Source organism: Balaenoptera physalus (assembly GCF_965194825.1).
Source record: "Balaenoptera physalus genome assembly, chromosome: 9".
NCBI lineage: Eukaryota > Metazoa > Chordata > Mammalia > Artiodactyla > Balaenopteridae > Balaenoptera > Balaenoptera physalus.
In genome coordinates this window covers 66,547,450-66,619,538 of record NC_138888.1, presented here as the reverse complement: position 1 = coordinate 66,619,538, position 72,089 = coordinate 66,547,450, and the positions used below count along the sequence as shown (strand labels likewise).

Sequence of the window (72,089 nt, the reverse complement as noted above, 5' to 3'; positions counted from 1 at the left end):
AGGCTGACTGAGACAGATGATAACTAAACTGATATCATGGAAAGTAACATGAAGATCTTACTAACAGGAGTCTTTCATATGCTCAAGAAACTTTAAAAAATATATAGTAGCTTAAAAAGAAGCTCTATGATACAATATGATATAAATAAGTATAATAATATAAATAAGTATATTGCTACTGAGGTGAGGCTCAGAAAGTACTACCTTTCAATCCTTTGAAATAAACAATATGCTTTCCTTTTCTACTTTGAATATATGGTAACTGTTTACAACAATTAATTTTTTTTTTTTTTTTTTTTTTGGTGCCTGTTTGTGAACAAACGAGGTCTCTGAGACCCTAGAGATTCAGGTAGAGGTTTCAGGGAGTTGGGAACCAGCTACAAAAATGATCACATAAATTAACAAAGAAACCAAAAAATTCTTTCCTTTAATCTCTTTGTTGTTATTTTGAAAATTATAAAAAATAATTTTAGCATGAATTTTCTAAATTATGTTATTAGTGTTTTATTTTGTTCAAAGCAAATATTGGGTAACACAGCATGCTGTTATATATACTTAGGAAGCAAACATGGGTGATACATTACTATGTAAACTGCAATGGAAGGGATTTTGGTCTTTTCTGTTCAATGCTTTCTACCCAATTCCCAGAGCAGTGCCTGACTCATAGTAGATGTATCATGATTTTTTAAAAATAAATTAGCTAATCTTTGTATGTTATAATTTTAAAATCCGTCTATTGATATATATTAAAATGTATCCTGCTATTATGATTATGGACATCAGGTTCAGCTCAAGGTAGCAAATATAAATTTTAAAAAATGAAGGCACCAATGTATCCTTTGATCTTACTATCATATCACATTTTTGAAAATCATGGGAGGAAAAAGCCAGTGTTAAATTTAACCAAATGGAAGGAGAATCCTATAACTGGCCATCAAGCAAAGACATCAGGTGATATGAATCCATTCTATAAGAAAAAGCCTTAAGTGTTAGGATTGGATATTTATAAGAACTTAGATTTCCCAACTGAGAATTCATATATTAGAGCATCGCAAGTTTACTTTTCTCTCTCCCAAACAAAATAAGTTGCCGTATTGGAGAGACTTTTGTGGAGTCATGTTCAGCCATCATACATGTTTGATCTCTGAAGGAAAATTATCTTTGTCAACAAATGTTATCCATTCCAGAAATACTGATATGTTTTCCACTATTTTAAAGCAACCCTTAAAGAAATCGGCAGCTGCTTAATTTGCATTCTGCATGCAACTGGACAAAAATATAGGTGTCCCTCAGTGAAGCCAGCTTTCATCTATTGTGTGCGCATTGTTGCCATCAAAGAAAAATTTGCATTTTATAAGCCCATTTTGGAACCTGAAAATAACATCAATGTCTTCAAAATGGTGAAAATCTGCTTTGCCAGGGAAAGCTTCCACTGGAAAACAAATCTTGGTGTTCTCTGCACAGGTGGAACACCTGCAATGCTTGGCAACACATCTGGGTTGGCTGCTTTCTTGAAGAAAGGCACTCCACATGTCATAATGACTCACTGCCTTCTATACCGGCGTGCAATGGCATAAGAGACTCTGCCAGTAATTCTGAAAGAATCTTCGTTCACTGCCATGGAAGGATCAAATTTATCAGAGCCAACGACTTAAATCACTCATTTCGGCATGTTTTGTCAAGGCTTGAAAGAGGAATATTAACTTCTTTACTACATGTTCCAAAAGAAAAACTTTGAGTGCTTGATTGCACTTTGGGAAACTTTTACCTTTTGCTTTTCTCTCCTTTCTCTCTCTCTCTTCTCTTTTTCTTTATTAATTTTTTTGGCGGGGGACAGGTGGAAAACAAAGTGATATAAAGGAAAATTCACTCAGAACTACTGGACAAGGCAGAGTTGATCCATATGTTGACTAAGGGAAGGCTATTTTTGACAATATAAATGAGGTAATTCATTCAAAGCAGAGCCTTGAACTACAGATGCTGCTAAAAACAAAACAGAACAAACACACCACCCCCATCCCTACCTCAAGCCACCGCCACAACAAATGACAAACTATTGTATCCAAGTCACCATTTCTTAACACTAGAATCAGGAAACTATCTCAAAGTTATAAATGCTAGAAAAATCGTGTTTTTAGTCTGCATTGAGGGTAATAGAGACTTGCCAAATTCTCTGTGGGAAGATATCTACAGATCCCTGGAAAAACTAGAATCCTTCCCAAGGTTACTTCTGCCCAAACCACTTAAATATTAAAACCTGGATTTGTGATCCTCTTCTTGCTGACACAGAAAGCATCGCTGTGGCACATTTTGACCCAAATGACTTTGGGACGAAGGGCTTGCCGGGATTTCAAGTCAAGAAATCCCAGACAATTCAGTTATATTTGACAATGTACAGTCACCTGGCAAAGCCTTTTGTGAGAACATTGGTTTCACTCATATGTCTCCATAAATGAGGTTATTAGCATGCAAAGCCACCTAAACACAGTAACCAAAAATATCAAAATTAGATGTCAAAGATAACATGCATACTTTCAATTTAAAAATATGACAGTTCCATGCTTTTAAGCTGAATATCAGATTCTTGCTGACATTTCCTTTGGGGAAAAATGGACTTGTCATATTGTAAAATTTGGATCTTACATTTTGGATGGCTTAAACTTTTCAGTAAGCAGCGTTTAATTATATTTATAAATGCAGGAGAACAATGAAGACATAAATGTTTGTAAAGATTTCTTTCATAATACTTCTCTACCATTTTGTGATTGAATAATTTGATACAATAGTTATAAAGTTATAACTAGGAGCTCCAGAACGACCAGCTATCTGGACCACTCACTTTCTCCAAAAACCTTTGTTTCTAGTTCTCCATGAAGAAAATCTAACTTCTTTACACCTTTGACTTATAACCCTGTCCTGCCCCTTTTGCTCTCAGTAGATAATCTTTATCCTCCTTCACAGAGAAATTTTCTTAACTTCCCTCTTCAAATCTGTAAGCTAACGTGCAGCTGTAGATTGACTCTCTTTTCTCTCATTATTTTTAATACTAAAAGAATAAAGATTTTTTATCAAGCATTGTAAGTTGCATTCAATAGCCTTCAGATACACCACACCACAAACCATCTACAATCAGTCAAACCCAGCAGCAGATCATTCTTGCACAATCCATGAGTTAGGGCAAAACTCCCTGCAACTTACAGTGAGATCCTACTCAGGTCTTGCGGGCAGGGATTGAGGAATTACATCTCATTTCTGATCACTAATGCGTGATGAAGAGCGTCAGAAGAATTCTAAGAAAACGAATAGAAGTGATTGTGATTTCAAAATAAATTATTTGGAGACATTAGCAAAAACATCAGAATGATAAAGTATACTTGCTTCTACTAAATTCTTGATGGAAAAGTTCTCAAGAACAATCAACTTGTTTCCTGCTGCAGAAGGAGGGAGCGTTCTGTTGTTGATATTGTTTTCAAAAGATCAAAGGGGATTTTTTTTTCACAGAATTTCATATTTTGCTAACATGAAGGCATAAAACAGCAACAAAGAAAAACAATGCATACAGCAGTGAATACACCAGAGTAATGTTGATATTTACAACAACTAGATAATTTGGGGGGTTTTAGAATAAATGCAACAGAGGTCAATAATCAAAAGTTTTAAGGTTAGAGCAAGATCAGTCAATGACTAAACAGAGCTAACAGCTCTTATAGGACTATTACTGATTATTAGCTTTTTTGTTTTGCAAGTGGGAACATACTGGTAAGAATGGAAGAAAGGATAATAACATGCATAATATTAACTACACACTGCAAAAATTATGAACCATGCAGAAGTTTACCTCAAGTAGTAGCACTAATGGTCTACTAATGGTTTTTCTCTCCATTTATAGTGAAAATTGGTACAAATAGCTGGAATCCAAAGGGGCCATACTGCTGATGACACCTATGGGATGGCACATCACCTGGAGGGAAGTGTCCCTAAGAACCTGTGTAGAGTTGAGCTTTCCTACCAGCTCGGTTTTTTCACATTGGGACCGTCATTGGAGAGAAAACTATACTTCTTTTTTCTCCAAGCATATTACAGTGTCCTTTTGTTATAGTAATTGAGCTTTTACTCTGATTCACTAAGGTTCTGTCACTCTTTCTATATGATCTCATCAACTGCTGTGGCTTCAGTTATTTTCAAATGCTACTGATTTAAGTATCTCTTTCCCCAGCCCAGAGCTGCATATCTAATGCCCCAGTGGATGCTTGGATAGGCCACAGAAATTGAAATCCAATAATCACAAAACTTAATCTTTTCTTACTCAAACTTTCTTTTTTTCTTTTTTTTTTCTCCTCTGGTGTCTATTGGAATCAGTGGTACCATCAACAACCCAGTGGCTTAAAATAGAAATCTTGGATGAGCTTTTCTCTCTCGTACCTTTCATATCCAAATACATAAAATCTTATCTTTTCTACGTCTTAAAAAACTCTCATAAATCCAACCACTTCTCTTTATGTCCCTTGCCAAGAGTCCAGGACTCTATCATCTATTCCTCATGTTACTGCAAGTGACTTGATACTGCTTTCCCTGACTCTAGTTTTGTCCCTCTCTAGTCCATTCCCCACAGCCCTTAGAGCTCGCTTTCTACAGTGCAAATCTAACTCCAGAAACTTTCGAAGATTTTCCAATGTTCTCCAATAGAGTCAAGATTTCTTAATAGGGCAAACAAGGTCTTGCTCACTTTTCCTATGTTATCCATTGTTCTCACCTCCTTCATATGTCATATTTTAGCTTTTTAAAATTCTGCCACTACTCTGTCTTACAACCACACTTTGCAATAATGTTTCCTGTGCTAAAAACAAACACCTCTGTCATCAACTGGCTAATGCCTACTTCTCCTTCAGGTTTCAACTCAGAGGCCACTTCCCCAAGAAATCTTTTTTGATTTTTTCAAGTCTGGGTTAGATGTTCCTCCTATGTGAAAGAATGCACTGGACTCCCAGTAAATAGAACCAGTTATATTACATGATAATGTTTCTTTACTGTTCCATTTCTCAGTGGGGAGGGACAGGATTTGTCTTATATTTTCATATGCCCCATATTCTGCTACCCCCATGTCTAATACTACTACTAGCGTACAGTAGGAGTTTAAGAATGACATACATCATTTTTTTGCCTCTTGCAATGCAGTACCTCCTAATCCTAGAATCCAGACTCAAGACACTGTATCAGCAGCACATTGATCATTGGTCCCTGATTTTATGGGTCCATTCTAACTCTGATTATTCTGATCTCATAGGTTTTACACATAAAACATAAATATCTTGGAAAGTTCAGCATTATGCATTACCTTGGCAAATTTCTCAAATTCTGTCTGCATTTTTTGCACCTGGTTATTTCACAGCAACTCTGACCCATGTCCTGGTTCACACCCCACACCTCCATGCTTTGTCCCTTCTGCCACATGAGCTCAGGTTGTTTACATTCATTTGATATTTCCTCTAAACACAGAAACAGTTGTAACATTCTTCATCTGTGAAGATGCCTTTTGAAATCCTGACAACTGCTTTCTATACCATTTTGGGATTCGGACAGTTCAGAAGATGGGAATTGCCCGTACGCTCCAGTTTGATTGTCAACATCTTATCCCTTAAACATTTTCTCTACAGAGTAGCTCATGACGCGAAAAAATCCATCCTTTCATTTTTTTTAAACTTGGGGTTTGTTTATTTATTTATTTATTTATTTATTTATTTATGGCTGTGTTGGGTCTTCGTTTCTGTGCGAGGGCTTTCTCTAGTTGTGGCGAGCGGGGGCCACTCTTCATCGCGGTGCGCGGGCCTCTCACTATCGCGGCCTCTCTTGTTGCGGAGCACAGGCTCCAGACACGCAGGCTCAGTAGTTGTGGCTCATGGGCCCAGTTTCTCCGCGACATGTGGGATCCTCCCAGACCAGGGCTCGAACCCGTGTCCCCTGCATTGGCAGGCAGATTCTCAACCACTGCGCCACCAGGGAAGCCCCATCCCTTCATTTTTAGGAGAGTTTGCCTTGTATGTTGTAAGACAACCTCCTCCTTCCTCCTGTTCTTGGCAGATGTCTTAATCTTTCCTTCATATTAATGAAAGCCTCAACTGTAGGACTCACCCAACTCTTTAAAAAAATCTTCACTAAAGTTAATAACCTCAGAGAGTTTGCAAAGCTGGTATGGAATTTACAGAACAAAGCTGTGAAGAGCCACAGGCCTTCTCTAATAAAGATATCGCTTGTTTCTACTGCATAGTTTTGCTTACACAGCTTTATAGACGTTCTCTGTCTTGAGGGTACCAAGCCCATTCAAATGCCCTATTTTTCTTCTAATTGCTTTTCTGCCACTGGCTTGTTAGCAGGTCTCATGTGTTCTCTCTCCCTCTCTCTTTCTTTTACCCGTTTCTCTCTCTCTCTCTCTCTCAATCTCTCCCTTCCCCCACTTCAGTATTTACCTCCATTCCAGCATGTCCCTCTGCCTCAGAATTTAGGAAACCCATTGCTCCCTAAAAGCCAACAGAAATGTGCCTATCTGAACCCTAGTGCAACATTTATAAGCTCTGTCAGTTTCTCCTTCTCCTTTCTTTGTGTTCTGTGATATTCAGCACTTTCCACAAAGAATGTAATAAAAAAAAAAAATAAGAAGATCAAAGAAGGTGCTTATCTCCAGTGACATGTCCAAACAGGCACTCTGGCCCTCTCTAATATGCTCATCTAATTTGCTCCTGAGCCCAGGCCTGGAAGAAAAGCATCTTGAGGAAGATTTCTTCCGTGGACTGAGCCATCTGCTAATGCAGTCCTATGCCAGTAATTTACAAGTAATGGTTTACAGCTGTGAACCTTGGCTTCTGAGCTGTTTTGGTCATTTAGTAATTACAACAGTTTCATTAACATTTAAAGGGAATAGTCTGTTCAATATCAATTAGGGACGATCTGCAACTGTGTAGCTCCATTTTCATATTTGCATTTGACATTTAATATTCTGCACACATAAATTCTTGGGCTTGAAAATGCATTGCCACAGAAGGTCAAAATTAATCCTGAGCCCATTTCTACCTAGCTCTACTAAGCTTTAGGAAATATTTCTGCAGAGAGTGGGAACATAAAGGTTATTTTGGGTGCGGTTTTACACATCTCAACATTTAAGTACTTTTTCCCACCACTAAAGTTAAGGTTACAGAGTTCTCTTCAATTCTTGTTATATCTTCTGTATTCTGAGGACATTTCAAACTTATCTGAGGCAGATTTGCATAGTATTAAGAAAGATGACATCTATTACTTGCAAATCTTATGTAACTGCAGTGATATTTAACTTTAATATTTGAGGGTATGGGGGGGTGTTCTGTGGATTTCAACACTTAATAAATAGAACTAGACTATGACCAAAAAAAAGGCTTCCTAAAATCATTTACATCAGGGAATAGGTCTTAATCTCTAATTAAATTGTTGAGCAAAGGTTGACTTTGCTAGGACTTATCTCAGGAGAAACAAAAGCCCCATGGTAATTTAAATTTCATGTGGCTGAGAATGGCCCAAGGATTTGACCCCTGATGTTAAGTGATTTTGGTGGGGGACACAGTGAGAAAGATAGAGCAAATTTCAAGTGAGCTAAAGGTCTTTAAAGGAGAAAAATCAGGAGCTTCCATCAGGAGAGAGGAGCGGTTTGAGATTATTAGGGACAGATCACAGAGGATGTCCCAAGGATGGTTTGAGTGACAGAGGTTAAAAACAGTTTGAACTGAAGTCTGGGGTTTCTTTTGACTCTTAATTCCCAGACTATGACATGAGATGAATCATTGAGTGTGTACCATTATTCTAAGGGTCAGTGGTAGTGAAGAACCCACTGAATGAAGCGAGGATTATGAAGAGGATGCTGAAAGAGAGTCCAGTGGGCCTATATGTAATTTGATTCCATGCAGGTATGTGCAGATACGAAATTGTGATTTACCTGATATGGCAGAGTCTGCACCTTGAGATGTGGTGATGAGCTTTCATTTGTTTCAATTTTAAAGTGGTTTACAATCTTATGCTGCTCAAGCAGATAGAGTGACACTGGGAACACAGATAAAGTGAAAACTGAGTGTGTAAATATGTATGTCCTAGGGCCTTGAGGCCTGTAAGGAAGTCCCACTTCCCACCTCCCAGAATCTCAGTCTCAAGTAGGCACCTACAAGAAGTGGAAAGGAGCAGTGCCAGTCAGTAGGGAAATATCCGGATCAGATCATTTAGGTCGTCTTCAATATTTATATTATATAATGCATGTAATCTACTAAAAATAAGGTGTATTTTATAAAGCAAATCATCCAAGGTCAGTCTCATTCAACATACATAAATGAGGTTGTCTCACATATTCCTTGGCTCCTCAAGAAATTATTTGCAATGACTACGTGTTGCTTATTAGACCAATCCAAATGGTTTGTTCTATCTTGGCAAACACTTTACTATTACCTTCCTGTCACTCTGCATTTCTGGTTGGTTTGTGCATTTGTAACTTTTTCCCCAACTAGAGTATGGGCTTCAGGAGGACAGAGTCAGAATCTTCTACTTTTCTATTCTCATATTTTCCAGCTGGGCCTACGACGTTATTTCCAGCTCTCAAAGTGTAATCAGGCAGGCAAGAGGGAAGACTCCACTTGTGATCAGGGAAATCAAAAATCAATCAATCAATCAATCTAGCCTCTAAGACTGAAGGTCAGGTATGACTTTAGTTCCTGAAAAATCTGGAGCATAGAGTGATACAGAGTCCCAGACATGGCAACTGGGGACCCTAGGTGACTAGGTGAACATGGAGCTCGGGACCAGAAAGCAGGTTCCTCTGCTTGGCAGGTCATCAAATAAGCAAGTTACTCTATTGGCTCACTAAGTACAGGGTTACTTAGTGTGTCTTTGGGGATGTCAGGCATTTGAGTGCTCAGCAGGTGGATAGAACCAAAGCCCTGGAGAAAGGAATATTTCCAAAAAAATAAGAAATAAGAGGATTCTGGAATATGCGGACAATCAACATCATATTAGAAGGCTCTATCTGGATCCCACAGACCTTGGTGACCAGTAGGCTATCTCCAGATCTTCAGCAAATCCAGCCACAGGTCTGAGGTCTTGGAAAAGTTCGTGATGAAGAGACCTTACAGTAGCTAGTAAGGATCAATTCAGAGGTTTGTGTCATGAAGAACAAATATTTTACCTCTAGAAGAAGCTGAGAGAAAGTAGTAAAGGACTCAGTAGTGATGAGGGAAGGAGAAGAGAGGATCCAAGATTCAGGGAGTGGATATTAAGTCTGATTCTGAGTCCATGAGGACTGATCCATAGCTGCTCAAGTTTCCTATGGCTCAGGTGGGGGGTGTGCCCACATCTTGGGTGGAGATGAACCTACAGGATAATGGCTTTGGCCATGTTGGAGAGAGAACCACTTCTCATCAAACTGCAATATTAACCACAATTAACAAAACAAAATTTTTAAAAAGTTACAAAACTTCTGTGTACTTGTCTTTTTCTCTCTGTATTAATCAGATGACTAGCTGCTGGGTCTTATAAATGCATGAATCTCAATAGTTCAGCAAAATAGTGGCTTATGTCTTATTCATGTACAGTCCATCCATGACTCCACACAGTCACATCCAGGGAGCAGGCTCTTTCCAGCTTTGGCTTCACTTTCTTCTGCAGTCAAGCAGCACTTGGTGGGGAGTGAGAAGGGAGAATCAGTACCCTTGGGCCAGGGTGGAAATCAATCAGAACTTAGCAAGTGGTTGGAACCAGAGCCCAAATACAATACTGGGTAAAGTGTTATTTCCTTATTTCTGTCCATAGTAGATAGAAGCTGAGAAATGTAGTCTGTGTAGAGAAGAAAGAGGGAGATTGGTTTAGTAAATGACTAACACCTAAATTAGAACTTAATGGCTGTTGGGGAAGGTGAAGAATCATATCTCCAGAGTTACCACATTACTAGATTCAAATGTCCAGTTTTCATTTAAAAAACCGCAAGGCATACAAAGACACAAGAAAGTATGGACCTTTTGAAGGGAAAAAGATAAAGCAAAAAACTATCCCTGAAAAACTGTCCTGGTGGTGGATCTACTAGACAAAGACATTAAAACAACTGTCTTGAAGATGCTCAAAGAATTAAAAGAAGACATTAAAAAGACAAGAAAATAATGTATGGACAAAATGGAAATGTCAAGAAATAGAAAATGTAAAAAGAAACCAAAAGAACTTCTGTAGCTGAAAAGTGCAATAAGTAAAATAAAAAATTTGTTAGAGGAATTCAAAGGCAGATTTGAGTAAGCAGGTGAAAGAATCAATGAATTGGGATATGACCTATTCTATAGAAATAAAATTATTAAAAGAGAGTACTGCAAACAATCGTACACCAACAAATTGGAGAAACTAGATAGAATGGAAAAATTTCTGGAAATATAACACCTCTCAGACTGAACCATGTAAAAATAGAAAATCTGACTATACCTATAAGAGTAAGGAAACAGAATCAGTAATCAAAAATCTCACAAGAAAGAAAAGCCATGGACCTGATGGATTTATTGGTGAATTCTACCAAACTTCAAAAAAAGAACTAACATTAATTCTTCTCAAACTTTTCCAAAAAAATGAAGAGGAGGGAAGAGTCTTTAATTCATTCTATGAGGCTAACATTATCTTGACACCAAAGCCAGTTAAAGGCACTACAAGAAAACTACAGACTAATATTTCTTATAAACACGAATGCAAAAATCCTCAACAAAATAGTAGAAAAATGAATTCAGCAGTGTATTAAAGAGATTATATACATGACAAAATGGGATTTATTCCTGGAATAAAAGGATCATTCCATATACAAAAATCACTCAGTGTAATATACTACATTACCAGATGTAGGAAAAAAAGAATCCATGTGATTATCTCAATTGATATGGAAAAAGAATCTGACATATTCCGACATCCTTTCAGGACAAAAATGCTCACAAAACTAGGAATAAGAGGGAAGTACCTCAACATAAAAACCAGATAGGATAAAACCCTCAAGGAAAGTCAAACTCAATGGTGAAAGACTGAAATATTTTCCTCTAAGATCAGGAACAAGAAAAGGATGCCTGCTTTCATTGTTTCTATTCAACATAGTACTGGAAGATTTAGCCAGAGCAAATTAGGCAAGGAAAATAAGTCAAAGGCATCCAAATGGGAAAGGTAGAAGTAAAATGATTTCTGCTTATAGATGATATGATTTTATGAATGAAGTAATAAATGAATTCAGTATAGTAGCAGGATACAAAGTCAACACATGAAACTCAGTTGTGTTTCCATTTACTTACAATGAACAATCCAAAAAGGAAATTACGAAAATAATTTCATTTACAACTGCATCAAAAAGAATAAATTAGGAATTAACTTATCCAAGAAGGTGAAAGACTTGTACAATAAAAAAATTCAAAACATTTCTGAAAGAAATTAAAGAAGACAAATAAATGGAAAGACATTCTATGTTCAAGGATTATTAAGACCTCAATACTACCCAAAGTGATCTACATACAGATTTAATGTGATCCCTATCAAAATCCCAATAACGTTTTTTGCTGAAATAGAAAACTCCATCCTCAAATTTTATGAATTCTCAAGGGACCCTGGAATACCCAAAAAAACCCTGAAAAAAAAAAAAAGGAATGAAGTGTGAGGATTAACACTTTCTATTTCAATTCCTTTTATAAAGCTACAGCAATCAAGAGTGTGGTACTAGGATAAAGATAGACATATAAATTAATGGAATAGAATAGAGAATCCATAAATAAACACCTTCATATATGGCCAAATTATTTTTGACAAGTGTGTCAAGATCATTCAACCTGGAGAAGACAGTCTTTTCAACAAATGGTGTTAGTAAAATTGGACATTCATATGCAAAAGAATGAAGATAGATTCTAACCTAACACTGTATACAAATATTAACTCAAAATTGATCCATGACCTAAATGTAAAACCTAAAGCTATAAAAACTAGAAGAAAATATGGGGCAAAATCTTTACAACGTTGGCTTTGGCAATGATTTCTTAGATACGACATCAAATGCGCAGGCATCAAAAAAAAAAAAAATTGTAGGCAAATTGGATTTCATGAAAATTAAAACTTTTGTTTATCAAAAGACACTATCAACAAAACAAAACGGCAACCCACAGAATGGGAGAAAATGTTTGCAAATTATATATCTGATAAGGAATTAATATCCAGAATATAGAGAGAACTCCTAAAACGAAACAACAAAGAAACAACCCAATTCAAAAATGAACAAAGGACTTAAATAGATGTTTTTCCAAATAAGATACACAAATGGCTAATAAGTACATGAAAAGACACACATCACTAATCTTTAGGGAAATTCAAAGAATAAATACAATGAACTACCATTTCATACCTGTTGGGATGGCTACTATCAAAAAAAATCTCTAAAACCCAGAAAGCAACAAGTGCTGGTGAGGATGTGGAAAACTGGAATCTTATGCACTATTGATGGAGATGTAAAATGATATATCTGCTCGGGAAAACAGTATGGTAGTACCTCAAAAAATTAAAAATAGAGGTAACATATAATCCAGCAATTCCATTTCTGGGTATGTATTCAAAAGAATTGAAAGCAGTGTCTTAAAGAGATATCTGTACATCCATGTTCATAGTAGCACTATTCACAAAAACTAAAATGTGGAAGCAACCCAAGTTGTCTATGAATGGACAAATGGATAAGCAAAATGTGATATATGTATACAATAGAATATTATTCAGCCTTGAAAAGGCGGGACATATGGTATAATATGCATGGAGCTTGAGAACATTATGCTAAGTGAAATAAGCAAAAAGAGAAAAACTGGATGATTCTACTTATACGAGACATTTAGAGCAGTTGAAATCATAGGGACCAAAAATAGCATGGTGGTTGCCAGGGACCGGGGGTTAAGGAGGAAAGAGGAGTTACAGTTTAATGGTCCAATTTCAGTTTTGCAAGATGAAAAGAATTCCAGATATGATGGTTCACAACAATATGAATGTAGTTAATGCCACTGAACCGTATAGTTTAAAATGATTAAGATAATAAATTTTATGTTATATAAAAACCTGGGGTAAAATAATTGGCAGAGAGAAGAAAGTGATTGTTGCTACTGAGTTGTCATTTAAAATTAGGCTATTTTTCACAAAGTAGGTTGTATCAGCGTCCTGGACAAACACGTGCACAGTCAAATGAGGTAAATAGGGAGAGTATAAATAAGGAAATATCTTCAAAGATATGAGCAAATTAAGGGAAACCGACAGGGATGGTAAAGCCTCCCAGGACCAACAAACTGGGGAAGCCATCACTACTCTTTATCTAAGTGGCAAGGGGAGGAATTAGTTACCAGGATCCAGAGACAACAGTTAGACCTGAAGGCCCCTGATTAAAAATGTTTTGAATTTTGTTTAGAAAAAAATAGCCAACTCAATGCCTGGCATGGAGGGAACCAGGGAAATAGAAACACAAACTCAGTCTCCTCCGTCTCTACATTTTCTGCTGGTGCCTGTCATTAGTCAAGCACAACCAGAAGTTGGAAGGCAGAGGAGCTCAGCTGATGCACTCCAGAGAAGTCAGCCTCCTGGTGTGCAGAGCAGGTGGAAGTTGGATCTCTTGGGACTAATGAGACAAATCCTGGGAAGGACTGAAGGAGCTCTTAGGAACTGAGGGTGACTTTTGACAAACAGCCAAGAAGCTGAGGCCCTCAGTCCAAGAGTCCACAAGAAATTAAATACTGCCAACAAACACACGAGCAGACCCTTGCCCAGTCAAGTGTCAGATGGAAACGTATTCCTGGATAACATTGTGATTAAACTTTTGTGAGACCCTGAAGCAGAGAATCTAGCTAAGTTGGGCTCAGACTCCTGACCCACAGAAACTATGAGCCAAAAAATGTGTTGTTTTAAGCCAAGAAAAAGAAAACCAAAAGAAAAAATGCAATGTGACCAAATTATAAAAACATACTTTACCTGGAATATGACAAAAATAATTTAGAATTTTTCCACTCTAATAGAACTTCTTTTTGACATATGTATATTTCCTTTCAATCCTCTTTTTCCTATATATCCTTTAAAATAATTTAAGGATTTAACAATTTAATTTTATTAAAAATAATATTGAATAACTATATCATTGAGTTTCTTTCCAGCCATTTTCTTTTGTTTACTAGAAATTATTAGAGATTATAGGCTGAGAAGGCTTAACAGTAATTGTCCATTTCACTGGCCCTTTATCTTTAAAAAATGGATAATTTAGAGAGGAGGTAAAATTATTGGCTAAATTTTACGTCATTAATTCTTGTTATCTCTCACTTATAATCACATGTATGGACAAAAGTCGGCCACATGTTGATACTGAAGTCTTTGAGTATTTTTTTTTAAATCTTTGCTTTTAATAAAAGAGAAAATTGACATGAATACTTTATAGCTAGGCCAATAAATTAGGATGGGTTTGGTTAAACAACTCCCCAGATCTCAGTAGCTTAACAAAATAAAGTGTAGCTTCCAATCACTCAAAGCCATCTGTGAATACACGGCAGCTCCCTCAATAGATGATTTGAGCTCTTTCAACATCTTGATATTGATACAAGAATTCTTCCACAACCAACCTCAAAGGGCAAGAAAGAATTAGAGATTCAACATTGGTAATTAACTATTTCAGACTGAAATATTTTACTTTTGCTAACATTCAAGTAACCAAAGAAAGTCCTATGACCACACCTTATTATGAAGGGTCCTGTAGGTCAATCCCACTGTATGCCCAGAAGGAAAGGAGTCCTGGGGAATATTGGCAAGCAGCTGTGACGTTGGCCACACTTTCTTTCAGAAGTTTTTGGATGTCTACTGTTAGCAATGATCAAAATAATACCTTAAGACAAAGGACAAAGATTTATTTTTAGATTCTTATGCCCTATTCTTTTATTGATATCTGAGAAGTCTCATAGATATCCAGGGTTTTGTTTTACTTTGTTTTTGCTGTTGTTTTGGTTTTTGTGTTTTTAAACCACGAGGACACAGATTTCTTCCATTTACAGAGTCAAGTGCTATTATTGCAGGAAAGAAAAAGAGCACTTGATCTATTTCTCATAGTATCAATGGGAATGACTAAATATTTACAGATGATTTTGAGAGTTAACAGTCACTTTCACCCTCATCAATATCAACACTAATGACACTGGGAAACCAGTTTTTCATTAAGTAAGGTCAATAAGGATGATACAGATCTGTATAAAATGGGAAAACAAGAGCCACTGCACAGTTTATTGAAACTTAGAATATGTATAAACAAGATTTATGTGAAAATGGCTAATCAAAAAAACTAGATATAAATAGAATTTTTTAAAACTCTTCAAGGTTAAGAACATTTTTAATCTTATTCATTTCTGCTTTAAAAGTTGTATTACTTGGTTTTCCCACAGCCTCTGGAAGCAGCATCCTTACACCTATGCTTTACACAAGTTGCGGTGATTAGACCCAGATAGACCTCAATCCATTGGATGACCCCAAACCAGTCAGAATCTTGATAATATGAATATTAGGATATCAGGTGGTATGTGGATTTTATATCCCCAGTAAGGAATCATAGGTGGTGGGAACGTTGGGCCATGTACGAGAGAAGGAATGATTGGCAGCTGGTTGGGAAATGAAGGAGAATTAAGTGGATTCAGGAAGAAACCAACATGACATAGACTGTTTGGTGCTCAAAGATTGGTGTGCGATAAACCTTAGGTCCAGCTGGATTGTGTTTCTTAAGTTTAGATACCTGTGAGAATTATAATAATGCCTCTTATTTAAGCTATCTTGAGCATATTTCTGTTCTTCACAAACAAGAATTTTCAGTAAAGCACACATCGAAATCCCAGTTAGCTAAGACACATCATTTTATGGTAACTGTTCTAAAAACCTTGTTATAGAAAACACCATTAAAAATTGACTTCTATTTGCACAAATTTGGTTACCCTAAAATCAATGCATGACTACCATGTGCCTAATCATAGTAACATTGGTAATAACAGCAAAAGTTCTATCAAACATTGACTATGACAGATGTTTTTTAAGCATGTTGCATGAACTACCTCTTTAATCCTTACTTCCAGGAAGTAGAAATCATCCTTAACGGTGTGTTCAAATGAGATCATGAGGCACAGAGATTTATAAATTTGCCCAAATTTATATAAGTAGCAAGTGGTAGAAACAAGACCTGAAAATATACGTTGATATACAAGGCATCTCATCCATTAGAACATGAAATATCTGTTGGCTACACTGCTAACATCTTTACTCAGAACCAGACTGGTAAGGTTCTGTGATATACTTAAAAGGTCCTGTTGTTCATTATCAGTTTTATGTGAACTACATTGCCTATTATTAAATTATTCTATTTATCAACTGTTTTATATTTATTTAATTTTACATATAAAAGTGTCTTTTGGAATGTTGTCTAATGCTGATTTTCATTTATAGAATGGAATATATTTCCACTGAATGTCACAAAGTTTCATGGGGGCAACTCAGAATTATGTGTGTTTATTGGTTTAAAAAAGGAGATTGTTTATCTAGTTGATATTTTAAAAGCACAGCTATAGGGTGACTGATTTCTTTGTATATGATTATAATAATACTTGAACTATTTTACTGTAAAATTTTACAGTAGGAAAACAAAAGCAAAATAAAGCAAACAAACTGCAAAAAGGAAAGCATTATGTGGAGCAGGGTGGTTCCTGAAAAGGAAGAGATTCGAGCATCTTAGAAGAGTTCCTCAGCTAAAACCAAAAATTTCTCTTCTCATATCCAATATCTCCTTGCCTCTTCTGTTACGATGCTTAAATTCTGCCCTTACTGACTCACTCTTTTGGATTTTACACATTTGGATCTTCAAGAATCCTCTTTAAATCTATCATTTCCCAAACGATGTAGCACTCCCTGAAAACATTATCCATCTAAGGCTGTGGGCATGGGAACTGTGCAGGAGTAAAAATCAGGTCAATGGAACTAGCCTTGCATATCTATCCTCTGAGATAATCAGGGGGTGAATAGTTAAGAGGAATTGTGGAAAACGGACTTGGAATAAGCTGAAAGTCGTTTCCATGAAGCTTTTTTATTATGCCTTTGCTTTTTGTTCATGCTGACTATATCTATAGCAGAGAGTGCTATGTTGTTAGGAGCAGAGCATAGCTATCTGAAGAGCCTTTGTATGGAGGCAAGCTGGGATAGGAATCTTGAATTGATTCCGACTTGATCAATAACCAGCCGTGTGAGCTTGGGGAAGCCATTTTAATCTGTCTCTGCTTTTCCCTCATGGATAAGAACAGTAATATCTCCTCTAATGGAGTAAATTCATTATCGGAAGTGTCTATCCTACTGATGAGCTGCACTCCTTGCCTTGTGTGTGGCCTTTGTATGCGTGCGGACAGAGGTACTTGTAAAAACAATTCTCAAGTGTTTAGCACGAGTTGGGAGCTGTGCTGTGTGCTTTATATACATTATCACATTTAGTCCTCAAAACAACCCTATAATGTAAGTTCTATTTTTATTTTGTTTTCACAGAAGGAAGCCAAAGACTTAAAGAAATGAAATAAATTTCCCTAGAACTCACAGCTAAGGATCTCAGTAACTGACTCCAGAACCTACATTCTTAATCACCTTATTTTGAGGCAGCCATACTTTCTATTTTGGGAAATGTAATATATTTTATATATGTGCATGTCTTGGACAGATTTAGTAAAAAACTGTCCATTGTTCAGAGTATCCTATCCATCTTACATTGGCTGAATATGTATAAAACAGGGACAAATAAATTTGAAGAGTTTCTCTTAAGCAAATTAGATAAAGATAAATCTATAATGAAAAAAGTGACCACTGTGGTATAATCATCCCCCTGATGTCCACAGCCTGAACCATGATTTGAGCCCCCCTGGACTGTCCCTCATCAGCAGACTCCTTCCTAAGCTAGGCTGAGTAATCATTGCCACTCGTGTTTTGTACAATCTTGGAAACACTAGAAAAACCTGATCCTGCAGTTCTGTGGCTGCCACAATCTTTTGTTTTTTTTTTTTTAATATCTTCTATTTGCTGGCTTGATTTTTCATCTCTTTTTTTTTAAATTTATTTATTTTTATTTTTATTTATTTTTATTTTTTATTTTTTTGGCTGTGTTGGGTCTTCATTTCTGTGCGAGGGCTTTCTCTAGTTGTGGCAAGCGGGGGCCACTCTTCATCGCGGTGCGCGGGCCTCTCACTGTCGCGGCCTCTCTTGTTGCGGAGCACAGGCTCCAGACGCGCAGGCTCAGTAGTTGTGGCTCACGGGCCCAGTTGCTCCGTGGCATGTGGGATCCTCCCAGACCAGGGCTCGAACCCGTGTCCCCTGCATTGGCAGGCAGACTCTCAACCACTGCGCCACCAGGGAAGCCCGCTGCCACAATCTTTAAATGAGTCACCCTAAAATAATAAAATATCTAGGACCTATCTGATGTGAGCAGAAGTATTCCATCCGTAGGAGCACGTGGGTTAACAGAAGGAATCTAGAGCTGATGGAGTGGGCTGGGGGTGGAGAAGAGAATAAAAATGCTCCCACTTACAGGAAGGTGTCTGTCAACCTGTGGTCGGATGGCTAGATGCCCCAGGATGCCACACCGGCAGGAAAATACCACACAGAAGGAAGATCCGAATATGAAGGAGTCCCCAGAGGTAACTGTATTCATAAAAATTGATTGAGGACTGAGCAAGTCTAAGAGATTGCAGATAACAGAAGGAAGAACTCACTTTGGATTTCCTATGAATCACCTAACAAATTCAAACAGGGCCTCGGGAGCAGTGCCCTCTGACCCCAGAGTTAGAGACCTTGCCACTCTTGGCTTTTTAGCTGCCCATGTAGGTCATTCTGAGCTACCTGTTCTGCAGGGTTCTTGTGATGTTTAGAAATATCCTTTGTAAAATGCCTAGCAATTACATCCAAGTCGGTATTCAACAAATGTTTCATTCACTTTGCCAACTTTCTGCAGTAGGTAGGTTTGCTTTTACATTTAGGTGGCCCTTTAATTAAAAGTAAACTCCCCTCTTGTGTGTTCTCCCTTGCCCTCTCCAGAAGGACTGTCATTCTCAATCCATGTGGCAGAAACTGAGGTACAAAGAGACTGCTCGGGGGTGCACACTAAATCAGGCTCCTATGTCTCCCAGTTCTGTTCATTCCCTTTGCGAGGACGAAAGCCTGCCCGCTTTGTCTTCGCCATATGAATGTAGGAAGCAATCCAGCCAGGTGGCAGATACTTTAGCCAAGAATAATACCCAGATTCTGAGATTTGAACACCAATTATCAGGAGGTTCTAAGCACAGATTTATCCCAGTCCCTGCTCCCACTCAAGCCATGTAAGGAACTCTAATGATGAGAAATTGAGGACCAGCGTCTTTCCTCGTGTTCATTACTCTCCAACAAGATCTTAACTTGATAAGGCCACCCTGAAAAGTCTAGATCAGCTGTAGATAGGCTAGCAGGTGCATTTATCAACTGCTTTTGTTTGCTGAGTCAGGGACTGCTGTGGTTTTTAACTTTTTTTTCCCTACTAAAGAACTTACTTACTTTTTTGGTCTTTTGATATTTAGGGGATGGCTATCTCCTTCTGACAGCATTTTCCATTATGGTACCTGAAGCAGGTGCTTAACCTTTTCTCCCAGTTTCTAAAATCATGTCTTTTCCATAAATTGTATATATTATGCAATGAAAGGCGGGAGAATTGTCTCATTGCCTCTTGTTCCAAAATACTAGCATATGCCTAATTAACACAGGGATATTCCATAAATCATAGGTGCCAAGGAAAAACGATGTAAATGGGGGAAACTTTACAGAGAATATCAATCAATTGCCTGGTACTTGTCATTTAAGTAGAGCACAATTCTCTCAAGGTTTACCAGTCTCTCTCACAGCACCAGCCACAGTATTTAGAAACATTAACTCCTTGTGTTCTCAATCTTCAGAATTCCAGTTCACTCTCTCTTTTTTTATTGTTCCTGGGGTTTTCTTTTGGAGGCGGTAATTCTTACAATGTTTTGCAAGTCAAATGAGTAAGTTCAAAAGATGGAACATGATGGAAAAGAAAAATCAAGGCAACGTCTTTATTTGGCAGCTCTTGGTTTGGCTAATTACTGGGACCAGGTAAGAAGCACAGCTAAAGGGGCTTAGCAACAGATGGGGAGCCAGTACAAAGCTGTGGGTTCTTCCTCTGCCTCGGCTATGACTTCCTGCGGGGTTGAACAAGTCATTCAACCTGTTTTTGATTCACTTCCCTTTCACTAAATCATGGATAATAATGCCTACTAGGTATGTCAGACATTGTTGAGAAGAATAGCTCATAGGAAGATCACAAAGCACTTTCAAAGGGTTGAAACACTCTATAGGCACAGGCGCCGCAGAATCAAGCTGCACAGGAGGTGATGTCCCTTTCAGTCAGGTCCTCTGTTCCCCATTTAAAACCGAAATGAATGCAAATCTGAAAGTGACTTTGTATTTGCCACGCATCCCCTCTGCCTCTCAGGCATTCTATTGCTAACTGATTGTAACTATGCAAATGATACCGTTATCTGTGGCACACACTGGCTTCTATACTGCGACACCGGCAGTTTAAAATGCTTGATGAATCCGAGGCTGATTGGCAGCTCCAAACTCATCTGTGACTTGATCCGTGGTTAGGAAGTACATGCTGATTTGGATAAGGGCAAAAGCCAATGGCAGCAGGCTTTCTTTGAGGTTTTAAAAGACCTGAAGTTTGGTTGCCACAATGTAAAAAAATAATAATCATTTTAAAAGTCTGCATCTGGTATCTGGATTGAAAGCAAAATTCGTTAAATGCACCAGGAATTTTGAAGCTCTAGAGAGTTCCCCAGAGCAAAAGTAATCCTGAGATAAAAAATGGGACCAGTTTCGGCTGCAGCTGAAATGATTGCTGCGGAGTGATGGGTGGTGATGATTTCCTGTTGTGGCAGAGAAGGGAAACCTGCTTGGTCCCCGTGGCAAAGAATCAACAGATTCACTTTAGTAATCCCCAGGTGCTTTAAGGGCTAGATCCTGTCCTAAAATAAAAACATATACATATAAGTAAGCCAAATGTTAGACGACTTGGGGCTGAGACGGAAATCAGAGGACACTAACATTTATTGATTGCTCGCAGGGTTGACAACGTTGCCACATTTTATAGACCATGTTACTGAGCCCCACAGAGGTCAAGTGACTTGCCCAAGTTCACTGAGCTAGTAGGTAGTAGAGCTGTGAGAAAACACGCAGCCTCTGCTCTTTTCATTCTTCCGGGCTGTCTCTAGTTGTTGTCTGGATCTATGTACCAACCGCGGGGAGAGAGACCCGCTGACCTGGACAGCACCCCAGACCAGAGGACAGGGGAAATCCTTTGGTGGACTTGCCCAGTCGCCCGCTGTTTAGAGCTCAGTGAACTTGCCTCATGGGAAGCTCAGTTGTCTCCCGTCCTCTAAGCCACCTCTTCTCTGACTGGTCCCCGCCAGCTCTCGCTGTTACTCCTTCCCAGTGATCGGCAGCTATTTTATGTTTCCTCCCATTGTGCTTCACTGCACCTTTGTAGTTCTTCTGCCCACCTTCTGCGTACAGCTCGCCTTCATGTTATTGAAGGGCGGTTGTGTTTGTGGCCCGTTATTATGTTCTTGAACAGCCCTATGAAGTGGAACTTAAAGCCGCCAGTTAGTAGAGGAACACACATTAACCATCACTTCTCTCCCTCTCTCTCACTCTCACTAGGACCTTTGTGATTGTTGTATATTCAGAACTTCAAACACGAAGTCTGTTTGTTTCTTTTTAAATCACTGGTTAAAATACCTACCTTTTAGCTAACATTAATTGAGCATTTATTATCAGCAAGGCTCTATAGTAAATGAGTTACATAATTACTTCACTTAAATCACAAGATCACCCGATGAGGCAGCTCTTGGTGTTAATTCCATTTTACAGACCAAGCAGTTGAGGTTTATGGTGATGAAGCAGTCTGCTCAAGGTCACAGAAGTATTACCCAGCGGCACCAGGTCTTAATCTCAGATCTGGCTCACACCAAAGTCTTAAATCTATTAAAATCTTAACTTCATCCAATTCTTAACTTTATATATTTTGTGCATCTCTATATGTTAATATAATTCTTGGAGCCCAGATCTGTTCTACCTTTATATCCACAGTATTTGGTGCACTACCCACTATGGACCCATAAAATTAGCACATCTATATTGTGATAGACGAGAAACAAAATGCAAATTTTACATTTACCATCACAAATCTGACACTGATTCGTTTAGTCTGTTTATAAAATGTGGACCAAATTCTTTGTGGTTGTTTTTTTCTTCTTTTTTCAAAAATGCCTGTGGAAGTACCCTGGAAAATCTTTCTGGAATCAGACAACCCTGTATCTATTATCTAACAGACTCAGATTCTTGCTGTGTAGATGCAGTTTAGATCTGCACAGTGGTATCTTGGGTCAGCAGAGGGAAGTCTGCAATGGTACTAACATGCATATGTGAACCAGACCGTGTTTCACAGAGCAGAGCTGTCAGACTAGAAATAAGGCACCAAGATGCACATTCTGGGCAACTTTAATGATGCTCCCATGGATATTCTTAGTACTGTGTTAAAACCCCCACCTGATAGCACTTAGGGCTTTCAGAAAAGAGTTGAATGTTTTGTATGGCTTGAATTGCAGGCCTGGGTTAAGGCATGAAGGTAAGTAAGAGATAAATAGCTCCACTCCTAATTACTCCATTTTGATTATTAAGTTTCAGTAGCATTTCATAAATATCAGATTGCACTATTATCTTCAAGAGAGCTGTTTTCCTGAAATTGCTCAAATCCAGCAACCAGCTCTGAAACTTACTTTCACATTTTAATTAGTCAAAATGCCTCTTATTTATTGAAAAGTCGAAGCCCAAGCAAAGATCTAGCTACTGGTAGTAGAGAAGCATTGCTGAATAATGTTCTTACAAACATATCTTATTGTTTTGAGCTATTAAATGCTGATATAGTAGTGGCCTGCAGCATGCCTAAGCAATAAGGCATGATCGGGACTCTCCCAGTGTCTGCTGCCTGGGGTCCATTGTTGGGGAGTTTTCTAATCACAGCGACTTCCAAATATATTACCCTAACTGGCATTCCCACATTATGATAATCACCTGGGTTGTTTATTTTATATCTGTTAAAAAATTACCTTGCCTCTTAAGCCAAGCAACCTCACATCAAATATTTGCAGGCCTAAACAATTAAAAGAAAGAACAAAGATTATAATGTGCATATTCTGCTTTGGGTATTGCAGGTTTTTGTTTCATTATTTCTTGCCCTCAACTCCCTCCCTCCGGGGATTTTGTCCCTCTTATATCAAGATTTCTTTCACCTCAGTCTGCAATAACACTTTCTTCTTTTATTTTAGATTTTTAAAAAGCTCTCTCAAGAATTTTGGTGTAGCTCCTGATTCAGCTGCATTGATGGTAGTTGAGAGGGGAATACAAACTGAACTCAAGTGCAGCTCCACTTAAATTTACTTCCCCTGAGAGAAGAATTTCCAAAGCTGCCAGTGCAAAGGATTCTATAAAGTTTGTGTTTGTAAGAGCAGCCTTTCATTATATTTTATTCTTTTTGAAATGATCCAGAGTACTATGAAAATAATCACAGCTTCCAAAGGTGGTGGGTGAAGTTTGTCTGTGGGAGCCTTCCATGAGAGCCTTCCTTTTTGTTTAAAGATAAACACTGATATCTCTGAATAAAATATCATGACTACACTGCCATTCTGTTTATAGACCTCTCTACAGGGACTTTCTTCTGCATGGAGACAATCTGTGAAAATCATTGCTCCCTTTTATTTAAAGATGCTGGGTCACCTCTTTTCCTTTTATATCTTTATTTCTGTATCTGTAGATGTAGATGAGATATAGAGCTAGAGATTGTTACAAATAGTCATACTGGTAGCTATAGATATAGATGTGAATAAATTCAGTCTGAGGAATGACTAGTGGCCCCTCACAGGAATTTCTGACTTTTGTGTAGTGTGTACTCTTGTATAGGACGTGACCATACTTTCATAAATTAGATGTAATTTTGAGTGACAAACTGTGTCATTATTATGCATTTTTTTATTCTGCAGGAGTTCATTGGCATCAAAGCTACCTGTAAAGTTCTGGGATTGGTGAACTGGATGAGGAAAACTAGGGAATAGATTTCTATATAAGCACGTATTCTGGGTATATGAAATCAGGGCAGGGGTAAGTGAGAATGTCACTACATTTGCATGCTTAGATTAGCTAGAACTTCAGAAAAAAATTCTTACGAGGGAAGACTTCATGGTGAAAGTTGCATTTCAAAAACACTTTGAATGAAAGTAGAATTGGTGAGGTGAAAATTGGCAAGATATGCCTGCATGTGGTTTAGGTAAAAGGTCAAAATTAGAAGTGTTATCTAGAAACTTTGGAGAAAGTATGCTATTTTAAAGGATGACATTTTTCCTGAAGGTCTTAATGCTGCCCTCAATCCCACTCTTGCTGTCCCTGAGCAGGAGTTGCATTAATGTGGAGTCTTGTAAACCTGAGGAAATTGAGGATGGTCTTAGAGGCGAATGCTATCAGAGAACACTTGTTAGCCTAAGAGTAGCAGAAGTCACTTCACCCGTCCTTTGATCAGTCCAGCTCCTTCTTTCTTGCTTTTCCCGATGTCCCAGAAATATCATAACAAAATAATTGAACATTTTCTTGAACTCTTCTCCCACTATCATTTCCTTCTTCCCTCTGGTACAACTCTAATCTTCCAGTTGTTAATTCATCTTTGATCACTTCTTCTCAGTCGTTAAGTCATTTTTTAACTTACTAAGCTATATAAAATATTGAATTACTCCAATCTCATTTTTTAGCCTCTCCTATTCCTCAGCGGCACTTGGTTCCATGTTGGAAGCTTCTGTATTTTCTTTTGTTTCCATCTTCACATTGGAGGAGGTAGAGATTACTATACAGCAAGTAAATAAATAAATAAAATTAACTAATAAAATAAATAAATTAAAATTAAGAGAAATTAAGATTTCTCCTCAACAGTGGTTTGTCTCTACACTTTCCCTTATTAGTTCGTGCTGGAAGCAGTTTGGGTTGATGTTGAACAGGAAAGGGAGACTGTACTATTCTCTTGATGAATATTGTCCTCTCAGGGTTCATATTTATGAAGAGAGGTGGGGTGCCCAGATAATTAAGGTAGTACTGGAGAAATCAAGGGTAAAGTTGAGATAGAGTCAAGTCCAGAGCAGAGGGACATTCTCAGGAAAAGAAAGTTACCTAATACTCATTGAGAATAGTCCAAACCTCAGCCTAAATTGAAGGTGATTCTGTGATGTGCCAACCTGACCAGCCTTTATTTAGAACAATGGTCCTTATTCTTCAAGTTCCTGAGAGCGTTGGCTGCTGACAGCTCACAGCCAGGTCCCTCTCTGGGCACTGTCTTTGGCAAAAAGAAGTAGCCTTGCCCAATATTACACACCTTTTATGAGAACAGCTCACACTCAATGACCAGTTGATATGAATCAGTGTCTCCGGATCTGTTTTCCAGGAAACCCTAAACTCTGGCATTTGTGTTCCAAAATTAATATGTGATAATATGTTGCATTATAAATCACAGCGAGTCGTGCCTTGCTTCCACACAGGTTGTAAAGTAGGATTTAGAGAATGGACACACATAATGCTTTTCCTGTAAGACATTGGACGTGAAACCATAAAGCAGTGATGCCCCACGTTTCAGGGCAGGGAGTATAGTAATGTCAACACTGAGCGCCACAACCCCATATCCCTGTTCAAATTGATAAGGTGATGTCTGGAGTCCTAGCCCTAAGCAAGAAGTGACTCTTCCAGCTGAAACGGTTTGAAATCCTCTCGGAGAGCATGCTGATCTGAGTGAGAGCTGACACAAACCACATGACTTTAACACAGAGCACTTGGTCTAGAGTCAATGAATTATGGCATCACAGAGACACTCAGCACAGGGCAGCCTTATGGGAGGAAGGAAAGTCTTCCACAGAGACCGATGAGTAATTACCTCACAAAGACTGTATTTTGATCAAGGACACATTTAGAAGATTAAGATATTGTGTCACAAAGTGACCTAAGAAAACTCAGTTGTGTACAACTGTTAAGATATTTTAGGTGATCATGTAGCTGCCATTTCCTATACTTCCTAACCAACCAATAATGTAAGCAAGTGTCAGATCAAATTCGACCACTCACAGAGACATATATTAAACAATCATGTGTTGGCAAGTAGGCATAGAACATTTCAAACAACTTACTCTATAAGAGGAATGAAACCTCAGTCCCCTATATTTGTGGGTTCTATTATCATACTTTGCATTGGAGGGTAACTTGAAGCAGATATAACAATATTCTAGAGACCAATGGCTGGACACAAGACCATTAAAGGATCAAGCCTCAGGCATCATCCCTGTGGCTATGCCCTAAAGGGCTTGTTAGAATGTTATACTCTGTTCATGAGAGGGTAGCTTGTCTCTGAAATAATTAAGCCAGTCCACATAACTGAATAGCATTAATTTTACCAGAGAAAGATGATTTCCAAAATCCATTAACATACATGTCAAAGACACCAATTTTACCAGTGAAAACCCCTCTTTGAAAATGGATTAAGCTAAACAGCTAAGCCTCTATGTTGCTCAAAGTTATGAATTGCTGGAGTGATTATATTAATCTGAACCATAGGAAATGGACAATATTCAAGCATGTTTGATCAACAAAAATGGCACCTGGGAGTATCCTTTCTAGTTAGATATTGACTGCCCCTTGGAGTGAATTTATGATTAGGACAGCTGACCATCTCCAAATAGCTGTCACATACATAAATAACCTATGCCAAGATATTTTTAAATAAATTCTAGTCCTCATATGAAATAACAATAAGGGCATTGGAATACAGAGCAGATGTTCTTGATAGTCCGTTTCTTGTAGAGATCTAGGAAGTAGGAGAACCAGAAGAGCAGTAAAACTGAGCCACAGCAGTTTGCTTAGTCATGCCTTTGGTAACTATCGCCAACCTGCTGGTGAGAAGAAACTGAAGACCACCAGAAATCACACGCACTATCTAGGGTTTATTGTATGTAAGTACTATCTCATTAAAGAAAGTGGGATGAATCAATCTCAATACCGTCTTTGATTATCTCCATTAAGTTCTGGGTTAAAGGAGCCCTTCCCAGTACTTCCTTGGGTAGATAGCTGGACCTATCTGACTATCACAACAAGGGGCCCAGCTCCTGGACCTCAGCTGTCATATTGTGGCTTTGTATGTAGAAAATGTTAAACAATAGAGCAATAGAAAAAAAGGAAAAAATTAAAGCCCTACGGTTAAGAGAATGTAAAAGTTAATACTTTTTTTAAGACCATCAAATAGTATTTTTGAACCATAATTACAGGTATAATAAAAACTCTGTCAATAAAATAGACATAACAAGACTCACAAGACCACCATTTATTGATTTTGTAAGCATTACACTAGTATATTTGATGTGCTTGGTGTCTCCAAGCATTACTGATTCAAGATTCTGTTGAAGGTTGGAGAAATGATAAATCAATCTTGAGGATTGTGACATTTGTACGCAGTGATTGGCCTTTGAACATCATTTATATCTCAGAGAGAAAACACATTTTAGTACTAATGGCTAAGGATTGGATAGGTACATATCTATGTAAAAACATTTCTAACAAAAAGCAATCTAAGGGAACATCAAAGTCGTCTTACATTTTGGAAAGAGCAACTTCCAAAGGAATAGCACCGCTTTTCAAATATCTCTTTGGTGCTTATTTTTGGTATTTATTAGGCTCAATACAAATATGAATACATTTTAATAATCAAAGTACCTGGCTTTATCAACATATTTTTCTCAAACTCTATGAGTAAAGATCTCTGAATAGAGATTATGAGAATCATAATTATTCTTATCCTTTGTTCCAGAATTGCTTTCTGGGGAGATAGTTTTCTCTGAAAGATGTTGAAACTAAAACCCAGAGATATTAAACAAATTGGTGAAGGACACAGTTCCTTAGTGTTTTTTTTTTTCAACATGCCATGGATCAATAAGCAGTCTTTCATGGCTCAACCCCTTTTTGCTGCAAGAAACTATTCAAATAAGGGAAAAAAACCAAAATATTTATTGAGTACCATCTATGTGTTAGGCACATTTTCATATAAATTTTAAACTGCTTATTATTTCTAATTTTGTCAATATTGACATTGTGATTCAGTGTAATTCAATTAACTTACTTAATGTCATAAGATGGCTGGGAACTCCCCATTAAAATCTAGTTATGTCTGACTCCAGAGCCCATACCCATTCCATTGATTAAAAATTTCTCGGGCTTCCCTGGTGGCGCAGTGGTTGAGAATCTGCCTGCCAATGCAGGGGACACGGGTTCGAGCCCTGGTCTGGGAAGATCCCACATGCCGCGGAGCAACTAGGCCCGTGAGCCACAACTACTGAGCCTGCGCTCTAGAGTCCTTGAGCCACAACTACTGAGCCCGTGTGCCACAACTACTGAAGCCCGTGCTCCACAGCAAGAGAAGCCACCACAATGCAAAGCCAGTGCACCACAACGAAGAGTAGCCCCTGCTCTCCGCAACTAGAGAAAGCCTGTGCGCAGCAACGAAGACCCAATGCAGCCAAAAATAAAATAAGTAAAATAAATAAATTAAAAAAAATTTCCCTTGCCAAAATAAATAACCTGTGTCACCAGTTGCCTGGGTATGCTAATGCCAATCCTGTTTTTCCTCTCCCGAGGCAGCCCTCAGCACTCAGCAAAAGTAATATCTGCTGTTATATTTGACTCACCTGCTCTGATTCTTCCATAATGAAATATAAAGAGTGGGAGCCAGGAATGGAACTGGATAGAAAACAAAGCTCAGTGTATTATTTGTGGGACCAGTGCCTTGTCTAAAAGCTGCCTTCTCCAGCATCCAAATAGGCTGCACACCCTTTAGGTGCTCAGTGGACTTAGAGGCGGTGGAAGCCCTCAGCATCTCTCATCAGGGCACCCAGCCTTCATCCCTGCATTGTCAGGACTGCTCTCAAGACCGGAAAGGCCAGGACCAGTTGTGGAGCCATTTGAGAGCATAAGTTGGCCTTTGGCTTCACGCAGTGAGGGATTTGGTCTTTGTTCTCCATTTGGCCCTTCCGTGTGGCTGCAATGATGTGGCTCTACCAACTTCAGGAGGGAAACAGGACGTTCAGCTACGTTAACAGGCATTTTCTTGCTGGCCGGTGCTTCCCATCAAGGGAGATCCAAATTAGGCCAAACCGCTTTTTGATCTCCTCCCTTTTTTTTTAATGTCAGGAAAGATTTTTTCTTCCTTTTCAAGTTTCTTATTAATTTTTTCTACTTTTCCCATAACTGTATTTACTTGTTTATTTTTCTTGCTTGAACATTGTGGATGAGGTTTTGCTTTTAAAGTGCTATAGAGGTTAAGGGGTGGGAACAAAAGTACGAAATTATTTTCTCTTCTAATATGACAACATCACAAATCCTAACAAAACCTTTTCTCTTTGACACGGTATAATGAAAAGAAAGTGGCAGGACTGAGTTTTGAATGCTGCATCTGCCACTTAAGATTCAACATCTCGGACTCTCAAATTTTATTATTTCTAAAATGAGGAAAACTACCTTGTAGAGTTGTTGAGAGCATTAGAGATGATAAAGGTATTCATCACAAATACCTAGCCTGTGCTCAGGGTTCAGTTAATTATGGCTACTGTTATTGACCTACTACTACTATTGTTATTTTCTCCACTAACCCATTAAGAAAGTTTCTCCGCTAACCCATTAAGAGATTTGTGAAATGCAAAGCCTTGCGCATGGTATCCAGCTGAGATGGAGGAAGACACCCAGGGCTGCTATAGTCCAGGAGGCTCCAAGGTGCAGGGTCCACGCTGCAGGGCCAGTCAGAACTGCTCTCCCCAGGCTCTGCTCTCTCTTCCAGGTTTGCAGTTCCCAGACCATCCACTTGGGTAATGGAATGATATGGGACTTAAAGCCAAAGTCTCTTGGCTGTAAATAGTCTTTGAATTACATGAGCAAGAAAGTCCAGGGACCTGAAGCTGGTGTTCCTGCTATATTCTGGAGCCATTGCATCCTTTAAACAGTGGCTACGGTGAGATTTGGAAAAGTTAGTTCCTGTCACTTCCTTGCTTAAAGCCATCCCCACTTAGTATAAAATGCCAATTCCTCATCATGGCCTAAAAGTCTTTATGTGATATGGCAACTACCTGTGTCTCTAAGAGCATCTCCAACATAGGACACCTTGTTCATCCTGCTCAAGTCACCTCTTTCCTTCTCTTAGGGACTTGGCTCATCCTGTTTCCCCCCAGAGTGAAATGATCTGTCCTCTGTGCTTCAAACAGCCGGTCCTTCTCAAACTCCATATTTTGTCTCAAATATCACTCATCCCAAGAGAACTTCCATGACTTTCTCTTCAAAGGGATCCCTCTCCCCACTGACAATTCCCTATTATGATGTCATTTATTTTTGCAGTGTCATTCTTCTGAAAATATAAAATTTACATTTATTAATTGTTTTCCCTACATGGTCTAGAATAAAGCATTTGAGGGCAAGAACCACCACATGCCCAGCCTAGTACATAGTGAGCTGGCAACAAAATAGTTGTGGATTAATTCTATATGCCTGGAATGTGAGTGTCTGAGGAGGGATGGCAAAAGATGAGACTTAGGGAGAGAGACAGACAGAAGTTAGGTCATAGCAGGTCTTATTCTATACAGGAGGCTAAAGATTTTTAAATTTTCCTTTTATCTTTCTCCCCTGCCACAAATTAGAAGTTGAAGGACTTTGAATAGATGAAGAGCATAGTCATATGTATGCAATATCTTAGGTATATGACTTGTTCATGGATGGGGAAGTAGTAGAGTGGATAAAGCAAAAGTGATAGAACCAGACATTTTAAAAATGCAGACTTCGTAGGATTTGGTGATTTCTTTGAACAAGAAGAGAAGATAGTATTGGAAAATAGTCTTTGATCGTGAATTGTTGAACACTTATACAGAATTCTATTTATTTCTATAATTGATTTAAAATTAAGCTTTAATGACTGATTATCTCTAAAAGAGAGTCATATTTCATCACCTATCCAGGCATAAGCTTTTTATATTTTGAATGTGAGCTTTAGGGCTAATTTTAAGAATATTTAGGAATTCACATGTATATTTTAAACTGATCTAAGATCATATTATTTCAAACAACCCCACAAACTCAGCTTGAGTCATAGTTCAGATTCATACCTTTGCATTAATTTGAAACTCTATTATTTCCCTTCAAAGAACTATTTCAATAATTCATTACTAAGTTCTGAGGCCCATGGTACCCTTCAGAAGTCTCTATGTACAATGGAGTCTATTATGACAGAAATGTTCTACAAATTTTCTGATGCCTATTGCTTACGTTTTAACTCTTTATCTAATTATCTCTTTCCCAAATTTATAAGAAAACACACTTGAGCAAAATAATCAGATACACAAAACAAAAAATGAACTTCTGAGAGAAAATTCCAGGTTGAAAAAGCTACACAATCCAAATTACCTCAATACTCCTTTTGATTCTCTTTTTCTCTTTTTGGACTGTCCCCCTCTTGGTTTCACAGGTTCTGTTTTAGAGGTGATTATGGGTGAGCTTCATAGATGAGTCTAAGAGAGGATGAAGTATAATTCTAGATCACCATGGAGCTCTGCTACAGCAAAAGAAGTTTCTTTTTTAAAATTTTTTATGTTTTTAACATCTTTATTGGAGTATAATTGCTTTACAATGGTATGTTAGTTTCTGCTGTATAACAAAGTGAATCAGCTATACATATACATATATCTCCATATCCCCTCCCTCTTGTGTCTCCCTCCCACCCTCCCTATCCCACCCCTCTAGGTGGTCACAAAGCACCGAGCTGATCTCCCTGTGCTATGCGGCTGCTTCCCCCTAGCTATCTATTTTACATTTGGTAGTGTATATATGTCCATGGCACGAAGTGAGAGAGTGGAAAAGAGGTTTTAGATTCAAGCCAGGGAGCTTTGAGTTCACCCAGACATTAGTCACATGGAGGCTCAATGTGCGACTTGGACCTGAACAGAGACCTGTTTTATTTAAATATCGGTGAGTTTATTACCGTGACTCCCTTGAATTGCTATCATTTATATTATGTTTCCCCTTCCTTTGTTTCCATTCTTTCTCTGACTTAAAACATTTCCATCTTTGGTGTGTAGAAAATTCAAATTTTTCTCAAATCAAAAGTTCTTGTCCCCCAAAGAATTACCCAATACATTCATATTTTGTGATTGAGGGCAGAGCTTGGTTTTACCTTTATAGATCAGTAAGTGTGGCCTACCTAGAGATTGTGACATCTGGTACATTACTAACTCCTGCTACTTTCCCAGGTAATCCTTGATAACTCATCCAATCTCATCTCCCAAGTTTCCTCTACAAGTGGCAAGCAAGTCTACAGATGGATAATTACTTTCAATTTAGGGTCATAATTACATTAAAGAAGGACAAAATTGTAATCTTGCTTTTCAATGATTTACATTTTCCCCCTATTCTATATGTTATTTAAAACAGATATTCACCAAGAAGGCTTTTTTTCATCTTTTTAAGATATTATTTCTTATAATAAAAGTGATATGTATCTTTATATCGATGTATTTGGAAATACAGGGAAAAAGAAAGATATCACCCTATAACTCTCTTCTGGCTTTACATCTTCCACTTTTGTAGACCAATTGAACCTCTTCATTGGCCCACCTTATCCCAGCTTCTGCCATTTTCCTGGACTTGAATTTCTTGTTCCTTCTGCCTTGAATGCTCTTTCCTCAGAACTGCATAAGCCTAGTTAATTCTTATATTTCAAATGTTAGCTATAAAATTATTTCATCAGCATGCCTTGTATAACTATTCTATTTGACTATCATCTCAAGTTTCTCCAAATTTCTCAATTTCTCAAGAAAAGCCAGAAATTTGGATTTTTATGTGAAGAGTTCCAATTTTGAAAGATTACCTAATGCCATCTAATTTACACTTTAAAAAAAGTACCTTACAAGCCATACAAAATTGGCCATCTGCTATCCATATTTTGCTCACTGGTGACCAATTTGAGATTCCGATTTGCCACAATCAATATCTATCTTGCTTATTTGCTTCTTCTCTAAAGTTATCTCTCATTGGAAATCATGTTCCAAGAGAGCAGAGCCTTATTTGTCGTGTTCTGTGCTATTTCCCTAGCACCTGGTATGCAGCAGATATTCAACTGATTGGTTGAACAAACGAGTCTCAAAACCATAAAATAAAATTTTAGTATCTATACATTCTCTTTTCCTGTAAATAAACGTTAACAACAATAACAATATGAATTTTTATGGTACACATTTTTCTTGCAACTTGGTTTCTCACAATTTATCAACTACAATTTTCATCCAATATTACTGTATATTCTCCTATATAATAGAGTCTATAATACCAGGTTTAGCCGCTATATAGAATTGCCAGAAGATTCGCTGATTCCCAGCTCCCCGCTCCCATCACTCTACAGGTTCTCAGCATTTAGGTGCACTGTGAACATTATCCATTGAATTGTGTTTAAATTGTGGTTCCTCTTGAGTCTTTTTCAGGTGCCCACATTTCCCTTTTGAGGCTGGATACACTTCAGGGGGACAGAGTCATGGTCTGGAAAGATGTGTGTGTTCAAATAGAGTAAATTAAGGGATAGTCGTAGTGTGGTTGGGTGCATTGTTGACTGTCATTTACAAAACAAAACACAACCTGCACCACTTTTGGAAACTTGAATTGAAGTTGTTGACCAAGAGACCTGGGTTTTTATCCCTGAGTTGCTACTAACTATGCAGAGAGAGACAACCTTTCTGGCCCAATGTTTTTTGATCTGCAAAAAGAAATGAGAGTAAATTGGATCTGAGGCACCTCACACTCATTCAGAGGGTTATTATCAAATAAACCATAAAATAACAAATATTGACAAGGATATAGAAAAATTGAAAGCTTTGGGCACTGCTGGTGGAAATTTCAGATGGTATCGTGGAAAACAGTATGAAGATTCCTCAAAACATTAAAAATAGAATTGTCCTATTATCCAACAATTCCACTTTGGGATATATACTCAAAAGAATTAAAACTAGGATCTCGAACAGATATATTTGTACACCCATGTTCACAGTAGCATTATTCACAATAGCCAAAGGTGGAAGCAACCCAAGTTTCCACATGGATGAATGAATAGATAATTAATGCAACCTTAAAAAGAGATGAAACTCTGACACATACTGTAACACAGATGAACCTTGAGGACATTATGCTAAGTGGAAGAAGCCAGGCACAAAAAGACCAATACTGTGTGATTCCTCTTATATGAGGTACCTAGAGCAGTCAAACTCACAGACAGAAAGTAAAATGGTGGTGACCAGGAGCAGGGGGAGAGGGAGGCTACAGAGCTATTGTTTAGTGGGTTTAGAGTTTTAGTTTTGTAAAATCAAAAGAATTCTGGAGATGGATGGTGATGAAAGTTGCAAAACAATGTGAATGTACTCAATACCACTGAATTGTATGCTTAAACATGTTTAAGGTGACAACTTTCATGTTATGTGTACTTTACCACAATTAAACGTAATTTTTTTTAAAAGGAATTCCTTTATTTTTATTTATTTATTTATTTATTTTTGGCTCTGTTGTGTCTTCGTTTCTGTGCGAGGGCTTTCTCTAGTTGCGGCAAGCGGGGGCCACTCTTCATCGCGGTGCATGGGCCTCTCACTATTGCGGCCTCTCTTGTTGCGGAGCACAGGCTCCAGACGCGCAGGCTCAGTAGTTGTGGCTCACGGGCCCAGTTGCTCCGCGGCATGTGGGATCTTCCCAGACCATGGCTCGAACCCGTGTCCCCTGCATTGGCAGGCAGATTCTCAACCACTGCACCACCAGGGAAGCCCCAAATGTAATTTTAAAAATTTTATCTCAGGATTCTTCTTGTTAGAATGTTTTATAATTCTAGAAGCTCTCGTAAAGACCATGCAGAGAGCTACTTGCAGGTTCTTTCTTTCTTAGACAGTCTCTTCCCTAAAGGAAAATCTGGCTCCGTGGCGGGGCTGGGCAAACAGTCCCCAACTTTGGTCATCTATGTCTCCCAGTTCTGGGTCCCAGCAGACCAAGGAGATTTTTAAAAACTCTGTCCACGAGAAAAAAGAAAATAAATCAAGTGTTCCTTGTTATTATCTTTTCTTCGGCTTTCCAACTGGAGCTTTATTTTCCCTTTCCCACATCGACTAAGACATTTCCCCGGCGCTCAGCCGCACCACCCACCCCGCAGGATCATGGCTATTTTCGTAGGCATTTTATCCTTGCATCTCAAAGAATCAATCTCCCCTCTTCTTTCTGCTCCTCTTGCACATATAGTTCCCCTGAGCTGTGTTCAGCTGTCAGCCTCGGCGATGAGCGGCACCGATTCCCCGAGTTATTAGGAAGCCCTCGGAGCGTCTCTGCAGCACAGATCCTGACAGTTGAACACCCATGATCAGCTGGCTCAGTGGGGAAAGAGAGGGGAGGGGACGAGAGCTATTCATTGCAGTGTATTTATAACTTGGTCCTGAAAGCAAGGATGGCGGTGTTCAAATAGGAGAAGGTGAAAAGACATTTTATCCTAATTAAAAAGGTAATTAAGTAACACACCGAAGAATTTAAATCAGTGCTCTTGGTTTTTCTGACAGTTCTGATGGTATAACTACGCAGAAACCTTTCTGGAACAACAAATGTTGCTTCTTACGCTCTGTTGCTTGCTGAATGGCCAACTATGGATGAGGAATTACAGTAGGAATTCCAGGCAAGAGTGTCTGAGATAAGTAAAGATCCCTCTCAAAGGAAAGCAATGCATAGAGGCATGAAATCTCCAGCTTGCCAAGATTAAAACTCTGTGCTCAAACCACCACCGCTGCCAACACTCCGTGCCTTTCCTTGCGCCCGATCCAAGCTGCCCCTCTCACTCTGAGCCTCTCCTAAAGAATCTTCTAGTCTATCCATTAGCCACTTCTTTTTCCGCTACCTGTTCTAACTCATGGCAGTTCCTGGCATGCTCTTCACTGGGCTTTTGTTTCCAGATATATTCTAATTAAATGCAGTTTTATTATTACTTACGTATTTGTTTATTTCAACATTTGATGCTATATCTATCTTCCTGACTATTGATGTCAGCATCAAGTCCAAGTGCATGGTAATTCCCAACGAACTGCTGGCTAGATTTTGAAAACTTCGGAAGTCCCTTATAACTTGGCTCAGAGTCTTGAAATAATCACTTAGTTGTGTTTTGCAAATAAAGTTATTTTAATCAGTTGTATCTGTAAACTTCTGATTGTTATAAAGTATCATCAATAAATTATTTTTTACTTAATGCTTAACTCAATTCTGGGTACTTGTTATGTTAACAGCATTGAAATAGTTATTTTCTTTAGATTATTTCTATAACAAATGTATAATTATCTTCAAATTTATATGAAGAAATTGTACAACATATAAAATAGTGATGTATATATATGTATTCATATACATGTACACTTTTACATACATATACTATTACATATATATACATAAATGACTTCTTTCTGCAAAGAAAAAATAAGACTATATATATGTTATATATATAATATAAATATATACACAAACATTGACAGATTCAGGATAGTTATATACAACAAATATTTTATCTTATGCTTTTAAACATGAATATATGGAAGAACCCTTAAATAATCAAGATGATATGACAATAAGATCTTAATGTGACTTTCCAAAACAAAACCCAACCAAAATATTTGCAAAAGAATTATTCCTACCAAATGATAATCCTCATTAATTTGCATGTACATTCTTTGGAATGATTAGGTAACCAAAGAAAAGTTGAGAGAATCTTTATTATATTTCACTTGTTTCCTATAAGAATCATAACATGCCATACAAAGACTTTGGGTTGATGAATACTGAATTTGTACGTTGCCTAAGAAAAGAGTAATATCAACAGTTCCAGTCTCACCTAAGAGGGCTTACAAAATAATATATATATAGTCAATTCTTATTATTTGTGGTAGTGATGTTCTATACATTGCCGTGAACAGTGAATTAGTGAATACGGAACCATTGCTCTTAGGGGAAATACAGAGTTAGGTTCCTGTGAGCCTCTGGTCACAACATTTTAATCAACTGAGTAATACAGAACCTTGTTTTATGTATTATGTTTCTGTTTAAAGACACCTTATTTAATATGTATTGTTGATTCATTACCGATGAATCCACAGCTAACAGCCCTATAACTCATGCCTGAACAAAGTTTATCTGAGATACATATTTTCTCTGAAAGTCACAACATAGCCTTCTTGGGCTTAGGAACACTAGATAGCACTTTACTGCTATGCTTGGAGACCATTTTACACAGCAAAATCACCAAAAAAAAAGCTCAAAAATGTGAAAAACTGGCACTAACTAGACCTTGGAAAGGACACTTGTTGACAGAATAAGAGCTGAAACATGGCAGAGCATCGCCTTGTATGACCTTGGCTGGGAACATGTGCGTTGGGCAAATTTTTCGCTACTCTATGCAAGAATACAAATGACCATGAAAGCCCTATGAGTAGTGATTTGGGGATTACAAATAAGTTTTTGCAAATATGGAATCCATGAAAAATGAGGAACAGTGGTACCTCCTTGTAAGTTTTTGGAAAACTATCAAATTACCATAATGAACATTATTTTTGTTAATACAATGAATTGTTTTATTCACCCATTTATAATTATTTTGATTTTATTATGAATGCCAAATTAAAACTAAGAGAAGATAAAGAATATAAATATTTGACAAGTGAAGATTATTGATCCGAATAAGAATCGAAGTTCTCTTGGATGTAATTTCGGGTACCGAATTGATTCCAACTCCTTTGTCAGTAACTACATTGCCTTTTCATTTTCATGATAGTTAGAAAGTCTTTTGAGAAATATAAATGATTTTTATTTTTACAGTAAGACCAAATATCTGAATGGCCTCAGTGGGCACACTTGGAATATGGAGATTTCAGGGGTTTCAGGGGGCTGAATCTCCCCATATTTTTAAAATGAGCAAGCTTACTGAGTTTACATGTTTAACAGGGAACTATTTATGATTTCAAAGAGACATTAGTAATGCTCTTGTCAAGTGCTAGATTCAATCAACATACAAATTTTTGAAATAATAAAATATGGGAAGCTAAATTGTTAAAGATATTTTCGATGATTGGTCTTTTAAATCCTCTGATTCCCAGGTAAAGATTGTACGATATGGTTACATATCTTTCATGCACAAAAAAATTGCACAGATACTCAAATATTTTTTACTCTATAGTTTACATAGTGATGAGAAAATCATATTTTATGTTTTTGGAAAAGCTATTTTATTTGAAGGGTCCAAAGGTGTATATACTTGGGATCATGTAACTTTTGGGAACTTGGCCTTGATTCAGTTTCTTTGAATATTTCCATGGATTATAGTGTGTGGGTCATATGTGAGTGTGGCTCATGCCTCCTGCTCCACAGATCAACATATTAGAGGAAATGTCATTTAGGAGAAAAATAATGTTTACATTCTTCTCTGGCTTTTTTTCGATAATATTTGTGCCCTGAAAGATGCTCCTGATTTTTTTTCCAAAACCTGGGAACTAGATAGTCTTTTTTTAAAAAAATTTTCAACCTTGTTTTTATTTTTTCTGAACTTAATTTAAAGGTAACACTGACATTTTCCAAAGTGAAGCAAACAGAACTTGCACAGGGCATTTCTTTCTCTCTTGCCCAGCAATCTCCATAACAACAACAAAAGAAGACATTAGACTTTCTAAACTCGCAAGTACAAATATTGGCAGTTTTCAGTGTTGTTTTTTTCTTCTCTGCATCTCAAGCTTAATGAGGGTGAACAGTAGTGAGTTCATGAGCTTCTCCAAGTGAGCCTAGAGGGCCGAGCTTATCCCTGATGAGCTATTCTCTGAAGCTCTGGTGTTTACCAAATGTGTCAGATGGATAATGTTCATTAATGAACCTGAATATCTCAAAGCAGAGTGATTCTTCCTAATATTATGATGCTTTAATGACACGTAATAAGACCGCCAAAGACTACCAGCAGCTAACAAGTACACATTTCCAAATGTAACATTAGTAAATGTTTGAGTGCAGCAAAATCCTAAAACTGGTAGATGAAAGTGTGCTTACTTTGCCTCCTGAGGACCTCAGAAATGAATAAGTGATGAGTAAGACAGCCCCGAATGAAGCATTGAGACTGGGGGAAAATGGGGCAGCTATGGCATTTCCAGTGATTTGCATTTAATATGTAGAAAAGGGAGCAAGAAATGAACTTAGATATAGAAGTATAGAAGGGAGCAGAGACAATAAAAAGGGATCAGAATATATCAAATTATATTCTTTCATGAGAAAGAAAATGAATTCCTGTATAGTCTCCCAAGAATCATCATAAAAATGTCATTGAAGTGCCATTGTCCGGCCCAGATTGTATTGACCTCCTTACACCAAAGCATTGCCCTGGGACTGCCTGTCTGCTTGTGACATTGCTTTCTTCTTCCTACACAACTCCATGGTTTTGTTAATCACTGAGTGTTGAAGTCAGTCCTTTACTAACTTCATCGAGACAGAGAAAGTACATTCAACTTTTCTATGGATCTCCGTGGAATTCCACAAGCAGCTTTCATATTCTTGAGCCTGTGTTGTCATGCTTCAGTTGAATATGATGGTTTCGTTTTTATTATTAAGTAACCAACATGATATGACTTGGAATCTATGTCTGTTCTTTTTTTCCCCACAGCAATTCTTACTGTAAAAATGCTAAAAAATAATAAATCTAATTTCTGCTTTGCCATAAAAGGAATGGTGAAATGTTTTCTGAAGGATAAGAAAGGACATGACTATTAATAATGTGTAAGATAGATTTCATAATCTTCTTCCCATTTTACTTATCCTCTTTGAAATAAGATCCATTGTACCTATCTTTCATTCATTCAATAAATATTTATCGAGTGCCTATTCAACAGAGTAATGTGTGGCTGACTTGTAAATTATTTATAGTAAACTTTTATTATAGACTACAAAAAGCAGTCAAACAGCAATTGCACATTCTAAAATTTAATTTCTCTTAGAAAATAAATTACTATCCACCCAACTTAGTGAGGCTTTTACATATAATTGTGTGTGTAATGTTTTCTAAAATGAGACAAACTACGTGTTTCTTAAAAATGAGATACCTTTCTTTCTTCCCTCCTTCCCTCTCTCTCTCTTTATTCTTTCTTTGTCATCTCTAATGAGCTTTCTTGCCCGCAGATACCAGAAAACATTTATAAAACATTTCTCTTTTCTCCTTATGTTATATGAATTTGAGCTCTAATTTTTACTTCTATGAATATCTAGGTAGTTACTGATTGAAATACAATCAATACAAATACTACTTACAGAATACAGTTGATCTAGACCCTCCAACCCCTGCAACCCACCATTCTACTCCCATCAAAGTGTGTCCTAATCAAGGAAATCTCCTCTGAGACTTCCATGTGCTACCACTAAAGACTATAATTATACATTTAAAGTTTATGGAAACAAAGATTAATTAGTCAAATAGTCTATTATACTGCTCCGCACATTTCCAATCTTAAAGGCAGCTAAAAATAACTAACAGCTGTTTTTATTATGCCTTTAGTAAATAAAAATAAGCCTAAATTTTGCCCACCATGATTTTGCAGTAATAATTACATTCAATAAACATTTTTTACTTAGCAAAGAATACTAACCAAGGTTATGATTTGGGAGTAGATTTAAGACATAAACACTGTTTATGGATATACATTTTGTTCTTTCTTGTTATCCTTGCTTCTAAATGTAATACCATCCCCACTAGTTAAGATTCCAATTTTTGAACTCTCAGAGAAACGATTTAAATCATGGTACCTTACATCTAACTTAAAGTATTTGTCCTGAAGTTTTAAAGCATTTATTTACTAAAAAAAGAAAAAAAAAATATTTACTACCTCAGTGAACAGAAATATGAGTCCTAAAATCCATTGTCAAATATTGTATAACTCCATTTCTAAACCCTATTTTCAGTAATGTGGCAAAACATTGCCTCTAACATAACTTCATTTCTCACAACCATCTTCATTAAGTTATACTTCTTTTCAACTCAAAAAATCTAGGGCAGGGTGAAATTTTTCCTTGCTCCCCACTGCCATGCTTGTGGCTACCAGTTTCTCTTGGTGGAGCCATTCTTTCTGTCACCATCAGAACCTTCCATGTTTATACTGATGCTTCTTTAACATCCCACACTCTCAAGTTCTTAGTGTCATCTCCTCAAATGATCTCTTATCTCCAGTCACTCACCCACTGGCAAAAAAACCCCATCTCACAACTGCAACAGTAGAAAAAACTTATTTGCCAATTTCTTGCCTTGAAATTCTTTTTCTGAGGACTCGTTTTTATGTTCTTTAGCTATTTAACGCTGAACTTTTGTCTTAGAAGGCCTTTGATTTTCAATTTTTCACTATTCCCCTTGATTATCTTGATTTCTCACATCCATCTTGATTTCATGTCCCTTCCTTTCTGGTCTGAGCCATGTTCCCTGTCATATTCGCTATTTACTTATGACCAATAAGGACTGATTCACTGTTTCACTCTTCTGCCATTCACAACCAGATAACCCAACATTTGGTATTCTCTCCTGTCTGCTTCCTTTGTTCCGCAGTACTCACCTCCCAAGTGTGTCTAATACAATTATGTATAATACTTTGTTTATACTCATGACATTCTGATTTCAACTTCAGGTCTGCTCTTTATGGAGTTTCTCTTGTCTTCCCACTTTTAAAATTCTTAGATTCCCACTTTAAAGATTCCTATTCAGAGAGTGATGAAAGTTGATCCAGTAGGATTTTTCAATTTCCCAATACCATAAAAGGAAGCACTAGCTAGCACTTCACTAAAATCCATTTTCTTTTTTTTCAGGACACAGCTAGGATCTATTCAATATTTTTTTCCCTTCTTTTGCAGTTAGCTGTATCCTTGTCATTGAATTCTAAGCAATGGAATATGAATGAAAGCAATATGTGTTATTTCTGTATAAAGGCTTTTAAAAAGCAGGTGAAAGAGAACGGATTATGCCACCCCAATATGTGCCATTTGGCTTGTGAGCTGAAGGCAATAGACCCAGCAGACTCAGGATAATCTTCTTACCTCCCCTTAACTGCCTAAAATAATTTAGTATAGGGGCCTGTACCAGGAAAAGTGGTTATAGCACAGATAACTTTTTAATCTGAAAGACTTACCTGCATGGCAAAGCAAGCATTTATTTACCAAATATTTGCTTTTCTCATCTTCCTGTGAATTGTCTTCTTCTCCTTTAAAACCCCAGACCCTATCTATTTTCTTAGCTCAGGATGGTATATAAACCTCAATTGCCTGACTATCTTTGAGTCTCATATTTTTACGGGACTGCCATACATACAAACTTAAATTTGTGTTTCTCCCATTAGTCTGCTTTATATCAATTTAATTATCAGACCAAGCAAGAACCTAGAAAGGCAGAAGAAAAATTATTTTTCCTCCCTTACACAGGTATGCAGGCTGCACCTTCCTTTCCCTTTCTAAAGACAGATGCAAAGGACAATGAGGTCTTAAGGGATGGTAGATCCATTAGATGGAAAGATACTATATCCCCGAATCTCTACATGCAAGGTATACACCTGCTTTGAACTTTTATGTGTATGATAGATTATCTTCTTTTATGTGTGTACCATTATATTTTTCTGCCTATTTTCTGACTATTAACAAAACCCTAAGTAATATCTCATTTATTAACAACATATTGAAGGAAAAAAAAAGGGTGTCTCAAAAACTTTTAAAATTTTCATTTTGTACTTTAGTCATTTGTGTACTTGTAAAAATTTCTCCTACTAGATTTTAAGTTTCTTGGTAAAAAATAGCTCCTTGGACTGTATCTGTTTCATTTCTAATAAATGGTGATATATCTATACTGTTCAGTTAGAAAGAAAGAATATTATGTTCTATAAAAATTGTATGCAAATCCCTTAAGATTATATGTTAAGAACTGGCACAACCTTCATTTTAAACATTCAATGAGAAACGTGCAATAAGGGACTTCCCTGGTGGTGCAGTGGTTGAGAATCCACCTGCCAATGCAGGGGACACGGGTTCGAGCCCTGGTCTGGGAAGATCCCACATGTTGCGGAGCAACTAAGCCCGTGTGCCACAACTACTGAGCCTGTGCTCTAGAGCCTGCGAGCCACAACTACTGAAGCCCGCGAGCCTAGAACCCATGCTCCACAACAAGAGAAGCCACCGGAATGGGAAGCCCACGCACTGCAACGAAGAGTAGCCCCCGCTTGCCGCAACTAGAGAAAGCCTGCTCACAGCAAAGAAGACCCAACGCAGCCAAAAATAAATAAATAAAATAAATAATTTTATTTTAAAAATGTGAGATAAATTATTTTAGCCTAAGGTAGTATCCATGAAGGGTATCAGATCCCAAAACTGTATACCTGGAAAGTGCTTTATTTCGTCATTTACTCTTTGTCATCTGTCCTAATTATCATGATTTAATAGCTACTTACCATTCTTAAAAATCATTAGGAATAATTTTATATCGGCATTGGCTAGGTTTCTATCTATAGCGCTGATCCAATTAGGAATTATATTAAACTCCAACAGGCTATTATACTTTATAGAAATCCTGCAGCAAGGCACCTGGGTTTCTGGTTTATATATAACTTTGCACTCTGTTTTTTTGGTAAATGAATTCACCTGGGCTATGTATCATTAAGGATTTTGTTTATGAGGGGTTTAGAGAGAAATAGTCAACATAGAGTAGCAGTGGCAGGTAATGAAACAAGTCATGAAGCATATGACAACACAGCCTTGAGAACCAGCTTATGGATGATCTGCTATCTGTGAACCCTCTCATCTAATATTTGTAAACACATAGCTGGCAAATCTTCCTGTATTTTTCAGAGTTTTTATTGATTTACGTAGGAATAACAAATAGGACCCATGGCAGGCATTCTCCTAAAATGATATCGATATCATAAGGGAATAAAAAGTGTCTCTTGTTTGGTCTGATTTGGGGCACAATACCCTTAGGGTATAAAGAATTAAGTGCCTCTAAAACAAGCCTCTATTGACCACACTGGAAATAGGAGGAAGACTACTTCTAGTAACGAAATCATCCTGGAAAATTTGAGATTAACAGCCCATTGACCTGCTATTAAAGTCCACTGCGGGGAATTTCTTAGAGAAATGAAGTTTCATTTTATGAGAAGTTAGCAATGACACCACGAAGGGAACTTGACAATGGGAGTGGCCGAGAGGAGATGATTCTTATCAAAAGCCAGGCTATTAAAGAAATGAAATTGGAGCTACACGAAGCTGAAGCTACACAGGTGAGGGGTAATGGGGCAGAACCAGGTGCCACCAGCATTGTGTTTCAGGCAGTTCCCCTCCCATTTTACCTGTATTCGCAGAATGTTGAGCCAGTGTCAGCTTGCACTTAGAATGCAGTTGATCATAGTGCTAGGGAAAGTCAAACTGACAGTTAAGAGGAAGCAAAAGTTTCAGGGTCATGTCTCAGCTGGATTTTAATTTATTCTCATTAGATACACTAATACAGCAGAACATATAGTGGTGGTATTTTTTTTCATTCTTTCCTTTTTTTTTAAGACCATGAATCATGAATATTAATGCAGTTCTGTTCATGTTGCCACAGAGTTTACAGGATGGTGGCAGACGGGGGGACGTGGGCTACCATATTATCATATTATTGGACTTGTTTAAAGAAGGTTCTGGATACAGTTCTCCGAATGCAGCCGGGCGAGCAACCCTGCTCTCTTTGTGTTACATAATGTCCCATCTGTGCTCAGGGAGTGTGGCTGGATGAGAATGCCATCAGGTGATGCTTCGGACTTAATGGTGTTCTTTCAGAGCTGGAGCAATAAACATTAAGGGACGTTAACTGTATTCTTTGCAGGGGTGTAATAAACATTAGGGGCCCTCTTGTACCCTTTCCCAAAATGTCGTCCAAGTCCAATCTGGGGAGTGTTTTGATAGCCAGTTCTAATTTCAAATCCTCCCTCCCATTCCATGGGTTTTGAAATTGATGAACTGGACAAACACACAGGCATTAAATTAATAGGCATATCTCCACATAACCAGTTTCTGGAAAGATACAGCAGTGCCTATTACTCACCTGACTCATCAGGACCCTAATAGAACAAAATGAGGTGAGCTCAGTGATCTGATTGATTTTCCTAGGGTGACAACTTTTGATAAACCGTAGCTACCAGTCACTGAGCTTCAGGAGCAAATGTTTACATGGTACCTAGAGGTGATCCATGGGACAAAGGGTTCAGTTGCCTTGGAGACTGAGAAGATTGTGGGATTTCAAATTGAATCAAGCATGAAGTGATAACTCATGATAATCCCCGACTCTGTATTTCATCTACATATTTCTGCTTTTGCTTTTTTTCCTCTTTTTGATGAAACTATATGCTAAAATAACAAATCTCCCCTGTCCGTAGAGAAACCCACTTTATCACTGGTAACGTCAGATGGTCAACATGCTATCAAGGAAGAAAGACAGTCGTTTTAAGATTATTTTTTGAAGATCTGCTCCTGACACATTCATATCGGTGAGTCATTAGATTTAGTGGTTTTGCTGGAATTAATACTACACTTGTTTTACTCATTTTGTTGTACTAATTTTACTGTCTTCTCTTTGCTATCATTCTGTGTGTCTCAGGTGTCAGGCCTATGAACTGGTGTGTGGTAGCATGGCATTTAAAGTGAGAATTCTATCATTTCTTCTATTGTCTATTTTGCCATAGTTCCTCATAGATGTGATATTTAGCTAAGACAAATTTAGCACATAGAAAATTTATAGAGTCATCATCGCCAGGATCAGACATTATTTGCCATGCAGAAGCTTTCCAATTTGAGGCTCTAAATAAGGAAAATTAAATGAACATAAACACAATTAGATGTTATATTCTGAAGAGTTTAAATAACCTTAATACTTTACTAATTTAAATGCTAGTCTTTACTCCAGGTTGGAAAGTTTTGGTGCCTTTTAATTTAACTGGAACTGTCACTTGCTACCAAAAATAGGAAATGAGCATGTGAGTAGATCAGAGCAAAGAAAGAAATAAATTCCTGTTGATTATTTTATTTAACACTGTGGTTTCTCGCACAAAGACATTTAATTTCAAAGTATTTGACTTGGCCACAGCCGTAATTGTGTATAATATCCATTATCTTTTAATTGGAATTATCTTTCATCTTTGGTTACATTTATCTGAGGATCCCTTCGGAAAGCCCACCAGAAGCACAAATTCCAGTTTGTTCTCTCAGCTTGACTAATGATGAAAAGTATCAGAAACGACTACTATGTGTTTATAAATCACCTCTTTTATCCTGATGCGGTTCTGGGATTTTTATACTGTTAAGTATTGTTTCTCTGTGGAATAGAAATGCAAAAATAACAGCAACAAATTTCAGCATAAACAATGGCACAAAGTAAAAAGGAACAAAAAGTCTGTAAAGGAAGCATCACAAAAGCGAAGTGTGAAAAGAGAACAGCGTAAAATATCGATGAGGAAATATATTTCCCCAAGGTAAAAAAAAAAACAAAACTGAGTTAAAAATAGTCCCCGTCCCCTTAGCATCTAACAGTTCTATTCGGAAAAGCATAGAATCTGTGGCACAAAAGCAAATATATCTTAATTGGGCCCACTTTCATCCTCCTGCTACTGTTTCTTTTTAGTCACATTGAATTTGTCTAAGCACACTTGTTTACATTCCTTTGCTATCACATTAGCATTTATTTAATTTTATAAAGTAAGAAATATGGCCGGTTTAAAATGTGGAAGACACAGTGGCCAGGAAACTTGAGGTCAGCTTGTGGAATGAAGCAATAAACACACACTTCTCGCTGTGAAGTATAACGCTTAGATCATAATGGGCTACCAAACAGCCTCGATTAATTAAATCATTCATCCAACAATTATTTATTGAGCACCTGCTGTGTGTCAGGCAATCTGCTACGAATTCACAATGAAAAGCGCACAGGGCAGAGCTCCAGCTTGCTTTTCTCCCAGCCTTTATCTATCTATCGTAGCTGCTCGCTGCCACCTCCACTGACCTCTCCCCTGCATAGGTTTTCCCCATCCCAGCTCCCCCTCTTTCCTGAGCTCTGAGCTGACATAAATAGGGACAGTCTACGACCTCCATGAACCATCAACACTATGTTTCCCACAGCCTCTGAGGCTGAATATTGAATCACTGAGCGCCTCACTAATGTTCGCGGGGCTCCTGCATTGTTTCCTGTATCCCCTTTATTGTCAACTGGACATGATACCTACAACTACGGGTGAAGAATATGGATACTTGGGATGTTTCAGAGGCTCCTGTAGCTGCAATTGGCCTGAGCCTCCAGACCCCACAGGGAGTACTTAGGTGGGTCTACACGGCTTGCCATAATCAGATTTTGCCTTATTGGAACAACAGAGGCAACCTTCTCTGCTGCCAACACTGGACTCTCCAGTCTAGGACTGGTGTCTTTCATTCAGTCTCTTCACATCCCACCCCCAGCTGGCTAACTTCAATGTATTCAGATAGATGCAACCAAACTAAGTCCACTACCCCTCTGACTTCACTTTCTGGAAGCTGTGTCTCTCAGCCCCAGCGCAGCATGGAACGACCACTTATCTCTCCATCACAGCATGGGTCAATGTCATCTCCTCTCTCATCTTGTGTATTGATCTTAATCTCTCTTTCTTTAAAATGGGAGTAATACTTGGCATAGCTTACTTTTCACATGTTACACTCATAATTTTTTATTCATCTGTCCTATCCTTTTTTTAAGATGCTTGACAACATGTTTTTTTCCCCAGATCATAACTCATCACCCTCCATAGTATTTCCATGTTGACTGAGTCCATAAGCCTTAGTTCCGACCCAGAAGTTTCAGCTGGTTACTCTATCTAATATCAGAGTCCCCTACAATGGACTGCAGGACTTCCCTGAGCCCTTGTTTTTTGGGAACCAAGGGGTTGGATGATGAACTTCTGCCTAATTTTCCTCTGCTACGGAACGTTACCTGCACAAGAGTATATTTGTGTGATCTTCCAACCTCTTTGTAACTCATTATCTCACCTTGACATCCCTGGTGCTGATCATGGGCTGAAGTTTGCCAGGCTTCAGACAGAGTCCAGAGATGTTCTCTCTTGACTCTAATTTGCAGCCCAGCTCTACTCCCCAGGGCAGTCACTAATCGACCCGTCCACTAAGTCTTTTTTTGACCCAATGTGTGGGTCTTGTTTTTAGTCCCAGCTACTCCCTTTTCTCTACTTGCTTGATAGCAGATAACCCAACCTTGTCCAAATCCTAAAACACACGCTTCTAAGCTGCACAATTTTTATCATCCCCTCCGCGTATATAGAGTTGCATCAGTTAGGATGCTTTCATCAGCGAAGAGTAAACTGTGACTCAGCTGGCTTAAATAAGGAAAATGTATTGCTTCACATAACATGAGTCTGGAGTAGGATAGTTCTAGGTTTGTTGAATTCGGCCGTTCAATGTTGTCATCAAGAAACTGCATACTTTCCATCTTTCTGTTCTCCCTCTATAGCACGTGGGCTGGTCCTCATGGGGTGGGTTGCAAGTTGGCTGTCTCCGTTTCAGGTATCAGTGACATCAGAGGCATAATGAACATTAATGGAATGTTAATTCCATCACATTTTCATCCACGAGGAAAACCAGTCCCAGCAGTTTCTCAGAAGGTATCTGCTAGAAACTCATTGCTTAGAATTGCTTCTTACATCCACACTTAAATCAGTTGTTGGTAAAGGAAATGGTGTGGTGATTGGCTTTGATCAGTCATAATTCAACCAGTAGGTCTAGGGAAGAAATGAGCCTCCCCCAGAGCACGATGAGGCCCAATGAGGAACAAAACTTCTGTTATCAAGAAGGAAGGGGAGTCATGCCTGTTGGATAAGCAGCCGTGTAAGCTGGCCATGTATGTTACATCTGCTTCCTCACTGCCCAAAGGTACAGGCAGGGTCCATTCATGCCAGCACTTGCTAACGTGGCTACCCTTTGACACCACCCCATGACGTGCTAGTAATCCTTCCCCTGCCGTCCTCCTCTCTCAGAGCCTGGGGAGGAAGGCACAGGCGGTTATTCTGGATGGGAGCAAGTTTCCTGCTTCCTTATAATAACTGTATTGTTAAACACAGCAAAAGGACTGTTCCCTTTCTTAAAGTATTTCATTTCTGTACAGTGACGAGGGAAGAAGGAGGTTTATAACGAGTCCAGTGAGTGAAGCACGGAAGGAGGAGAAGGGTGAGAAAATAAACAATAAATAACTCAATATTTTGGTTTTATCTCCAGCTTCTAGTACCAGGCCTGGGACTTACTAAAGGCTTGAGAAATACTTGTGGTAGAAATAAAGTGAACTCTATAGAATTCCAAAGCAGGCTCTCACCATTTTAAAATTAAATTAAGTAATCCAGATTTGACGGAGTTTTCAGCACTAGAGTTACTGAAATTCACAACTACTCATAAATAGAGTTGATTGATATTAAATAGGGGTGATTCCTTCTGAGCCATTTGGACACCTGTGTTCACCTATAGCCACTGTTTCCCTTTAGAAGGGAGCCTAGGAATTAGAAGATTTTGAGATAAGCGTGGAATCAAATGATTCTGAAAGATGATTTGCTGCGTTGAACCATAGGAAGTATCGATTAACTCTCCCACCCTCATGTCATAGGGAGCAAAAGTAATTGGGTCATCATCTCAGCAAGGAGAACATCACCAACTTCAGAGTAAGAGGGTGCGAAAGAGGCAGTAGAATTGGATACATAACAACACGGCTGTTCGAGGTCAAAGCCTCATAGATTGCTGCACAATTAAAAAATATTTTTTCCAAATAAAAGCTATATTATTTGTTGAATTTACTGATTTTTTAAAATTTACTGATTTTTTGAAAAAAAATATTTACTATATTTATATGTATAGAGGTATGTAATGTATGATAGTTGTGTCTAAGGCTGTATTATCAAAATCTTTAAACACAAAGGAAAATTGAAAAAATGGCACAACAAATACCTATAGTCTCTCCACCTAGGTCTGGCAATAGTTAACATTTTGGGAAATATGCGTACATAATCACACACACATTTGCTGTACATTTGTATGCTGCAGAATTATAATACTCATATGTTTCAACATGCTTCTCCTAAGAATAAGGACATCTTTCTCCATAACCAAAATGCTATTTTCATATTTAGAAAAATCAACAACAATTCCCTAATGTCATCCAATATCCAAATCATATACAAATTTTCCATTTGGCCAACATAGTTTTTATAGTTTTTTTTTCCCCGAGCTTGGATATGTTCATATATTGCAAATGATTACTATGCCTCTTAAGCCTGTTTAACATTTTCCTCCCCAACTATCTTTTTATTTATTTTTTGTCCTTTGAAGCGTCTAAGCCTGTGGTTTTGTAGCACTTCTCATGTTTAAGCTTCGTCTGATTATGTCATCATCATGATGTTTGTTTCTTCATCTCCTGTATATCTTGTTAACCAGAAGTTAAGTCTAAAGTTTGAATTAGACTCAGATTAAACATCATTGTGTATACATTATATTGCATTACTTTATGAGCTGCATAATTTCAAGTTGTCACACTATGAGTTATGTTAAGTTTGAATGTTTGGTTAAGTTATGATTTTCACATTTTCCTATTGTTAAAATATAGTTTTAAAAATTATTTCATAGAGACTATGTATTGGAAATTTTCCAGTATCTAATTTTTGTTATTACACTTGCTTTTAAAAATTAATCCTTTTCATTTCATAACACATCACCATGAAGTTATATATATACATATGTGTGCATACATATATATATATATATATATATATATATATATATATATATGGCAAGAGAAGTTGAAATTTTACATGAATAAGTCATTTCTAAAGTATGTTTAAAATGTTATCTATATTTTTATTCTCTAACATATTAGTGTAGTAACTTTATCTTTTAAAATAGCTCTCTTGCATTCCTGAGATTAATTTTCTTGTTTTGGAGGAAACATTAGTAGCTTTCACAGTTTTTCATTGATTTGTGGATATAATTTTCTAACAAGGTGTCCAAGTTAAGTAAGTGGGATGGTGCACAGCTCAGCCATCTCATCCTAGCAGGAGGGGTTTCATTGAGCAGTAACCACACCTGCTCAATCTGTTGAAATACAAATTATAAAGAAAAAATTGAAAAGTGAGTCGGTATTTTAGCTGGGAAAATATATATGATTTAGATTCTAAGGGAAATTAGCTGTAACCAAGAGAAAAATAGAAATCTAAATTTCTGTATGAGAAAGCTAAAACCAAGAGGGCTGTGGGATCCTCCCTGTGAGATTTCTCCATCATTTAAGTAATGTGTACACTTCTATAAAAAACTACTGCTCAAATAAATAAATTCTCAAACATTTTAACCTGTAGCTATTCAACATTCTGTTTAAATAATGAGATTTTGCCTTTTCTTTATTATCTTATCATTTGAAGGGTCTTTTTTCTCTTCTATGGAAAATGTATTATGGGCATTAGAACTACAAAATCAAAAATGCAAAATTGTGATGCTGTTAGCAAATAGTCTTGATGTGCCTGGGGGACGTGAGTTGAGGATGAAAGCATCTTATTCAGAGACAATGGTTTTTTTGACTTCCTGGCTGCACAATTCAGCCTTTGCTTTAATTTTTCATCAGCTATATTTGTCATCTCTGAGGGTGAACATTATACAAAGTATAAAGTAAGAAAATATGGGTGGAAAATTTCTCTTCCCACCTTTGTCTACATATAGCTTTTTAAGGGTTTTTTGGACTCTTGTATAAGGTTTGGCAAGACATGAATATACTTCTTCAATTGTAATAAGGAGCCTTGCTGGATATATTTTATCCTTCGGCATGGCAGCTACTTTTCAAAACATTCCTTGTTGTTGTACCTGTTATAACCTTTGTGACCATAAATGTTCTTTGCTTGATCCAGTTATTTCCATGCAATTTTCTGAGGCTTCAGCACAGACATGGTAATACATTTAGCTGCAAATCAGTGGACTTTCCTGGGGCTGAAGCTTCACCTCTGGAGTGGAGGAAATATAGGTTAATTAAGTTTGCCAATTACAACACATTTGCTGTCTGTGTCTTTTTGTTCCCTTTTATAAACATGGGGGATTTTAAGAAAAAATATTTGGCATTTGACAATAAGGTTGAATAATCAAGTCTAAAATGGCATTTAAATGATGTCTAAGGCCATTTGTATCTTCATTTGCCAAACAGATAACCAAATAGTGGAAAAAAAGTGTCAGAGTAATTTTTTAATTTATATTCTCTTTAGGGTCGCTTACTCAGCAGAAACTTTCACTGCTTACAGCTTTCTCTCTGCCCTCCCTTGCTCATGCCTTCCACACAATCTATATCTTCTTTACATGAAGGATGTTGAGGTTATTAGGCCTTAGAGCAAGGAACCAAATGTTAATGATGATGTTTCCAACTGGTCAAAAACTTTAAAGCACATATTATGTTCCATGCATTATTAGTGTCTAAATTACTTATAAACATCCTTAAAATCTTTCCAATTGGGCATGATTTACTTCCATAAATCTTCTTGTAGAGAAGAGAGATGGTTTTCTTTTCTTTTTCTTTTTTTCTTTTTTCCCAACAAAATTGTTCCTAGTGTGCTATGGATAGAGACATCTAGATTTTATAAAACGAATACAAAAGTGCTTTGTAGCAGATGGCACTTGCTGAGTAAGATCAACCACACAACACTTAGTGACTTAAAAGAATGATTTTTTTAGTTCATGGTTGTATGGATTGGCAATCGGATCTGAACTCAGCTGGGAGGTTCTGATGCTCTTGGTTCGTGTATACATCTGTACATTAGGGTAGCTGCCGTATCAGCAGAGATCTGGCTGACAGTTGGCTGGGATGCCTTGGTCCTCTTCCCGATGGCCTCCCACCATCCAGCAGGCTAACTTAAGCTTGTACCCACGGAAGGGTTACAGTGTCCTAAGAATACAACAAAATGCATAGCCTCCTCATGACAGGTTCAGAATTTGCATATCATTTCCACCAAAATAATGCCCAAGTCCAATTTAGATGCAAGGAGTGGAGAAATAGATTCTACCTCTTGATGGGAGGGATCACAAATAATTGTGCCATTTTGCAACCCTACCACATACCTAAGAAAGCAGAGGAATTTAAAGGATTCTTTTTGTGAACATTTTATAAAATACTTAACATATAGTGGGTTACCAGGTTCTTTTCACCATTTTTATTTCTGCAAACACGATGTTTATATGTTAAAATTCTAAAACTAAAAATACCTGCTACTTTCATAGTCATGTTAGCTTTGCAAAGTATTCTCACCTTATTGTGCACTTAAATTTCCATAAAAAGCTCATGAGATAAGTGAGATCATTATTGTTGAAATTGAACACTATTTCACCTGCTTTTATTCTATGCTCATCAAAATTTTAGCTACCCTTTAAGAAAACATTCCCCTAACAATATCCCTTACACTTGACCCTGAAGTATTTTCTCTTACCTTAGATAGAAATAGCATCTTTAGCAGAGTAGGAAAAAGATGACTAGAACGTACATAGCTAACTTAAACGATTAGATAATTGAATCTTACTATATACAAGAAAAATAATTAAATTTAAGTATCATGAGCAGTAGTTGGCCTGCTTGGTATATTTGAAAAAATGGTAGAAGACAAATTTATATGGAAGTTGATCCCTTACATACAGTTTTCTAACTCTGCATCATTCTAATTCAGAAATTATTGTTTAATTGTCTTTACTCCTAGATACAAAAAAGTTGTGAAATCAAGTAACGGGTCCATCAAATTCATTATAATGTCCTTATTACTGCCAGGTGATTCATAAATGGTTTTCAATGAGTAGAAGTTCTCTTAATATTAAACTACACACATTAATAATGGTATGATATATGCATATCAATTAGCTATTTTATGTTAAATGTTCTCACGTTTAAGAACAAATCAGGTTTATTTATTATGGGTCAGTCTGTTATGGAAGATATAAATTTATTTGGTAGAATTTAAATAACCCAGGAAATCAATCAGATTAATTTGGGCAAGGTGTATAGTCTTATACTTCATCATTATTTATTGTATTACTTATATAAATATGCTTACTATTTAAAGTAAATTTTATTAAAATAAATTTGCTTTGAAAATTGAATATTTAAAAAATATTCTATTGAAAAGAATGAAGCTACAATACTACAAAATCAAGACGGGAAATCTATGACTCTAAAACATACTACTACTACTGCTAATAATAAAATAACTCATTGGAGAGTATAAATAATCAAGTAATAATTACTCATTGAGATTGATTTCTAAATATTCTTTTGAAAACATTTGGTGTAAAAATAGTTTGTAAATGCCTTTTATGAAAAAAAAAGCTTTCAAGATAAAAATGTTTGGAATACGCTGCATACCTTAGTATTTTTGGGGGCTTCAATTCTCATTAGTATATCAAAGTTTTCCCAGTTTAATACAGTAGCACCTAAATTTTTGGACCACGCTACTTTAATAATATATGGTAACATAGTTCCACTAAACACATTTTTGTAAAATAGAATTACAGAAGAAAATTTCAGAGTTATAAAATACTTTAGATATCAGATAAATTGATTCAATATGTTCTGAAAATTTGTGGGGTGACAAATATCAAATACAAATTCAATTTGAATTGCTTTATAGAAATACATTTTTTTTTTAATTATTTTATTTATTTATTTATTTATTTATGGCTGTGTTGGGTCTTCGTTTCTGTACGAGGGCTTTCTCTAGTGCGGCAAGTGGGGACCACTCTTCATCGCGGTGCGCGGGCCTCTCACCATCGCGGCCTCTCTTGTTGCGGAGCACAGGCTCCAGACGCGCAGGCTCAGTAGTTGTGGCTCACGGGCCCAGTTGCTCCGCGGCATGTGGGATCCTCCCAGACCAGGGCTCGAACCCGTGTCCCCTGCATTAGCAGGCAGATTCTCAACCACTGCGCCACCAGGGAAGCCCCCCATATTTTTTTATTTTTGAAAGGCCTTATTTCATCTCCTTCATTAAAGATTTTATAAACATATTTCTTAACACTGGCTTGTAAACCACATAAAAAGTTAAGAAATATCATTACAGTATGTTTCCACTGTGATTTAAATGACAGTTGAAGTGGTTGTTAAATCTGATGAAACGAAGGTCTGCCTCTGGGAGTGGCTCATGGTTTGAAAAACAATTCTAAAACATTTTATGAAGACACACTAAGCACACAGATATGCTTTTAAGAGACAGCTACAAATTATGTATTATTCCTGAATGCTTAGAAATTACTGTTAGACATATTTTAGAGTATTGTGCAAAGATGCAAATAAAAACACGTTAGTACACATTATTGTGGAATTTCAGATATTATTTATACTGTTATCTATGTGAAAAATGCTATTATAATAAGTGAATTTCAATTTCAGCAGCATGGTGGTTTAACAAATATAAATTACATCTAAATGTATTGTTGGAAACAATCCCACTCTTTTTGATCTTAACTTTTCAATAAATCCAATATTCTCCATTTGTCTACACTGATATGAAAGATTGGCAGAGGCTGGAATTATATTGTTATGTTTGATCCAAAGTTATATTTAGAATAATTGTGTGAATTCTTCTATTGCTATAGTTATAGTAACATATTTCCTTCTATTTCTAATGCCAGTTTTGACAGACTGACTGTGTCACATCAAGCAGGCCACTTTTCTTTATTATTTCTATTTGTAATGGAACTTCCAATAAGTTGGAAGTATCACTTGAGTATTCTTGGGATTGATAAAAGAACTACCAAAAAAATTTGAATATATTTGGTTTAAAAGAACCCTAATATCTAGAAAAACTGATATGTGAATTCCCATTTAATCTTTTCTATATATTTTAGAACATACAACATATTTATTTAAAAACCTCACATGATGTTCCAAATGTTAGAAAGGATTGCTTTTCAAACACTAAAGTTCTATTTAATTACAGGATTATATTATCTTTTGGGGTAGCAATAATAAAGGACATTAAAACAAGAAGTGCAAAAGCTTTTAAACTGAGGTATTTTTGTTTCCTAGTTTCTAAGTAAGGATAGTTGGAAAACTAGCTGATGTGCTGACATTCTAACACAAGGACTATGGCAGATTTTAAGCTGATCAAGACATCACCACAAATGAACTTATCTACAAAACAGAAATAGAGTTACAGATGTAGAAAACAAACCTATGGTTACCAGGGGTAAGGCGGGGGGAGGGGTAAATTGAGAGATTGGGATTGACATATACACACTACTATATATAAAATAGGTAACTAATAAGGATCTACTGTATAGCACAGGGAACTCTACTCAATACACTGTAATGGTCTATATGGGAAAGAATCTAAAAAAAGTGGATATATGTATACGTATAACTGATTCACTTTGCTGTACACCTGAAACTAACACAACATTGTAAATCAACTATACTCCAATAAAAATTAAAAAAAAAAAAAAGACACCACCTGATGCGGTTGTGCTAATTAGATAGACCGGTGTCAAATAGCCAAACTGATGAATTTATATGTGATGTGGAAGTAAAATAGATTTGTTTCAGGCAGCGTTCTGTGTGAAACCTTACTTCCTAAATCTGTTACTCTGAGTGTCAGAATCTTGACTGCAAACTGCCACTTTGGTCCTCCTGGTTCGCATTCATTTACTTAATTAACAGCATCTTAAAGTTTCCTTCCTTCCTTCTCCTTTCTCCCTCCCTCCTTTTTTCCTTTCAACTTACGACTTCACAAGGAGTGGAAAAGTATCAGCAGAAGAACTAAACATTCATTACGGAAACAATAATTCACAGTGAACTCTAATAAGACCAAACATGTGATGATCTACTTGAAATAATATGTAGCATAGTGAAAACTAATATTTAATAGAATCAAGAGCAACGTAATTTAAATATTATCTACATAGTATTCATTGATATCTTGGGGCAGATATTTCAGCCTATTTTAGTACAATTTTTACCTTTACAAGAAAGAAAGCAGTTTAAATGTTTGAAATGGCAAAGCTCATAGGTCAGTCTGAAAGAAAGTATAAATGTTGGCCCACAGTAAAGAAGGCCTTTATCCATAATAAAAGAAAAACTCAGTTTTTGGCAAATTGGTGAGATTCATTTGGGAGTGAAAAGTCAGAAACCTGCTTCTGTACATTTTACTTAATCTGTCCCCTAACAATATTTCTACGTAGGCAAATTAATGATCAAACTTTCTGTGAATATTTCAGATTATATAGACTAGGTACCATTAAATCATATAATTCACAATTCTACTTAACAGGAAGAAAAATCATGCTTCTCTGTTCTTTTTCCTCTGCTCACTCTGCCACACCCATCTTGCTAATTAAGTTCCTCAACTTTGAAGATAATTGCACTAATGATAGTGCAAATTTTTTTTTTTGGAAGAAAAAAATTTGAGGATACATTTATGTCATATTAAATGAAAACAGCACTTGAGAGAATAACCTTGAAAAGCACCATAATATTTGCTCTTGCTACAGAATAAGGTCGTTTGGAGAAAGAGATGAATGCAGTTGCTAGAAAGAAGAAAGTCAAAGTATTGGTAACTACTGATAGCCCTTGAATTTTTGTCTATGTCTCTAATTAATTACATACAAGCTGATAAAGACCACATGCTTTAATGTCTTAGGTTTTGAGATTTTTCCGTGGGAAAATAATACACAAATTTAGTTACTCTTATTTATGTACTAAAAATATTTAGGATTTTGTAGAATGTTACCCTAATCTGAAGATTAAATAAACCTTTTGAAAACAAAGCAAAGATCATATGTAATAAGGAAGTGTAGCTGATTTCTCACATAGATTATCTTATTCAAATAGGACTGTCCACATTCAGGAAGAAAATAAAAATCTGAACAAACTTTAGGACTCCAGGTTATTTATTTCAGTAAATCAACAAGAAACATTGTGTAGCTGACTATTCTCATTACTAGATTTTCATTAGATGTTTTAACCTAAAATGATTTGATGTTTAACTATAATGGATATGTGATATACTTCAAAAGCAAAATCGCTGTCTCAGTATAAAATGATCATAAATTGAATTGACATAGGTCCATTCTTTAAAACACTTAGCATTGTCTCTCCAGTAATTAACAAAATGGTAATAAAATAATAATCTTTAAGGCCTCTGTCTCACATTTAGACAGAAGTCTACAACAGTCTTTTTACTGCTCAGTGGTAACAAGTTAACCGCCAGCCCCTAATCTGTCCATCTAACCTTTCACCCTGTGGAGACTCACCAGCAATACGGCAGCAGACTGGCTAATACTAAGCAGCCAAAAACGCAAAATTAAACAAACCAAAGATTTAAATCTGTGAACTATGAAGTTGATATTAGCAAACTACTGTAAAAATAACCCTACTGGCTTGGAGTAAAGGACAACTGGTGTCATTGCCCCTTTTCTTCCCTTGTTGCCCTTGTGTTCCCATCCATCCAAATCTCTACCCTCCACCAGATTCCACATCTAGTATTTCCGGAGACTCTGAGATTCATCAAGTTTCAATGATTTCTGCAATTAAGGATGTCTTCAAATTTGTTATAGTTTTATCTGACTACATATTCTGGAAGATTCTGAAGACAGTATTTTGCGGTCGGTTGGTTAATTGGGTAAACAGCAGATACCACAGAACTGTTTCATGCCTCTCCAAATGGCAGCCTTCCAGAAGTACGGTGAGGGGGTTTATGGCCCCTAATAAATCAAGATTATCAAATAAAGTTGAGCATTTGTTTTCAAACTGGTTCTAAAAACATATTCAAATATCATACTCTACATCGAATATTAGTTTGGAAAGAAAACAAATGAAGGAATACGTATCCTATGTCTAAATATCTTAAAATTGCAAATCAAAGTAAAGAGTGTTTTATCCTTCTATCTTGACAAATATACCTTCAAGTTGACAATATCAAAAAATTGGTTTAGCTATGATATTTATATAACAGAATGCCAACAAATATAAAGACAATTGAACTCTGTTTCTGTTTTTCATGACTAGCTATCATTAAATGGGTTGGTGGCATTTAAATAAGAACTTAAGTAATAATAAGGTAATCCCATAAATTATGTCATGTTATTCCATAAAATATATTTTTCTTGCCTTTATTTCAGCAAAATAATCTTGTTATAATAAAGAACTATTAAATGCACTACTGATATTAAGGTGTGCATTTTGAATACAACTGTATTTTCTTTTTTAATCTTTTAACAGAATGTAAATGAAAGCAAATGTAAACATGTAAGGAATGTAAATTAAAGTAAATGTGAGAAATCAAATATTATTTTTCATGTTATCCAAAGTAAATTTTCTCTTAAGTATTCAAAATTTTATCTATGCCAAACATAATTTATAATTACTGAATCACAAATTATGCAAACAAAAACTTTAATTTTTGCAAAATTAATTAAATTTTATATAACATGTTTATACAAATAAAACCATTTGCAGTTCTAGTGTCTCTGTAGCTGGCATTGTTAACAGTTGGTCCCATACTTCATGCATGTTAAATCCACAACAATATACATGCAAATTCAAGAATAATAAGAATTATTTAACATGGCAAAAAGTTTCTCAGCTGCCTTGTACATGATATGCTAATTTTTTAGTGTTCTAGAACCATGAATTGGAATGTGAACAGAAGCAAGAAAATGGGTACTCAGCACTCCTGGGAAACAATCCTTTGTCATGCAAGAATCTCTTGTATTCCTACTATCTGAGAGAAGGATTTGACAAGTTCATTAATTTGAATTGTCCTTACCTAAGCACATCCACAGCTCAATTATCCTGCCCTCTGAAGTACTGTCCGTCTCTAAATTGAGCCACAACCCTTCACTAAATCCAAATGTGGTTACCTCCTGATGGGAAGAAATAGGGAAAAAGAAGTGAAGCAGAGTAACCCTGGAGCCTGAAAGATGTTAGTCACCAGAGAGCACGTGTAGGTAGGGTCCCAGGCTGTGCTGCGTGCTGGTGCTGACTGCTTGACCCTGAGTGAGAGGGGCGTCTATAGTCCTCAGTACATTTTTTTCCCCTGGGTTTGTGATCCCTGAGACTGTCTAAAGCAGTGGTCCCCAACCTTTTTGGCACCAGGGATCTTTTTTGTGGAAGACAATTTTTCCACAGATGGGAGGTGTGGGGTGGCACAGGCAGTAATGCCAGCGATGGGGAGCGATGGGGAGTGGCAGATGAAGCTTCCCTTGCTTGGGTCTTTAGTTATACTGTATCGGTACATAATTCTATGACAATTGAAATGGCTTTCTAAGACAAATGCAAAGAGTGTACAGAAGCAGTGTCGTAAATGTGAATACAGGTATCTAGGTATATACATGAACATATATATCTGTATATATGAAGTCTATTTATACTTATTATCAAAATGTGTTTCTTTTTAAAGAAGTATTGCTTTAGGATCAAGAGAGAAAACTACCTGGAAAATCAGAAATCATTGAGCATCTTCCTTGGGAAGAAATGGTAAGAATAAGAAAGGAGATGGGAGTAAGAGAAGAAAATGCTTCTCATTGCAATTGTACACTAATATAAAAGATACGGTAATAGAGCATTTGAACCGTGAGTTTAAAGGCAATACAAACAATTCCACTAAATTTATACTCATTTACCTTCTTCTTTTTTAATTTTTTAAATTTATTTGATTGAAGTGTAGTTGATTTGCAATGTTGTATTAATTTCTGCTGTACAGCAAAGTGATCATTTATACATATATATATATATTCTTTTTCATATTATTTTCCATCATGGTTTATCACAGGATATTGAATATATAGTTCTCTGTGCTATACAGTAGGACCTTGTTTATTCATTTAATATATCATTTACCTTTTTCTTAAGCAGATTTGTACAAGTATATAAGTATTTTACTCCTCAATTTTTGTTATACAAGAAATAACTATGATTGGAAATATAGGGAAACTGCTCAGAAGCATTTCTGTTTGAAATCTAATAGGAAAATATAGGTCTTGGTTTTTAACGCTTATGGTATTTATCACATGTGCATTTATACCAACAGTATATGTACACGTGCAGGAAATACTTGAAGAGGAAACTTCTTCAAGAATGTCTCAGCTCCCTCCTCAGCAGAACCATGACAGTCTCTTATCACCATCAATGGTCCTGGTCAAAGCAGAATGTGGCATCCTTGTGGGAGTAATGCAAGATCATAACATTGTAGCAGACAAATCAGATGCAAAATCTGCCTAAGAACTTGTCGGGAATTTACAGGTAGGGGTCAGAAAAAATTAAAGACCTATTCTCTGAACCTAGCAATGCAGTTTTGCAGGGGAAAGGAAGCTTGAGGAAAGAGTTAAGTGAGAGATAGTCATGGGAAATGGCAAACTAGCTGAAATAAATGAGTTAGTGAATCTCAGCTGGACTTAACCTTTTCAAAATTCTGTAATCCAAGCTGTATTTTTTTTTTTTTACCTCTAGGTTTATTCAGTCTGAAAGCATCCCGAGATCTTTTGGGGATGATATTTTTGGGCAATATTTGCACGCTCATGCGGCATCACAAATAAAAAATAATTGTTATATTGGGGAAATAATAATGTTATATTGGGGGAAGCTAAGCATTCAAATAGGTGATCAGGGATTAGCTGCCTTCTGATTATAAAGAGGGCTCTTAGAGCTTAATCCCCAGGAGCTATTTGCTCCAGTATTTTTAATGGCCCTTAATAGCTGAAGCCTGCATAGAACACATATGCATGTATTTATATTTATATTGAAACATATTTTATGTATCAATTTCTATTCCCTAGCTGGAGTTTGTGCTGTGAATTACTATAGTACTCTTTTGTCTAAAATGTAGTTATCTAATTATGTGTTCTGGGAGATGGCAGAGCTAGACTCATAGAGCACCAATTCACAAGCATTTAATTTTTGTTTTTAATAAGAGACTATGAGAAAAGGGATCTTTCTCCCTCTGGAGGGCGTGTGCAGTACTCATGCTTAAGTGGTACTCTCAGAATTGGAATTTTCTTTGCCAGTTCCTCTGGGTATCTCATTAGGTGTTTCTAGTACTCCAGGACTGTTTCTAGTCTTCCCTCCGGTAGGACCCTTAAAGGAATCCTGTTAGTAAACCACAGGCTAAGAAGTCATGCAATGTGAACCTAAAGTAATTATGTAACATCAAATAATGCTAGCAAGATGTGGTCTTTAATTTTTTTGAGAGTGATACAAACCCCTATGAAGTCTCTTTTTCAGGTTCACTAAACTAGTAATATCGTGAGCCCGCACAATTCAGCCCAATAATCTGGTAGAATCCAAGGAGCTGATGGAAGCTTATGTGATTGGTAACCAGAAAAAGGATGAAAATGGGCCTGGATGGGAGCAGGTCAGCCCCCCTCCAACGTGCACAGGCCTTAAAAGATTTGAACCGCACAGTCATCTGTACTTTACACAGCTGAGTGTTACATGTCTCTTTCGATAATGAAGGCTCGGTTAAAACTACGTTTTGGCACTCTGAGAGACGAATATAAACCTATTTAAACTTGGTGTATCTAACACTCAATGTCACGTTTTACCCATTGGCATGCATTTATCACTTTGTTTCCCAGTAAACAACTTGTAACTCACCGGTTACTTTGATTGACAGCAGCCTTTGGCATTACTTAGCACTCATGTACTGTATTGCGTGGAGTCAAACTTTCATGGTAATTGGCTTCAACCACAACAATAATAATAGAAATAATCATTCCAGAGTTAATTTAAAGGAGCCAAAAGAAGTAAGTCAAATACGAGGACAATAAATTATGGGAATTTCTCATTTAAGTAGTAACAGGTTTAATAGCTTTCTCTAGGTACTGAGATCATTCAATTGAACATCTGCTTTCCAGCTGTGTATATTGATATATTACCAGGTTTTTATTCCCCTCTACCCTAAACGTATCCATAAGTTTTTAGGAGTTTCACTACCTGACTTTTTGACAAAGCCTTGATTGTGAAAGATATAAAAATGTCAAAAATTCTGGAGGACATATTATGCCCAAGGTATTATTTTTCAATTGGCTCCAAAGACAGATGTCCATGAACAATTAAACCATTCTCCAGTCACACCTTGTTCCAGCTGGGATCAGAGAATTAAAAGGAAATAAGCCCTCCTCATTTACTTATTGCTGGAGTTCCTATAGTTTCCTGACTGTTATTAGAGTTTTATTAAATAATTCTATCAATGCAAAAGGTGTATTGTACATTGCTTTAACTTCTGAAATTGGCTTTTTGATATTAAATTTAGTATTTCTTCTCTTACAATAATTCATATACTGAGCAACTACTTTCAGAGAAAGCCCATTAGATGGAGATTAGGTTATCTTAAATTTGCTAAATCCCAAGTCAAGTCTTGGAGAGTTTAGTCATAAAGTACCACACTGAAACAATCTGTACTAAAAAAATGTGAGCCTTGCTAATCAAAATGGTTGTAACCCAATATCTTGTCTAATAGGGCAACATGGAATGTGTTCTCCCCTCTCAACAACAGCAAAAATCCCAGATAAGATGTTACCTTCTTCCAATCAGCCTTTATCGTTACTGTCACCATAGCAACTAAAGAGCGTGGAGTTGCAGCCTAAACAAGGGACCAAATAACATAAGCTTGTGAGCCACTGCATTATCAGTGTTCATAAGATAATAATTCAAAAAACGCTCAAGTCATACCCACAAAGAACAAGCCATTATTCTCTTTCCCTGACCAAAAGTATGGTTAATAAAAGTATTTCACCATGTTCTGGGCTTTATGGATAAAACAGCTTAAGAAGTGGGATGATGTAACCTGAGGGGACCATGTACTCATCTCAGTCCCAGAACTCAGTTCACAATGGCAATCTGCTGGCTGGCAAAGTAATATCAAACTGAACTTGAGATTTATTGATTGATTGGTTTAATTTTATTAAATGACCCTAAAGAAACACAGGTTGCTTTTTTTTTCTTAACAATATATATAATTAGGAGAACGCTGTATATGAAAATCTGAAGTAGCACAGATTTGACTGCTCCAAATGAGTTCTAAAATAGACCCTTGAGCCATCACAGCTTTTCAGATTCTTAAAGGAACATCATAATCTGTGAGATGTTTTCAAAATTCTTTACTTTATTATTTTTCAAAGAGCAATAAGTTTCTAAACACTTTAGAGGCATATCTGAGGAGAAAGGTTAACAGTAATAATAATAATAAAATTAATAATAGTTAATGGTACTTGCATACTTATAACATGCCACTTGCCATATACTATGTCTTTTAATTCACACTATTGTTATCCCCAGTTTACAGAAGAGCATATTGAGTCACAAAGAGAATAAGTAACTTTTCAAGTTTAGGATGAGGCAGAGCTAGGATTTGAACCCAGGCATCTGACTCCAAAGGCTGCTCTCAACCACTAAGTTCTGTTCAATTTTTCTTTTGTGTTATGCCCAAAAGGCCCAATAGTGTAGCTAAAAATACAAATGGATGTATATTTCTTGATCCCCTTTCATCACTATTTATTGAATGTGCTATCCTTTCTCTTATGTTTGCATCTTCTTCATGTCAAATTTATGTCTAATTTAAGTTCTGTGACCTTTACGCCATTGTTGGCAAGATTCATTTAGGTTACCTTCCATAAACTTTTATTTTTAAGGGGATAACCTCTGAACTCTTATAGCTTATAATGTCTATGCATTTAATACCTAACATATCCAATCTAATGTTATGCTTTAGCTCCTTAAAGACAGCCAAGATTTCCCTCTCCCCCACCTCTCAGAAAACAGACCTCCCCATGGAGAGGATATTACAGGCTGGATTATCACAAGGTGCCCTGGTCAGAGGGCTTGTCCCAGAGGTAGCTTAAAGCCACTGAATTTTTGGTGGTGAACACAAACCAGAAACGAAGGCAGCGATTCCTGAGGGTAAAACTTACCATGAGTAGGAGGGAAGCAAACAGGCAGAGAGCAGCTCCATTCCAGCTTTTCACACTGTGTGACAAGAAGAAAAAACCATCAGAGTCAGGGATCGGATGCACGGGGTTTCTTCAACAGGCAGATAACAAACCTTTCTCTGTGGTTGACTGCGGACGCATTGCGTCAGAACCTGCAGTCCCTATAAAAGCAAGAGACCCCCAGTCTCATGGGAAGTCAGAGAAAGAAATATGAAGGTCCTAGTTATATGTTGTAGGTCTGTTACCATTAAAATCATATAGTGAAGTAATGTATGAAGTCAATTTGCTTCTCTCCAAAATTACACAAAATTCTAGCTGCATCCCCAGACACTCAACACTTTTCTTTTTTCCTCCCTTTACAATCAACTAAGATGCATTTTATAAGTAATACAGTAAATGAGAAAAGGCTTTGTGCTTTTACCTAAAGGGGTTACTTTTCTCCCTGCTTAAAAAATTCTAGAAACATGCTAAGCTTTTCTACCCAAGGTAACGGTCATTCTAAACCTACAAGGGTTGTTATGGGGAGAGAGGACCAGCCACATCCAGGATCAACAAGCGAAGCTTAGATGCAGATGGACGAAGAGAAATTAACAGTTCATTAAGCCCCGAAGGTTTTGCAACTTAAATAGCAAATGAAGTATGAAGAGTTCATGTAATTACAACACAGTGTGACAAGTTCTCTGTCAAAAATGTGAGTACAGGGTACACAGAGAACTGCCATTCCAGCCAGAATGGAAGAAAGAGGGCCAAGGAAGGAGAAGGCAAAGCAAGATCAGGAAGGGTTCTTGGTGAATATAACATCTGAGTTAAGTTTTGAATAATGAGAAGGAATTTACCAGCCAAGGGGCTGGGTGAGAGAAGTGATATTCTGCACAAAAGTCAACATGGCAATTTCAAAGATCCTTAAATACTTTAGCGTGGCTGGATGGTAAAACTTCATGAGTCAGAAAAGTCGAGTCTGCAGACTTTGGCAGATGCCAGATCACCAGCAGACGTGGCTTTGTTCTGGAGTTTGAATTTTATCCTGAAGGCATTGGTGAGCCACGAAGGGGTTTTAAGCAGTGAAGTCACAGCTCTTTAGCTTTTCAGAGGTTTGAATTTTTAATTCATCTTTCGTCAAGTGGAATATCAAAAGGATCAGAAACCAAACCAGCCCGGGGCCAAGAAGACCAGTCACAATAACTCAGATGGGAAATGATGCAGCTGACAGAAGAGAAGCTGTGAGATTCAATAAGAAGAGATGCGGTTGAGCATGATTAAGAGTCCATATTGATGGGACTTGCTTACCACTGGGTTGGGAGAGGGGAAAAAGCAACAGATTGGGGAGTGTAGTGGTGGAAAGCCCCATTAGTCCTGGGACACAAGGTTTTTCCGGATCCTGAGTTACCGAGCTCCTAATCTCTAGGTCAAAGTGCCTGTAAGTAGAGGTGGCTCGCTGTGGGCAAATTAAAGAATGAGTGGTAATGATGGCCAGTGTGTTCTAGGGAATTCTTGAGAGGTTAGCCAGGAGGAGTTTTAGCTTCTCAGAAAAAAGGAGGAAGATGAAGATGGCATCTTTTTTCAACACACTCTCCTTCTCATGCCTTTTGAGTCAGAAGGAAGAAATTGAGCCTGCAGTCAGCATTCAGCTAGAGGTGTAGACCCTAGGAATAATCCTGCTGTGGTCCTTCTGCAAAAATGTGTATTACAATTTTAAGTACCTTTTCTTCCTTGCTAGATTTTTCAGAGTAAGAACTGTGTCTTATACCATAGTAGTTCTGGAAGTGAGCCAAAAAAGAAAAAAAAAGTGTGCTGTGAGTTAAATAAGACAATCTTCTCTAAGGATGGTGAACTCACTCAGCATATAGCAATGTTAATAGGGAATTTCTTTGTCTGTGGGTCTATTTCTGTTTTATATATAAGTTCATTTGTATCTTTGTTTTTTAGATAGAAAACAAACTTACGGTTACCAAAGGGGAAAGGGGGGGAGTGGTGAGGGATAAATTAGGAGTTTGGGATTAACATATATATATATATATATATACACTGCTATATAGAGAATAGATAAACAACAAGGACCTATTGTATAGCACCGGGAACTATATTCAATATCTTGTAATAACTTATAATGGAAAATAATCTGAAAAAGAATAGATGTATTAAAAATATATATGAAATATATATTATATATAATATATGTAACTGAATCACTTTTCTGTCCAGCTGAAACTAACACAACACTGTAAATCAACTATACTTCAATAAAAAAAAATTTTCTGTGCTGACACACACAAAAACATACAGCATTTCTAAGTTGTAATCATTCACAGAACATGTATTTACTGAGCACATAAAATGTGCTAGGTGTGGTTCTGGGGATGGAGGATATAGCAGTGAGCAAAATAGGAAAAATCTCTTGTCTTTCTGGAGCCTACGCTTCAGAAAAAGAACAGATAATAAATAAGCCAGTAAGTGCATAGTATGTTAGATGATGGTAAATGTTGAAGGAAAACATGAAGCAGGAAAAGGGGACAGAATATAAGAAGGTGGCTGCAATTTTATTTTATTTATTTATTTTAAAAATTTTTATTGGTGTGTAGTTGATTTACAATGTCGTATTAGTTTCAGGTATACAGCAAAGTGAATCAGCTATACATATACATATATCCACTCTTTTTTAGATTCTTTTCCCATATAGGTCATTACAGAGTAGTATTGAGTAGAGTTCCCTGTGCTATACAGTAAGTTCTTATTAGTTATCTATTTTATATATAGTAGCGTGTATATGTTAGATAGAGTAGCCACATCTGGTCTCATTGAAAAGCTGATATTTGAATAAAGATCCAAAATGGGCTATGAGCAAGCCACACAGATACCTGGGGGAAGAAGTTCCGAGTAGAGAGAGGAGAACGTGCAAACATTTTGAGATGGGAGTTTGCCCAGCGTGTTTAATGGCCAGTGGGGGCAGAAGGTGTGTGAGCAGAGAGAATGAGAGGAGGAAAAGTAGGCCATGAGAGCAGAGAGATGGTGAGTAGCCATATCAGATAGGCTCAGTCATTTTCAGGTAAAGACTGGCTTTTATTCTTAGTGAGACGGGAGCCCTTGCACAGTTTTTCGCAGAGGAATTATATGGTCTGACTTATGTTTTAACAGGATCACTCTGGTTGCTGTGTTGAGAATAGGGCTATAAGAGGGAAGGCAGGGGCCAAAGCAGAAGAAAAATAGGAGGCTTTTGCAATTATCTAGGCAAGAAATGAAAGCAGCTCCAAGCTTGGAGCAAGATTATGGCAGTGTAGGAGGTCTGTTTCTGGATATACTATTAAGGTTCTGGATATACTATTAAAAGGACAGAAGCCCAATTCACAGAAGAGTATGCGGTGACTGGGTTTGAAACTGCCTTAGTTCCCAAGACCAGAAATTGCAAGATCTGAGGTTGGCAATCTGGAGAACCAGGAGATCTGATGCGTAGGTCCAGTCTGAAAGCCAGCAGACTCGAGACCCAGGAAGAGCCAGTGTTTCAGTCTGAGTCCAAAGGCCAGAAAAGACCAATGTTGGGAGACAAGCCATCAAACAGGAGCTCCCTCTCACTCAGCCTTTTTGTTCTAGTCAAGTCTTTAATTGATTGGTTGAGTCCCATCTACATTAGAAAGGGTGATCTGCTTTACTCAGTCTGCCTAAATCGAATGTTACTCTCATCTAGAAATACCCTCACAGACACACCCAGCATAATGTTCAGCCAGATGTCTGGGTACCCCATGGCCCAGTCAAGTTGACACATAAAATTAACCATCACAAGACCACTCTTTGTCACCTTGGCACCTATATGCATCTCCTTAAACCATACTTAGGCTCCAAATAAGGACAGTAACAAGGTCATAATTTTACCTAACATAATACAACTATCTTGTGTACAACAGAAAGCACACCAACCCCTTTCCCAGAAGAGAAGGTAAAGTCCTTGAGTAATGTTTATTCTTCTCCTTGATATTCCATAACTAATTAGCAGTACTTAAACACTATGATATAAAGCCAATACATCTTATGTTGCATGATAAGGGAATACAGAGGGAAGAAAACAAACATATCACTTCATATGCACATGCACAGATTCACAACAAAATAAGGAGGAAATACCCATAACAATTACAGTCCTCATTTCTGTAACTGGTCACATGGCCCATAGCTGATATTGATAATTACCTTCTTCCACTATTCATTCTGTATTCTCTTTGCCTTCTACAAGCACTTCAGCTGGTTGTGATTCTTTACCTGGTAGGATGACTCAAACCTTCATTCCTAAAGAGTCTGGGCCATTAGCAGTTCTGCCTGAATTGGGTTGTTATAGTTTTCCATTACCTTAATCCTAGGGCATAATAATACTAGAGACACCATAAGGGATCGCCTACATTCCAGACATACTCTTTCTTATATTCGTTGTGGAGTAGGAGTCCAATTTCCCCTCTGTATTCAGAATTAATCACTCCAGCCAGCATAGTAAATCCCTTCTTTGCCTGTTAATACAAAGGCATAAGGATCCCAAAGTGGCTGGGCTGCAGTCTTAATTTCTAGTTCAATGGACTCATCCTTGTGTCTCCTGACAGAAGTTCCTCCCTTTGGAGCTGAGACCTCAAGGCCAACAGAGCATAAAGTCATTGGAACAGGAAGCACACATTTTGCTAGTGGGGTCACTAGGGGTAATAGTGAGTGGTGCCACTCTCATTTATACCCATGATTCCTGGACCTCGAAGCCTGGCTGTGGGTGAAGCAGCACCATATATCAGACACTGATTCAGAGCATACACAGCTTTCTAGAAAGAATCTTGCCCCAACCCTTCAAGGTATTGCCACTCAGCTGGCGCTGTAACTAGGGCTTTTAAAGGCCATTCAATCATTCTATCAAGGCAGCTTCTTCAGGATGGCAGGGAATATGGTAAAACAAGTGAATCCCCTAAGCATTGGCCCATTGCCACACTTCTTTGGCTATGAAGTGACTTCCCACTCACTCAGCCTTTTGTTCTGTTCAGATCTTCAGTTGATTGAATGATGCTCATCCACATAAGGGAGAACAATCTGCTTTACTCACTCCACCAATTCAAACATTAATTTCATCTAGAAATACTCTCACACACACTCCCAAAGTCATGTTTGGCCAGATGACCAGGCATAAAATTAACCATCACAGCAAGCTTTGGTCTAGCCTAGCTTCAAGAATGGATGGATGTGCACAGAAAATGAGACCGTCAACAACAACAAAAAAACACTTCCTCTTGAATGGGAGAAGATATTTGCAAACCAGACATCTGATAAAAGGTTAATATCTGAAATATACAAAGAACACATACAAGTCAACAACAACAACAACAACAAAAAATCCCCAAACAACCCAATTTTTAAAAAGGAGGCAGAGGACCTCACTAGACATTTTTCCGAAGAAGACATACAGATGGCCAACAAGCACATGAAAAGATGCTCAATATCATTAATCATCAGGGAGATGCAAATCAAGACCACAACGTGATATCACTTCACACCTGTCAGATGGCTATTATCAAAAAGACAAGAAGTAATAAGTGTTGGTGAGGATGTGAAGAAAAGGGAACCCTTGTGCATTGTTGGTGGGAATGTAAATCAGTGCAGCCATCCACCATGGAAAACAGTATAGAGGCTCCTCAAAAAATTAAAAATAGTACCACTAAGCAATTTCACTTTTGGATATTTATTCAGAAAAAAGAAAAAAAATAACTTGAAAACATGTATGCACCTCTATGTTCATTGCAGCATTATTTACAATAGTCAAGACATAGAATAAATCTAAGTGTCGATCAACAGATAAATGGATAAAGAAAATGTTTTATACATATATATAAAATGGAATATTATTCAGCCATAAAAATAATGACATCTTGTCATTTGTGACAACATGGATGAAACTTGAAGGCATTATGCTAAGTGAAATAAGTCAGACAGAGAAAGACAAAAACCATATGATCTCACTTATGAGTGGAATCTTAACAACAACAAATGAGCTCTTAGATGCAGAGAACAGATTGGTGGTTACCAGAGACGGGGGGAGAGAAGTGAACAAAATGGGTGAAGAGAGTCAAAAGGTACAAATTTCCAGTTATGAAATAAATAATCCATGGGGATGTAATGTACATTATGGTGACTATAGTTAATAATATTGTATTGTGTATTTGAAAGTTGCTAAAAGCATAGATCTTAAAAGTTTTCATCACAAGAAAAGAAATGGTAACTCTGTATGGTGACAGATGTCAACTAGAGTTATTGTGGTGATCATTTCACAATATATACAAATATCAAATCATTACGTTATACAGATGAAACTAACAAAATGTTGTATGTCAATTTTACCTTACAGAATGGCTGTGCGTTTAGGCAGACCTGTCAAACCACCTTTAGTGGGGATAGAGTTTGTTTTAGAACAACCTCTATTCTGGAATTTGGGTCCAAGCACTACCTTAAGGTCACAGTATGGAGTAGATTAATAAGTTAGAGAGAGGATCTCAACATTTTAGTGTATCCTGTTCTGTAACCATAACCCCAGGGCAGGACAGAATAAAGAATGTAGGAGGTCAGAAAGGACATGCAGGCTTGCACCCTGGGAGGCAATAGCAATAAACTGAGTAACGCATTACCTAGTAGAAGAGGCTGTATCTCCACACTTGATACTGAATGCAATATGCACAATGCAGCTAAATTTTTTTGATTTTTAGCACAGGAAGGATGTTTGAGTCTGAACCTATACAATGGTTCTAGAAAATATAGTACCGTAACCTTTAGATTCTGACCTTGATGTTACATTTACTGCCTTATTGGCACCAACCTCTGTTTGATAATCTACCAAC

At 37.2% G+C, this 72,089-nt stretch overlaps 2 long non-coding RNA genes across 2 annotated transcripts; one reads left to right on the top strand and one right to left on the bottom strand.

Annotated features, from left to right (window-relative positions):
- The first annotated feature begins 16,390 nt into the window (after nt 1-16,390).
- LOC309667191 lies at nt 16,391-27,043 on the top strand. The gene is made up of 2 exons (XR_014267605.1): nt 16,391-18,051; nt 18,435-27,043. It is a non-coding gene; the product is annotated as an uncharacterized lncRNA (long non-coding RNA).
- Nucleotides 27,044-44,110: 17,067 nt separating this feature from the next.
- On the bottom strand, nt 44,111-67,914 carry LOC309667166. The gene is made up of 4 exons (XR_014267570.1): nt 66,081-67,914; nt 65,227-65,281; nt 63,837-63,899; nt 44,111-52,301 (listed from the first exon to the last, which is right to left on the bottom strand). It is a non-coding gene; the product is annotated as an uncharacterized lncRNA (long non-coding RNA).
- Between the last annotated feature and the right edge of the window lie 4,175 nt (nt 67,915-72,089).